The sequence below is a fragment of the Pinus tabuliformis genome, chromosome 6 (assembly GCF_031772625.1).
Source record: "Pinus tabuliformis cultivar Carrire ecotype Pingquan chromosome 6, CPIR1, whole genome shotgun sequence".
NCBI lineage: Eukaryota > Viridiplantae > Streptophyta > Pinopsida > Pinales > Pinaceae > Pinus > Pinus tabuliformis.
This window is the reverse complement of record NC_142292.1, coordinates 145,552,541-145,624,629: the sequence shown is the minus strand read 5'-3', so window position 1 is coordinate 145,624,629 and position 72,089 is coordinate 145,552,541. Positions and strand designations below refer to the sequence as shown.

Sequence of the window (72,089 nt, the reverse complement as noted above, 5' to 3'; positions counted from 1 at the left end):
TGACTTATTAGAGTGGGGGTGATTTCAATATCTCTATAATTCCTACAATTGCACACATGGACCCTATGTGTATTAAATCACACCCTAAGTGTCTCAGTCTTCGACAGTGGTGAGCCCGCCCAGGTATGTTAGAGTGATGCGCAGGTTCTTACCTCTCGTCTTACCTCCCAACAACTGTGGAGTTGAAGACACGCTAAACAAAACATAAAAATGTCCTAAGTGCCCTAGTAATCACAATGGTGAGCCTGCCCAAGTATGTCAGAGCAATGACAGGTTCTTACCTCTCATCTTACCACCTAGCAACTGTGGACTAGGAACACTCTATATCAAACAAACAACTTGGTTGACTGTATCGTCAACTGCCATCCCCGGAAACGATTCCAAAATGTAGTGCTATTTTAATCAATCTTAATTGACTGATACTGCAACATTTAATTGTCAACCCAGGGTAGGTCTTACTGTTTCAATGGAGTTCGCACTGTCTATGCCGATACACTCCAACCAAGAATAAGGAAATGCATAAAATAGTAAAAGATGTCACTGATCTAAATTGCTGAATCAAACCATGCATGTAGACATAAAAACACTCTACAAAATTCAATCACACTTTGCAGCTATCAAAATAAAGGCGTGCCACACAAGAACTAATATCTACTCCAGCTGGTTACTACCATTCTGTTGATTAACTCAGTGTAACAACATAATATAAATGGAAACAACAGTGAATGTAATCCACGATTTGTACAGCAACAACGAGAAACCATAAATTAATTAGCTAAACTAGAATGTACACTACCTCTATCACTACAATCCCTGCCAAAGAGGAGGGCCCTTCCTCCTCAGCAGGGCACAGGAATAACACAAAAGTGATTAACGAATCAGCTGAAGAATAGTAACAACATCACCGTGCTAATTAATATTAAAAATAAACTCAGAATTACAGAAGCAGAGTAACAGTACTTTTCTATATGTCGTGTCCTTGTACATGAAAAATCGAGTTCCTTTATAGTCATTACAACCCGAAATTAGAAACAGATCAGTCATGAGAATCTCATGATTCTCATGCTGATAAAAAATAAAAGTAGTTACAACCTATTGCTAAATACAAATATACATCAGTTATGATTGCAACTGCTTGGGTCTTGTTGCTTCCAAAATAAACAATCCCTATTGCCAACAATTGTTACGTGGAATAGTACCCACATTTCCCAGCTTCGGTGCAACAACATCGAGTGAATGGCGGTTCGGGATGTCACGACATCACTGGCGACAACACTTTTGGTGTGATGACAGACTCTTGTATTAACACGTAGTGTAACAACATCCTGTAACAGCATCCAATGTGTAACAGCAACCTGTAACATCATCCAATGTGTAACAACAACCTATAACAACATCCCAGTTGTAACAATGAACCATTCTACCCTTTTTTGCAGTTAATTCATGTTGCATGTCTGCTTCATAGCTTTTTCTTCGCAAGCCATCATTTGAAAAGAAGAGCTTCCCAAAATACTTCTTCAATACTCTCCCAATTAGCCACAAAAAGGAATAAATCCTCTTATTATTCGGTAAAATATAGCAAAGTAACATGACAGTAGAAAAAGTTAAAAAGGTGAGGAAAGAAGGAATTTGATCATGTAAAGTCATAGGCCTGGAGGACAGAAAGGTCAAAAATGGCGAAAGAATGTGCAAAAAATAGGTAAAAAACCACACCCAACAATCTTCCTTATTAATGCTCCAGATCTTCTTACAAACTCTAACTACCTTATGCACTCAGCTATAGGGATCCATGCACTTAGCTGCGGACTTCTACCCTAGGCCTCTGCGCACACAGCTGCAGAGCCTCTCTTCTACTCTAAGACTCTTCGCTCTTTTCACTAATGACCCATTACATTCATCATCTATTACTAAAACCTCTGCCTTAGACTCTTCTATGAGTCTCATTTTTATACAATCCCATGGTCCATGGACCATGGGTAGGTCTTCTAAAGCCGACACAACTTACATAACATAAGGGTGGAAACCCTTTATGACACTTTATATCTTCGCACTCCGAGACCACAAAATGCAGAGACTTTGCACTTTTCTTACAGAAACTTGGGATTTCTGCCCCAAAACTTGGGCTTCTAACCCCAAAATTGACTCTAGGGGACTCATTCCCAACACTTCCTGAGGCCAAACCACTTCAACCCTCATCAATAGAACCAAGCTTTACTGTAATACCCAATGGATAACTAGGGGCTACACAAGCATGGTTTCTTTCAGATCTCTCCACCTAAACCATGAGGAATTTGTCCCTCTCAACCTCTCGGATTTATCATGTATCTCACCATTACTGGTCAAGGGATTCCTAGGCCTACGAGGTCACCACCTTTTGTGATTTATCATGTATCTCGCCATTACCAGTCAATGGATTCCTAGGCCCAATAAAGGGTATTCACCACTGAGCTTTACCGTGTATCCTGCCATTCACTGATCAAGGTATTCTTAGGCTCAATTGTAGCGTTCACAACCAGGCTTTACCATGTATCCCATCCTAAGATTCCTAGGCCTTTTGAATAATCTTAAGACCAGCCCACTTAGCTTCAAATCCATCTAGAAATCCATCTCAACCAAATACAAGAGAACCCACCACACCATGGCTATTCGAAAATGGAAAGGAAAGGCTGAAGAACACTGTCACACCTGGAAAAACCCATGCCAATGAAAACAAGAGAACTAAGAACACACATGCATGTACCATGAATGCCACATCTAGGAGGGAAATACCACATGCAAAATGATACCTGCAAGTAATCCCGTTGTAGCTGCTTAATCCTTCTCTTCCTTGCTTGATCTTTGCTTCCCTTTACATTCTTTATCCTTCCTTTGCTTTTCTTGATCCAATGCTAGAATGCTCCAAGAATGCTCTAAGTGTCAAAGAGTATGAGGGAGAGAGAATAAAGAGAGAGCTCCCAAACTGAACTTCAAAAAAGGTACCAATTGATCCTCATAATCCTTTTTATTAATGAGACCTCTATTTTCTTAGTTTTCCATTATTTACCTTCATTTCCTCCTCACATGCAACCTATGACCATTCACCTTCATTTTCTCCAAATTTCCATTATTTTCATAAATAAAATGCCAATTAATGCCTGATGTCTTTCCAAATCCTTTTCAATTGCCTTTTCTAATTTCCTCAACCATAATAAACCAAATGAACACCCACACTAGTATGGTTTTCCCAACATTCATCTTGGAATACGTGTCCCATGAAATTGGTTATTATTTTGTTTTTATTAACTTTATTACATGGAATTTTTTACCAAAGTTGTTACAAAACCCTACCCCTTAGGGGGAAACCGTCCTCGATGTTCAATGACACCTACAACCAATAATATTGTTGAAAGTAAAACATACTGCCCATGGAGCCTTATAACTTAGCTCGATGCAATATTTACAATGATCAACTTGCTAAGAAGAAAACCAATATGACACAAAACAACATGACAACCATAACGACATGACACCCATACCACTTATTGGAGCTTTATAACACATCTCATAGCGGTATTTACATCCACATAAATATAAACATATACCAAAAACATTTGCGCACCCAAAAAATAGAGAAGGATACATAGCTTGCATCTAATCTGCCATCTCCCATGTAGGTTCATTGGGCCGAAAGTTCTTCCACTTCACTTTAACTTGCTTAATTTCTTGGTTTTGGAGCATGAGCATATTTTTTTGCAATATACAATGAGGTTCTGACTGGAGTTATCCATTTGGATCCACCTCTAATACAGACCAGTCAATCACATGATCAACATCTTTAACACACTTCTTAAGCAACAACACATGGAAAACATCATGGAATTTCACTATCAGAGGCAGTGCAAGTCAATTTGCTCTCAGCTTTGCACACGATCCAATCATCAAGGAGCTCTTCTTCGGCTTAATGCACAAGTACATTTGTTCCCCAATCTGAAACTTCTTAAACAACCTGTTTCGATTTGCATAAATTTTTTGTTTGTCATGTACTACCTTTTCTTCTTGATCACCTGCATTTCTTGTTCCATCTCTACCAACATATACACTCCAATAAACACCTTGTTAATTGGATCACTCTAATTGAAGGGAGTATTACAACTCCATCCATAGAGTTGTATTGAATGGACTAATTCTCAATGAATCCTGATAACCATTATTATAAGTGAACTCAACCAATAGAAGGTACTCCTCCCATCTCCTCTATTGATGCATCACATACATCCTCAACATGTCCTCCAATATCCTATTGACTCTCTCTCTCTGTCCATCTATCTGCGGATGATAAGTTGTGTTGAAGGCCAACTCTGTTCCCAAACCTGCAAACAACTCCTTCCAAAACTTGGAAGTGAAATTAGCATCTCTATCTGACACAATCTTTCTTGGAACACAATGTAGCCTCACTACATCTATGATGAATACCTGTGCCACATCACTAGTTGAATACGTAAATTTTACTGGAATGAAGTGTGCTACCTTTTTCATCCTGTCTACCACAACCATGATGGAATCATATTTAAGATTTCATAAAATTTTATAGTGTAATTGTTGTAAGGTTTTGTTTAAAAATTTATATATATATATATAAAATATTGTGTCATGAGGATTTTTATAATTTAGTATGGGAGAGATATTGTAGCATTGTAAATAAGTATAAACATTTAAATTTTTGTACGGAATAAATATTACATTATGGAAAAATGAAATATTAAATTAAAAATCAATAATAATAAAACATAATGTTGGCTAAGTTAAGTAATAAAAATAATAAATTTATTCAATTCAATTTGTTATATTGTAATTTTTTATTAATAAAATTACAAACAAATTTAAAAAAATAAATAAATCATAATATACATATCACATTAACATTAACATAAAACTTAATAAATTTAATTAACCAACATAAATCCATTTAAGTACAGATATAACATGAGCCGAGATGGATTCAATTTCTTCACCCGCAAAATTCTTTAGTGTGCAAAATACAATGTGTTATTTTTCATTGTTTAATAAATTGTATTTTTGAATCGTAAATAGAGTGTCTATAGGACCAAATAAAAGTTTTAACCATAAAAACTTTATTTTTTCATTATATATATATAGGACCAAATAAAAGTTTTAACCATAAAAACTTTATTTTTTCATTATATATATATATATATATATATATATATATATATATATATTTCTTAAAATGATATATAATATATACCTAATTTACACTAAAATATTTTACATCACATGTACATCGAAACATTTTATCATGCAAATTAAAATGGCTTTTTATTATTAATATATTTTTAAGTATATGTCAATATTAGTTCTTATTAAAATATTTTATTGATAACCCACATTGAATATTTTTTTATATACAACATTAAAATGTTTTATTTTAACATTTTTTTTCTATATATATAAAGTTGATATCAACATATATGAGTTAACATAGATCTTCAAATATTTTATTTAAATCTTTTGTTGAAATATTTTTGAAAAGTATAAGTTTTATTTCAATTTTTTATTATAGCAGACATTAATTTTCTATTTAGAACATAATTTTTATTTTTATTGTTATTTTAAAGGAGGAGGGACGAATGAAAAAATTTACACATCCCCCTCATATTGTGTTGTAGAATGAGCCTCTTGGCTCAATAAACTTATAAATAAAAATAAAAATATTTTTAATTATAGAAATGTTAAATGTATAAAATATAAATAGTATCTATAAATTTAAATCTAATTATCCCATGGGGCATAGAATAGATGGGGAAAGAGTGTTCTGTTAAGACACTTTGTGGTGTATATGTCACTAGTTGGAAACTCTATGGGCAAAAATCGTGTGGACGAGGCTAGGTGAAATCCCTGGGTGATTATGTGGCTTAGATGCCCCTTAAGTGATTTTGACAACCTAGATTCCCCTCAATAATCTACTCAAGCCATATTAGACATGCAATCATCTCAGAACTCATATTAACTAGCAAAAAAAAAAAATTACATTAGGGGAATTTTGAGGTCTAAAATGGGCCTCCTAAGAAAAATATACAACCAAAATAAACTTTATAGGAACCAATATGATTCAAGATGATGATGTCAACCATGGGGGATGATTCACCATTTTTGGAGTAAAAAAGTAAAACGATTAAAAAATAATAATAAAACTACATTTTCAACTCATATTTTCAACTTAACTCCCTAAGGTTTTACTCAAATTTCGAGCGGGAGTACTCGTTGGATGCAAAATTTAATTCCTCATCCAAGGAGTACCCATGTTGCATACTTTCGATGAACCCTGCTACATGAAAAATGACAAACACATGAAAAATCATGATTGTAATCACATTTTTCATGTATTTCTCATTTTTCGTGTAGCAGAGTCCATCAAAAGTATGCAACATGGGTACTCCTTGGAAGAGGAATAAAATTTTGCATCCAACGAGTGTTTCCGCTAGAAATTTGAGTAAACCCATAGGGGGATAAGTTGAAAATATGAATTGAATTTTTTTTCTTTCTTTTTTCTCTCTAAAATTTGATGATGTAATCTAATCTTATTCTATTATTTCCACTATTATTTTATAATTTCTTTAGGAGACCCATTTTAGACCTCAAAATTCCCCTAATGCTTGATCATATAAATTAAAATAATGATTTATATTCGTAACCATTATATTCCATAACTTCATATTTAAATTTAATTAATATGCCATGTATATATGTAATTACATTTATCATCATGGATTTATCGATTTTAATAAGATTAGAAATAAGAATATTTATATATATATATAGATGTGAATTTTATATAAATATAAATAATATTATTAAGAATCAACATAGATCTACCTTAAGTCTGGATCTGTCAAGAGCCAAGATGAATCAATAGAGGTGCAAAATTTTTCCTCAAGTTCCTCTTAATCCTTGGTAAATCTGGACTTAAGATGAATCCAAATTGATTGTAATTAATTAAGATAATTTGGGGCGATTGAGCAAAATAATTGTTATCCTATTCAAATGCTCACTAATATCATACTAAACTTTGATATCTTACAAAGAAATTGAAATTGGAAACGTAGTGCACATAATATACACAAAAATTATTTGTATATTACATTTGAAAACCAAGATACATCCCACATATATAACGCTTATGAGATCCAACAAATTCTAAGTTAGAGATCTAACAAATTCTAAGTTTGGAGAATATTGTTGCGAAATTCTCTCAAGAGACTCCAACAACCAACAAACCAAATCCAAGTATCTTAATGAATATTGTTATAATGACTTAAAAAAACACTTTTAAATAAATATAAATATGAACGAACCTAATAAAATTCAATTTCCATCTCTGCCAACATATATAGTCCAATCAACACCTTGTTAATTGGATCACTCTAACTTATGGGAGTATTACAACTCCATCCATAGAGTGTATCGAATGGACTCATCCTCAGTGACTCCTGATAACCATTATTATAAGCGAACTCAACCAACAGAAGGTACTCATCTCATCTCCTTTGTTGATGCATCACATACATCCTCAACATGTCCTCCAATATCTTATTGACCTTCTCTTTATGTCCATCTATCTGCAGATGATAAGCTGTGTTGAAGGCCAACTCTGTTACCAAACCTGTAAACAACTCCTTCCAAAACTTGGAAGTGAACTTAGCATCCCTATCTAACACAATCTTTCTTGGAATGCCATGCAACCTCACTACATCTCTGATGAATACCTGTGCCACATCACTAGCTGAATACATACATTTTACTGGAATGAAGTGCGCTACCTTTTTCAACCTGTCTGCCACAACCATGATCGAATCATGTTTTCTAGGTGTCCTCGACAAACCTGTGATGAAGTCCATGGAAACGACCTCCCACTTTCACTATGGAATCATAATCGGCTGTAGTAGTCCACCTGGATGCTTACACTCTGCTTTCACCTGTTGACATTCCAAACATCTAGCCACAAAGTCTATAACGTCCTTCTTCAAATTCAGCCAATGATAAAAACTTCCTCACTATTGTCAATGTCTTTTGGTATCCTAGGTGACCAGAATATGGTTTTGCATGAAACTCTTGTAAGATAGTATTCATGAGATCATTTTTGTCTGGCACATATATATTGTCCCTAAATCTAATCAAACCATCTATTGTAAGACAATAGTCCACATCGTGCTCACCTATACCCTGTTATAACATGTGCATAAGCTACATGTACCTTTCATCCTGTTGTCCTTCCTGCAAAATATGATCTTGTAAGTCTGTTCCATAAGAACTCATAGTTTTTAAATGATTCACCAGTATCCTCCTACTAAGAGCATCTGCAACAATATTATGTTTATCTTTAATGTACCTAATCTGAAAGTCAAACTCACTAATCATGGCTAACCATCTAGATTTCCTAGCATTCAAATTTGTTTGGTCAAATACATACCTCTATCCACTGTGATCACTCATCAATACAAAATGCATGCCAAGCAGATAGTGTCTCCACATATTCATTGCATGGATGACTGCTTCCAACTCAATATCATATGTCAAATAATTCTGCTCATGCTCATTTAGTTTTTGTGAGTCATAGCACACTACATGTCCTTCCTACATGAGGACTCCACCAAGGCCTCTCTTGCAAGCATCTATACATACCACAAATTCTTTTTCTGGATCTGCAATCTTTAACATTGTAGCATTCGTTAACAACTTCTTCAATTGCTCTAAACTTGTTTCACATTCTTTTGTTCATTCAAATGTCGTACCTTGCCTCTGTAGTGACGTAATAGGATATGCAATGTGAGAGAAGTTCCTGATGAACCTCCTGTAGTAACATTTCATCCCCATGAATGATCTCAACTCATCGACATTTCTAGGAGTTTCCCACTCCATTATAGACCTTATCTTTTATGGATCCATTGTTATTCCTTCCATGGAAACAACATGTCCCAAGCTTTACATACAACTAATGCTCTCTCAAAATCTCAATATTGCTACTAAGTGCTCGACATGCTCTTCCTCATTCTTATAATATGTCAATATTTCATCATTGAATACAATAATAAACTTGTTCAGATAAGGGCACAATACACTATTCATCAAGCACATAAAGGTAGTTGGATCATTAGTCAAACCAAATGCAACTATAATAAACTCATAATGCCCATACCTAGTCCATAAAGTTGTCTTGTAAATGTCCTCTTCTTTAATGTGTACCTGATGGTATCCTGATCTCAAGTCAATCTTTGAGAACATTGTTGCTCCCTTCAATTGATCAATCAAGTCATTAATCCTTGGTAACAAATACATGTTCTTGATGGTTACCTTGTTCAACTACCTATAATCAATGCATAGCTTGAGAGTACCATCCTTATTCTTCACAAACAACACTGGTGCACCCCGTGATGATACACTTTGCCTAATTTATCCCTTGTCAAGCATTTCCTTCAACTACAACTTCAACTCTACTAAATCTGGTGTGTTAATCCTGTATGGTTCCTTCGATTCTGATGCTTTGTTAGGTCCCTATAATACTAGTGATTACCCCATTTCTATTGTAGTTGTATCCCTTATTAATATTGTTGTGCCCCTATTGTCCCCATATTGTTATTACTGTGCCCCATAGAATCCCTCTATTGTTATTTTTGTGCCTTTATATTATTATTGTTAGGTCGGCTGGGTTATATTGTGACTCCTTAGACTCCTATATATAAAAAGGAGGTTTTGTCATTTGAATCATCAAAGAATCATTCATTTGTGTAATGTAAAGGAGGTTTCCCCCTCGAAGAGGCTGAATTCTAAGGCATTGATCTATCTTTTCTATCTTTTTGTGAGATGGTTTCATAACATTTGGTATCAGAGGTTTGGATTCTAGGGTTTCGCTGCTCCAAATAGGTCATCGTGGCATTTTCATTATAACTTTTTTTTTTCTGCGACGTTTCAGAAGCGAAAAAAAAAAAACCGATTTGAGACGAATTCGTACTGAACCTCGGGTCTGAATTTCAGAGCTTTTCACGCTATATTTGCGGAGATATGATCTGAGGAAGTTGGTCTTTTTGCAAACTCCTGAATTACATTCCAAACAGGTGACCTGGGGAAAATCATCATAACTTCTCTCTGAGCATCAGATTCAAATTTCGTAAGAAGGAACAGAAAGAGGACAGATTGTAGTTTCTTGTGCATTTTGTTTAGAGCCAAAGGTCGAAACAGGGACACGTGGCACGTCGTACAATTTCGCTCTTCTGAACTAGTCTATAATCAGGTCACTGTGGGAGATTTGGCATAGCTCTTCCTTGGAGAATCCAATTGGGATCAGACTGGTGGCATTCGAAAGAGGACACAGAGGGCTACTACAGGTCGTAATTTTGGAACTGGATGATCTGAAATTACAGAGATACATCAGAGGCAATATCGAGCTCCTACAAAGTGAAAAAAGGTGTGCAGATTTTTTTTTAATTTTTGCTTAAGCTTGGTTTGAAAAAATATTTTGAAGGAATTCAAAGGGCATAGTAGAGAATTATTATCAGTAACTGATGCCCTGAGGAAAGAAAATGAAAACACCTAGTAAGCAACCTAAAAGCTCTAGCATGACTCATGAAGAAGAGGAAGAAATGCTACATGATATATCAAAATTACAAGACCAAGTGCAACAAATTTCACTCTCACAAAAGCTAACAGAAGCTAAGATAAATGGCGTGGAATCTAAGATAAAGGGCATGGAAGCTAAGATTGACGATTTGAAGATAGATTTGACAAATTTTCTACAAGAAATACTTACTAATGGTGAAAGGGTAGTAAAGGAAACTCATGATGCGAACAAAAGAAATGTTAATCATGATTTCATAGACTCTAATGTTGGATCAAAGACCCACCATATTCCAAAAATCGATATGAGGAAGTTTGATGGCAAGGATCCCGCAACATGGATATTACAGATGGAGCAATTTTTCGATCTCAATAATATGCAAAACACACAAAAGGTACGTATTGCAACTTTATATTTGGAACCAAATCAGTTTGTATGGCATCAATGGCTTTTCTCTCGTAAACAAATTATCACTTGGGCAATTTTTACGGAAGAATTGACAGCACATTATGAGGATACAAAAGCAACACTTTTTTTAGCCAATTGATAAGTCTCAAACAAAAGGGTTCAATAATGGAGCACATTGAGGAGTTCCAAAAATTGAACATAAGGGTAAAAAATATTCCAGAGGAGCATAGGATTGATGTGTTCATAGGGACTTTAAAGGATAATATCCAACATGATGTTCGCCTTTGGGAACTGATTCATTAGAGAAGGCATTTAGGTTAGCAAGAAAAATGGAAAGCAAAATTATGGCAACCAGGAAGCATACCATTCACAACTATAAAGATGGAAGTGTTGTTGCCCTAGTCTTCCACAACCTATAAGGTTGACACCACAACAATTGGAAGAAAAAATAGCAAAAGGGCTTTGTTACAGTTGTGATAGAAAATACACTAAAGGTCATAAGTGTGCTGAGAAGAAATTATTCTACATAGATTGTGAAGAAGAAGAAGAAAAGGAGCAAGAAAGGTCAAAAGAAGAGGATATACTCCAGGAACAAAGCCTAGATAAAGAAGAAATAAATCCGACCATATCTTGTAATGCATTGTCTGGAATTACCACTCCTCAAACCATCAAGATAGAAGGACAAATCAAGAAGAAAAAGGTAATAGTTTTGATTGATTCAGGAAGTACCCACAATTTTATTCATTGTAAGGTAGCAAAAGAATTGAATTGCTTCCTATATCCAACACCAGAGTGTCAAGTGATGGTTGCAAATGAAGGAACAATAAATTGCTTTGGAAAGTGCCATAATATCAAGCTATCCATGGGAGAATATGTATTGACTAGCCCAATGCTTTCCATTCCAATGGGAGGTGTTGATGTTGTATTAGGAGTCCAATGGCTACAATCCTTGGGTACAATAGCTTTTAATTTTCAAGAACTTTTCATGAAATTTTATGCGGAAGGAAAGGAAGTTGAATTAAGGGGTATTGCAGGGAAACCAGGAAAGATAATCAGCTCTAACGGTATGACAAAGCTTCTAAAAAAGGAACAAAGAGGTGTAATTGCACAATTATGTTCGCTAGATGTTTCCACATCGAAATCATCTATTTCTCCAGATCTCCAAAAAGTCTTGGACAATCATTCCAAGGTATTTGAGACTCCCAAAGGTCTCCCACCTATTTGTGATCATGATCATGCTATTCATCTGATTCCAGGAAGTGTTCCTCCAAACATCAGGCCGTACAGATATCCCTATGCCCAAAAGAGTGAAATTGAACGTATGGTTGCAGAAATGCTAGAGGCTGGTATAATTCAACCTAGTCAAAGTTCTTTCTCTGCTCCAACAGTATTGGTGCACAAGAAGGATGGATCATGATGCATGTGTTCGGATTATATGGAGATCAACAAGCTCACTATTAAAGATGAGTTTCCCATTTCTATCATTGATGAATTACTGGATGAATTGCATGGATCAATTTACTTCACCAAGTTGGATCTTCGTTCAAGATATCATCAAATCAGAATGAAGATTGAAGACATTCCGAAAACAACATTTAGAACTCATGAGGGTCATTATGAATTTTTGGTCATGCCTTTTGGCCTTACCAATGCACCTTCTACATTTCAAGGTTTGATGAATTCCATTTTCAAACCATTCCTTAGAAAATTTGTGTTAGTTTTTTTTGATGATATACTAATCTACAGCAAGTCTTGGAAGGATCATGTCGAAAATGTTGATAGGGTGCTACAACTATTGGAGGAGAAACAATTATCTGTAAAAAGATCCAAATGTTTCTTTGGAGTAAAAGAGGTGGAATATCTGGGTCATATTGTATCTCATGAAGGAGTTAAGGTAGACCCTAGCAAAATTAAAGCCATTAAGGAATGGAAAATCCCCACATCCATAAAGCATCTGCGAGGATTTCTCGGGTTGACAGGGTATTATCGCAAGTTTGTTAAGAATTATGGGAGAATAGCAACACCTCTAACAACATTATTGAAGAAAGATGCATTTTCATGGACTCGAGAAGCAACAAAGGCCTTCGAACATCTTAAAGAGGCAATGTGCCAAGCACCAGTCTTAGCTACACCAGACTTCACAAAAACCTTTATTTTGGAATGTGATGCTTCAGGAAATGGAATTGGTGCTGTTTTAATGCAAGATGAAAGACCCATTTCTTTTGAAAGTTGTCCAATCAAGGGAAAGTTTTTACACAAAGATATTTATGAGAAGGAAATATTGGCAATACTACATGCACTTAAGAAATGGCGACCCTACCTAATGGGAAGACACTTCAAGGTAAAAACAGATCATGATAGCCTTAAATACTTTTTAGAACAAAGATTATCCTCGGAAGAGCAACAAAAGTGGGTCACAAAGATGTTGGGTTATGACTTTGAAATCATCTACAAAAAAGGGAAGCAAAATGTGGTGGTAGATGCACTCTCAAGAAAGGATGAGGATGTGGAAGCATTGTTGTGTGCCATTTCTATTATCCAACCAGATTGGATAAATGAAGCAAGGGAGGAATGGAAGAATGATGAAGAAGTGTGGGCACTTATTCAAAAGTTACAACAAGATTCCAATACATCTGATACATTTAGCTGGCAATGATTCGTTATGGTACAAATATCGCTTATACCTCTGTAAGAATTCCCAACTCAAACAAAATATTCTTATGGAATTGCACACTTCTCCCTTAGGAGGGCACTCAGGATTTTTAAAAACTTACCATAGGGTTAAGAAGGAATTTTTTTGGGATGGCCTTAAATTGGATATTCAAAAGTTTGTGGCGGAATGTTTGGTTTGCCAACAAAATAAAGTTGAAACAATTAAGACCCAGGTCTATTACAACCTTTATCCATTCCAAGCCAACGTTGGGAGGAGGTTTTAATGGATTTTATCACAGGTTTACCCAAGTCTGAGGGAAAGAATGTCATCATGGTGGTAGTTGACAGACTTACCAAGTATGCACACTTTTGTGCATTATCACATCCATTTAAAGCTAGTACAGTTTCTACTGCATTTATGGAAACAATTCAAAATCTACATGGAAACCTAAAGATTATTGTAAGTGACAGAGATCCCATTTTCACTGGAAATTTTTGGACAGAATAATTTTCTTGTCTCGGTACTCAGTTAGCTCATAGCTCATCTTATCATCCTCAATCTGATGGGAAAACTGAGATAGTAAACAAATGTTTGGAAGGATATCTTTTTCGCTTTGTATTTGATAAACAAACACAATGGGTCAAATGGTTGCCTTTGGATGAATGGTGGTATAACACTTCCTTCCATACAGCAACAAAAATGACCCCTTTTATGACACTTTATGGATATCAGCCACCATCCATCACATCATATTTAAGAGAAAATTCTAAGGTTCAAGTAGTGGAACATCACATCAAGCATCAACAACAAGTCCTCCAACTCTTAAAGGATAACCTTATGTTGGCGCATAATAGAATGAAACAACAAGCAGATCAACATCGTAGCGAAAGAAGTTTTGATGTAGGTGATTGGGTATTCCTATGGCTACAACCATATAAACAAATGTCCCTCAAGCAAGCTAAGAAGGATAATAAATTATCACCAAAGTATTATGGTCTGTACAAGGTGTTGCAAAAGATTGGTACTATGGCATACAAATTGGAGATTCCTGCAGCTTCTCGAGTGCACCCAGTTTTCCATGTTTCACGTTTAAAGAAGGTTATAGGCGATAAGCTCCCAGTTCAAACAATATTGCTAGAACTTGACAAGGAAGGAAAAATTATATTGGAACCGGAAGAAGTCACGGAAACAAGAACTCGACAGCTATGAAATCGACCAATTTCAGAGTATCTCATCAAGTGGAAGAACTTATCCGATGAAGATTCCACATGGGAGGATGAGAATTTTATACAGAAGCATCCAGAACTACTCAAGCGTTGAGGACAACACGTTTTTGAAGGAGAGGGGCATGTTATGTCCCTATAATACTAGTGATTACCCCATTACTATTGTAGTTGTATCCCTTATTAATATTGGTGTGCCCCTATTGTCCCCATATTGTTATTATTGTGCCCCATAGAATCCATCTATTATTATTTTTGTGCCTTTGTATTATTATTGTTAGGTCGGCTAGGTTATATTGTGACTCCTTAGACTCCTATATATAGAAAGGAGGTTTTGTCATTTGAATCATCAAAGAATCATTCATTTGTGTAATGTAAAAGAGGTTTCCCCCTCGAAGAGGTTGAATTCTAAGGCGTTGATCTATCTTTTCTATCTTTTTGTGAGTTGGTTTCATAACATGCTTCCTCGGGTACCAACTCAATATAGAAAGTCCACTTCTATGTGAGGTGACAACTATGTAATATTTTCGGGAAATACATCTTGAAACTACTGCAAGATCGGGTACCTACTCAATACCTCTGCATCCTCAAAATCCTTACCTTTATCACTAGAAATGTGCACTACAAATATCACACACCCTTTTTTACGACTGCATTTTTCCTTCATAGCTGTCACCATTCTAACTGATTTTTCCTTATTCTTAACCTACAAGATCCTTTGTTTCCCAATGTCATCCAAGCACTCAATGGTCTTGTCATAACAATCCACTTTGGTCCTATGAAGATGCAACCAGTCCACACCCAAAATCATATTATATGACCCCAACATAAATAAATTCAAATGTGTTGAGGTAGGCATACCATTTAATTAAAATGCACAAGCTCTTACCCAATGATGCAGTCTCTTCTTTGTACTTGTAGCCAACTGCACTAACCAAGATTATGCATGCGCTTAATTATTCAAACCAAACTTATTCACCAGGTCAGGACTAACATAACTATAATTATATCTAGGGTCAATCAAAATAGAAACAACTTGATCAAAAATATTACCATCCATCTTGATAAGAGTTTCCTAGTGATCCGCCTACCTGTTATACAATGCTACTATAACACCCTCCTCCCACATTTACCCAAGTTAACCAGTCCACCGTGATAAACATGTGACGAAGAGTTACTATGATATGATTCAGCTCCCTAACTGTAGTTAAGGAAATGGAATCGACGAATCAACACTTCACAGACCTCTCTCAAGTTCTACAGGACCCCCAGGAGCTAATACACCACTCCAAGTGTCCAACCTCTGAGTTAACCTAGCCTTTTAATGAATTAAACACCCATTCACTCCCATGACATGGGAATGCATATGACTGGGACCCTCTAGTCACTCCCACAATTCCTGCAAAGGAGAGACTACAGTCTTTTTCAGCTAGTTTTATGCCAAAGACTGTGAGATTTAAGCCACTTTTTTAGGGCTACTCTCCAAACCAATTCTAGGAACTTGATGAGACTTTCCGAGACAATAAATGACAGCAAGACAAGGCCTCTAACACAAAATTTGATCACGGACTTGACCTAACCAATCCTAACCATGACAGTCATTTCGTCAAACATGTTACAAAAGTGAAATCTACAAGTATTAACAATATATCTAAGCATATGGGTCTCATACTTATATGATAAATGATAAGAAGCATTGTTGTCTTATCAAAATTGCTGCATTATCATCTATTAGGTCATAATTTCATTGTACATTCATTTACTAATCAAAATATGATTAGAGCCATACATCATCACTATCATAAAACATGTTCATAACCAACAAAAATAACAAGGATATAACAACCATGAAATCCACATATAAGCTAGTACATTTACACATGAAATAACAAGGAAAGTAATCTCTTATTAATGAATGCATAATCCGACTAGGTATGGTACTTCCACGAACCACTCGACCATATATTGGTTGAACCAAATCTTTCTTTTAGCCAATCACCCCTGTGCCATATTCCAAGCATGAATATGGGACTCATAACCAGAACTCAAGCAGGGCTTCTCTAGGCTACACCACCTCACCATCATCAATAGAACCAAGCTTTACCGTAATCCACACCGGATCACTAGGCCTTAAAAAATCATGGATGCCAACATATTTCTGCACCTACACCGAGAGGAATGTTCCTGTCTCCTAGCCTCTAGGATTTACCACATTCCACATTGAATCACTAGGCCCTAACCAAGACTCCAGTCTCTAGGATTTATCATATATCCCATCCCAGGATTCCTAAGCCCAATCGAGACTCCACCCTCCAGGGTTTACCGTATATCTGACCATTCATCGACCAAGGATTCATAGGCCTGATTGAGGGCAGCCACCTCTAGGTTTTATTGTATGTCCTGCCATTCACTGTTCGAGTATTCTTATGCCCACCGAGGTAACACAAAATCTAGTTTCACTGCAACCCATAGTCTGGTTCAAGGGTGAATAGGCCAAGGATTTACCGCAATCCATGGTGTGATTCAGGGATCACTAGGCCATGTGTTATTTCTTTAAGAGGCCACCTCACCTAGTTTTGAATCCATCCGACAATTCAGCTCAACCAAAACATGAGAACCCCATCACACCATGGTTATCTAAAAATGTCAAGGCAAGGTTGAAGAACATTGTCACACTTGGAAAAACCCATGACAATGACAACAAGAGAACCAAATACACACATGCATGTACCATGCATGCCAAATCTAGCAAATAAATCACACATGCAAATTGATACCTACAAATAATCCCATTGTAGTCGCGTGATCATGCTCTTCCTTGCTTGATATTTGCTTCCTTGTTCCTTCTTTTCTTTTCTTGGTCCAATGCTAGAGTGCTCCAAGAAAACTGTATGTGTCCAAGATTTAGAGAGAGAGAATAGAGAGAGAGCTCCAAAACTGATCCAGGTGGATATTGGTGGCCACCTGCCAAGTCCACTTGGACCCCCACCATTGTTTCTCTCAGTTTTTCAGTTTCCTTAATTGTAGCAAAATTTACTATTTTTAGCAGTTGTTCAAGTCCTAAACTTCCGGAGCTGTTTTGAGGCACTAAATGACATTTGTTGGGAAAAGTGGGAGCAACATGGGTCAATGGACCAATGTTGCTCTTCCCAAAATTGTAGTTCTGAGATGGATCTTTCTAATGAGATATTGTGCACGTCAAACGGAGATCATATGCCAAAGTTACGACCCCGGGAAGTTGATGTACCAATGTACCCAAATGGGGCCCACAGTTTGGCGTTTCATCTTCTAGGGTTAGGTTTTTGGATGTTTAGGGTTTTCCATTGTTTCTCAACAATAAATAAGCCTTCGAGCCTCATTGTAACACAGTTCAGAGGCATGTAGCCGCCACATCTATTCTCAGAGATAAGCTACCATCGCCCTAGCTGGTTTATTTCCATTTCTGTTTGTAAGAATATTTCAGTATTTCAAATTAATGAAATGAAGTATTATTTCCACTACATCTCTGTGTTTATGGTTATCTCTGTAATTTTTTGCATTCCTGTTTAAATTCGAATCAGTGGTATTAGAGAGGTCTTCTTTCTTTCTCTGTTTTTCTTTACATGTCCCCAACGAGGTCGGGATATGAGTTAGGGCTTGAACTGGTCGAAACTTTGCAAGACTAGCCTCGCAAATCCCAATGGCCTCCCATGGCGGATGAAAATAAAGACGAGGGGGCAGGAGATCCTATCAAAATCTTGCTCAAAGAAGCCTTCAAGTGACAATGGAACGCAATGATGGACAACTTTGCCCAAATCCTTCAGCGGCTACCCAGAGGTGATGCTTCGGCTTCCAATAGCTACTCTGGAAATGCCACGCCCTTTAAGGTACAAGTTAATTTGGAAATCCCCATCTTCAAGGGTCAAATAGATGCAGATGCTGTAGATAAAAGGTTAAATCTGCTAGAGGGTTATTTTTATGTTCATGATTTTTCCAGTTGGGAAAAGATTATTTTCACCCTTCTCAAAGTAGCCCCCCATGTCAAGGACTAGTGGGAAACCTTCTGCAAGTTGAAGGATGAAAGTACAAGCTCACTATTTTTAGCCACACCCACTTGGGATTCATTCCGGGATGCCATCAAGGAGCAGTACTACCCTGTCGGAAGCAGTGAGGATCAATACATAAAGTGGACCACGCTACGGCAGGGAAGGGACTAAGACATGCCGGAGTTTACAAATATTTTCCATACCCTTCACACAAAGTTGGGTATCAAAGATTCGGAGTAGCTTTTGGTACTCAAATACCGCAGCTGCCTGCATAAGTACATCCAGGAAGAAATAGAATTCCTGAACATCCCCTCTTTTGGCACGGCATACTGATATGCTGTCAAGGTCGAGCAAAAGTTTAAACAGAAGAAGCAAGACTTTGGATCTACGAATTCGAAGCAAGGGAAAGGTGCCCCCAAGCCGCAAAACAAAGGACAAAGCCAAGGCGGGATGGCCCAAGACAACCTGCCAAAGCTACAAGCAAAGAACAGCTTTGTGAAGCCGAAAAAGGACACAGGAAAGTGGTGTGAGTTCCATAAGAGCTCCACTCACAACACAAGTGAGTGTTGGACCAAGCAGTCACTGGTGGCTGAGCTAAAGGTTTCAGAATCAAATGCATGTTTCAATTCTGAGTCAGAACATGACAAGGGAAATGACAAAGGGAAGTAGATTATCGATGCGGAGCCCAACACCACCATCGCCACCACCAAGATACAGAAGGAGGAACCTGAAGATCCAGAGGAGGAGTGTCTCTTCCACTCCCAGATGTGGGTAAAGGGCTCCCTGCTATAGTTCATTGTCAACAACGGGAGCCAAAAGAACCTCATTTCGGCAGAGGTCATGAAGCAGTTGGGCTCACCGACTACAGCACATCCATAACTGTACACCATCGGGTGGCTTCACCAAGGACGGCATCTTCACGTGAGCCAGCATTTTCGCCTTAAATACAACATCAAGCCCTTCACGGATGAGGTATTGTGTTACATTTCTCCCCTTGAAGTTTGTGATGTATTATTAGGACAACCATACTTGTGGAAGCGACATGTTGTGCATGAATCAAGGCCCCGTGTTGTTATTGTTACAATGGGAAATAAATTGTTCAGGATACCGGAGGTAGCACTGCCTACTGCCATCTCTTTGGTTACTGCAAAACAATGCAGTGAGCTCATTTCCAAAACTAGGAAAATTGTTTTCCTGATGATACTCCCTCAAGGAGAGAAGAAGATGGTGGCCACAACCTCTAGACAGGGCCCCTTTGCACAACAAATACAAATGGACAAGATCGTGGAGGAGTACAAGGACATCTTCACCTCCCCCGCAGGGGTTCCTTTGCATTGTCAGGTCAAGCACTCCATCGATCTGACCCTAGGTGCACCGCTGCCAAATGGACCAATCTATCGATGCTCCATTCTGGAGAAACAATGGTGGTGGTCCAAGTGGACTTGGCAGGTGGCCACCAATATCCACCTGGATCGAACCCTACGATGTGTGGAAGACTGCCTTCAAAGCCAAGGAGGGCCTTGTCGAATGGTTGGTTATGCCTTTTGGATTGACGAATGCTCCTGCAACCTTCATGATGCTAATGGATGACATCTTGTGGCCATTCACCAACTCATTTGTAGTGGTATACTTGGATGACATCCTGATCTTCAGCCAAAGTTAGGAAGAGCAGCTCCACCACATCCGATAGGTTCTCCAAGCACTGCGGCAACACAAGATCTGTGCCAATTTGGAGAAATGCACTTTTGGCATGACCCAGGTTCAGTATCTGGGATACATTATTTATGAACAAGGGGTGCATGTGGATCCAACCAAGATCCAAGTCATTCGGGATTGGCCATCTCCAACCACTCTGATAGAGCTCCGCATCTTTCTAGGTCTTGCTAACTTCTACCGCAGGTTCGTGTTGGGATTTTCTCATATCACTTGGCCCTTGATTCAAGTCACCAAGGGAGGAGCGAAAGAAAAATTCTTTTGGTCTGAATCTCAACAGAAGGCATTCACAGAGTTGAAAGATCACCTTTGCACAGCACTAGTGCTCGCATTACCAGATTTGCAACAACCATTTGAGGTCGAGACAGATGCCTCTGACTATGCTATTGGGGCAATCCTTACTCAACACGGGTATCCAGTGGCATATCACAGTGAGACACTTTCAGACACAATCTGGAAGTATCCCACTTATGAAAAAGAGATGTATTCCACTGTGCAGGCATGTCGACAATGAAAGCATTACATTTTGGGGAAGGAAAGAGTCATCCACATAGACCGCCAACCCCTGCAGTTCATACATACCTAAGGGAAATTGCAGAATGATCGCCATCATAAGTGGTCCACATACCTGCAACAGTTCCATTTGAATATCAAGTATAAGAAGGGTAGCACCAATAATGTTGCAGATTGCCTTAGTCGACCACCAATCATGGTGTTAACCACTGTGCTCAACTCTTGTGGGCACGAGACTTCTAATTGGCCACTTCTCTACAAAAGTGACCCAGAATTTGGCCACACATACCAGACACTCTTGGAGGGTCAACATGTTCCAAATTTTCACCTCCAGGATGCCCTGTTATGCCACCCGGGCCACCTTTGTGTTCCTTCAAGCGAGCGTGCCAAGATGATTTGGGAAGCACACTATAGTTGGGCTGCTGGGCATTTTGGGGTCGAGAAAACGATGGAAGTACTGTAAAAGTATTTCTATTGGCTGAATCTTCGACAAGATGTCGGGAAGTACATCAGATCATGCACTTCCTGCACCATTACCAAACTGACCATCAAGAGGTAAGGCCTCTATACCCCGTTTCCTACCCCTAGTCGACCTTGGGAATCCATCTCCATGGATTACATGTCAGGCCTTCCTTCCACTAAGCATGGAAATGACTGTGTTTTTGTGGTCGTCGACAGGTTCTCGAAGATGGCCATTATGGTGGCCTGCAAGAAGAATATCACAATAGAAGCCACTGCTAAACTCTTCTTTGAATGAGTGTGGGTGCACTTTGGGACCCCACAGTCTATCATCTCAGATTGAGATAGTCGGTTCCTCAATACATTTTGGTCTAGTCTTTGGTCGATGCTGGACACCAAACTCACTAATTCCACAGCCTTCCATCCTCAAATTGATGGCCAGACAGAGGTTGTCAACAGGATGATTGTACACATTCTGCGCATGTACAACTCAAAGCATCCATGCACATGGGATGAGAGCCTCCCCTATGTTCAGCACAACTACAACCGATCTATTCATAGCTTGACTGGCCACAGCCCTTTTCAGGTGGGCTTGGGATTCTAGCCACTATGTCCCATTGATGTGGCCATGCCATTTGCAGCTACTCATGCAAATTTGGCTCATGTCCAGTCCGAAACAGATAAGGCAACCAACTTCATTGAGCACATCCAACATATTCGCCAGTAGGTCCATGACATTCTGGAGAAATCAAATGCCAAGTACAAGCAGCAACATGATCAACATTGGGTGCCACACAAGTTTCAGGTGGGCAACAAAGTCTGGTTGCATTTGCAAAAGGAACGCCTTACCAGAGCCTATCGAAAATTGAGACCACTCTGATATGGCCCTTACACCATTACCAAGGCTGTGGGAGACAATGCATTTGAGCTCAACATTCCCCCATTACTTGGCCTGCACCTAGTGCTCAATGTGGACCACCTTCAGCGATACTTTCCACCATTACTAGACACATCCGATATTGCAGAACAAATCACACCCACAGAATTAAATCCAGATTGCATGGAACAAGCTGCAACTGATCGGATCATGGACACACAAATCAAGCACACTTGCCAACAGAATATCCAACTGTATCGAGTTGTCAAAGCAAGCCAACTCCTTCACCAGGGCAAGTGGCTCACCAGGGACCAAGTTCAGCAGAAGTTTCCTCATCTCATGGAGGAACTCAACACAATGGGGACCATTGCTTCCTAAGGGGGGAGGAATGATCTAGGTGGATATTGGTGGCCACCTGCCAAGTCCACTTGGACCCCCACCATTGTTTCTCTCAGCTTTTTAGTTTCCTTAATTGTAGCACAATTTACTATTTTTAGCAGTTTTTTGGATCCTGAACTTTCGGAGTTGTTTTGAGGCCCTAAACGACGTTTTTTGGGAAAACTCAGAGCAACATTGGTTTGGGTCAATGGACTAATGTTGCTCTTCCCAAAGTTTTATTTCTTGGATAGATCTTTCTAATGAGATATTGTGCATGTCAAATGGAGATCATATGCCAAAGTTACAACCCCAGGAAGTTGATGTACCAATGTACCCAAATGAGGCCCACAGTTTGGAATTTCATCTTCTAGGGTTAGGTTTTTGGATGTTTAGGGTTTTCCATTGTTTCTCAACAATAAATAGGCCTTCGAGCCTCATTGTAACACAGTTCAGAGACATGTATCTGCCACATCTCTTCTCAGAGATAAGTTACCATCGCCCTAGCTGGTTTATTTCCATTTTTGTTTGTAAGCATATTTCAGTATTTCAAATTAATGAAATGAAGTATTATTTCTGCTACATCTCTCTGTTTATGGTTATCTCTATAATTTGTTGCATTCCTGTTTAAATTCGGATAAAAAACTGAACTAAGAATGGTCTATGAAATGATCCTTGGAAGCCTTTTTATCAATGAGGCCTCTTTTTTCTTCAATTTCCTCTATTTTCCTTCATTTTCCTCCTCACATGCATCTTGTGACCTTTCACCTTCCTTTTCTCCTTATTTCCTTTATTTTCATAAATAAATTTCCAAAAATGCCATTTTTCCTTTCCAAAGACTTTTCCATTTTCCTTTAGCCATAATAATCGAAATGAACACCAACTAAGATGTCTTTCCCGCCATTCAACTTGGAATACGTATCCCATGACTTTGGTCTTATATTTTTTTTTACATGAGTTTTTATTAGGGTTGTTACAACTACATAGATACGATGAATACTCTTCCCAACACCCCCGACAATTTTCACCTCTTGTGCACTATAGATCTAAGGCCTACCACACTTATACTATGGACAATCTCTTTTGAGATGCTCCTTGCCACATATCCAACACTGCCATGGTCCCATACCATCACCTCTATTCTGCTACCCTCCAGGTTATGACCAATGTCCCTGCCTAACTATGTTGAACTTCTTATTAGTTGCAACATTTTCTTTCTCACCTGCATACTGAGGCCTTGTTCTTTTCGTCTTCCATTTACCTATAACTTTGTCTTTCCCTTTCCATCCTTGCCGCAATTCTGTCTTACACTTTGAATGCTCATAATAGTGCTTCAATTTCCCAATAACTTCCTCAAGTGACAGAGGCTCATCATAGTCAATCTGATCTCTAAATGCTAATGGAAATCCACTAACAAATCTCTGAACTTTGGCCTTTTCATATTTAAGATACATTACATACCTCAATAACTCTAGAAACTTGGTTGTATACTCCTCATCTGTCATCAATCCCATCTTTAGCTCATAGAATTCCTTGGATTTGCTATCATATTACCTTTCTGACAAGTACTTCTTCCTTAAAAGTCTTTTGAATTCATGCCAACTCAAGTCTTTTGTCATGATGTCCCTGACCTACTTCATATCTTCCCACTAGGTGTATGTCTTCCCTTTGAGGTTGAAGATGGCTATTATGGCCTTCATATTCTCTGTTTACTCATCCAACTCAAAGAATTTCTTCATCCCAAGTAGCCATGCTTTTACATCCTTTGACTTCTTCAAATCTCCATCAAAGGTAGGTGGCTTCACTTTCTTGAACTCATATGGAAAATATCCCCTGTCATTCCTCCTGTAAGGATGATAATGATGGCGATCATAGTGTCTGTAAGAACCATAACTAGAATAGAACATGTGTCTATCACCTCTCCTATTCAAAGTATCCAAAAGCTTGCCATCTCTGATTGTGTTATCCCTATCTGACCTATGCCCACTATGAGATCTACTCCCATATTTCCCATTAGTCCTGCCCTCCTTCCCATGGTTGATCCAAAGTGGTTCCTGTCTCTGCAATTATGACAAACTCTGAAGGATTACTGCATTGAATTCTGCTTGTTTCGCCCGTGCCTGCATGATTATGTCATTATCTTCTTTGCAACTTATTATTTTTTACTTCAAACTTCTTAATGTGTCTTCTAAGTTAGAAGAGTGTCCGACACCACGCTGCTCATTTGATCCATAGGGAGAGTCTCGTGAACTGTAGTCTACTATCTTTCTATTTATCTATGTTATTCTTCTTGCAAGTATACCATCTCATCTTAAACCAAAACATAACATAATCAACATACATCAGTATAGTTCAAGGGAGGATATCTCGTCTGCAAGATCAACCAGATTAGCACAATACATGTATAAGCATAATCATATCCACATACAATCATCATTTAAAACATTATCTAGTTATCAATGCATGACCATATCGACCACATACCATGACCTCATGCACAGAATCTATCACCATGTCAATGTACATATAAAAACATATAATTACTAACATGCATAACCACCACACCACCCATCTAGTCCAAGGGGTGAACCATGCTCTGATACCACTCTGTAACACCCTCCTCCCATATTTACCCAATTTAACTGGTCCATTGGGGTAAACACATGAAGAGAGGCTACTATGATGTGATTCAAATCCCCATGTACAGTATAGGAAGTGGAATCGATAAAACCAAACCAATTTGACCTTTCTTAGGAGTTGCAGACCCTTCAGGAGGCAACCAACCCTTTCAGCTACTTAACCCCTAACACAACTTGGCATTTTACTAATCGGGACCACTAGCCACTCCCATTACAAGCCATGCATGTGACTGAGGCCTTCCAGTCGCTCCCACATCAAGGCATACGAGCGACTGTGGATAATTTCAGCCAGTTCTGAGCCAACGACCCCAGATTCTGAGACACTTTTTCAAGTCTATGTCTCAGGCCACTGCCTAGAACTTCATGAAACCTTAAGAAATGATAAATAACAATGGAATAAGGCTACTAATGCAATAATTGGTACAAGTACTTGATCTGAACCCTACTAGCCATGACAGAAATTTCATCAAACATGTCACAAATATGTAATCTACATGTCATAACAACATATTTGAGCATATGAGTCTCATACTTATCTGAGATTCGTAAAGAAGCATTGTTGCCTTATCACAATAGCTGAATTATCATATATTAGGTCATATATTCATTGTACATTCATTTTCTAATCAAAACATGATGAGAGCCATACATCAAGTTTGTCATAAAACATAATCATAACCATCATATAAGCAACATAAATGACAAGGATACAACAACCATATGTGTTATAGACATTTTTGTGCCTTACAGCATTGAGCATGAATGTCCATAATCTAAGGGATCCAAAGTCCCTAAACATGTTGTTCCTACCCCTAGAGGAACAAGGCTAACAAACCACAGCAATTCACAGAAGTTCTCCACCAGAAACTGCTCAAAAACAAGTCAATTCAAGATCATTTCAGTGGCTACACTAGCTGTTTGCGCTGAATGTCAAAGCCAACACTGGCTACCTACGTTGAATGTCAAAGGGAACACTGGCTACCTGCGCTGAACGAGAGTGGACATGTGGCAAGCTCATTTCTCAAGGTGTCAAAACCCAGGAAGCTTCCAAAATGACACTTGCCTCAGGGAATTCGACTGGTGATGAGTAAGAGGTTCCAAATCTCCAAGTGGAAGCAAGAACCTCCAAGTGAAATCAAGAACTAACAGAGGGAGAGGACACTATTCAGATCTCAAGCTGACTCATCCTCTCTCCAAACATCTATATATGGATCTCTCCTCCATGAGATCTGGAGGCTGGAATTTTGTGATTGCAAAGAATTGCTGTTGGTTTGAGATTGGAATCATTGGGTGCTTAATGCTTTGAAGGGGGTGAAGATAGGAATTCCATTTGCTGGGAAGGAGATGCTGGATTGGAGCCCTCTGGGTTGTATCTCTTCCTGAACCTTGTTATTCATCAATAAATCTATCTTGGTTTCTCCTATATACTGATGTATTTTTGATGTATGATTGCATTAGTATGTTTAGTTTATTTCTAATCCTGAACTAGTTATGGATATGAATCCATGTCTTGTGTAGTGTTCTCTTCTTGTGATCTTGCAGAAACCTCTTGAAGCTGGGCGAGCGAGAAGGCAAGTAGCTGGGAACTCTCCAAGAGAAGAGAAACCGGATCGAGGGACAAACGAAAGACACCGGTTAGTCCATCCATCTCTCTTCATTCTTAATTCATAAAGGAAGAATACTAGAATAGCTGTCTCTGTTTGTTGCTAAGGCACTGTCACACCTTAGGCGGATAGGATCGTCCTGCATAGGCATTTTTCCCAGATAATTGATGAATGCGCCAGATGTGAAATCTTTTCATTCATGGATGGATTTTCCAGGTATAATCAAATAAATATCCGCCCACAGGACCAGTCAAAGACTGCATTCATCTGTCCGTGGGGCACATTCGCTTATCGAAAATTACCCTTTGGTTTAAAGAACGCGGGGGCGACGTTTCAGAGGGCAATGAATTATGCCTTCCATGACATCAAGAACATCGTTCAACCATATCTCGACGACCTTCCGGATCATTCGCAAAAGCGGACTGATCATCCACAGCATTTAAGAGTGATATTTCTACGTTGCCGACACTACAAGATAAGACTCAATCCGCACAAATGTGTGTTTTGCGTCGGTTCTGGTCGTTTACTTAGCTTTGTAGTCTCTAAGGATGGGATTTGTCTCGACCCTTGCAAGGTTCAGGCAATCATCAATTTGCCTCCACCTTCCAATTTGCTTCAGATTCAGAAACTCCAAGGGAAAGTAAACTTTCTGAGGAGGTTCATTCCAAATTACGCAGAACTTGCTAAAGGTTATACTCGTCTTTTGAAAAAGGATGTACCTTTTGTCTGGGATCAGGTGGCGCAAGCTTCCTTTGATGCTCTGAAGGATTCTCTAGTAAAAGCATCATTAATGTATGCCTCGGACTATCAAAGAGATTTTAACCTGTATCTGGCTGCAGCAAATATGACCATTGCGATGGTTTTAGTTCAAGAAGTCAATGGAACAGAACATCCAATATATTATTTAAGTAAAAACTTGAATGATACAGAAAGAAAATATTCTTATGTTGAAAAGCTAGCACTCGCTGCTGTTCAAGTGATACAAAGATTTCGACATTATGTCCTCTTTCGGAAAACTACCATTCTATCATATTACAACCCCATGACTTATATATTGTCGCGACAGTTGCTGGGGGGCAAGTATTCAAAATGGATAGCGATCCTTCAAGAGTTTGATCTAGAATTTGTAAAATCCAAATCAAAGAAAGCTTTAGTTTTCGCAGAATTATTGTGCGATCTCCCATCGTCGTCCAACGATGAAACATCCGAAGAGTCAATCGTGGACGAAAGTTTGTTTCTGATATCTACAAGCAATGAGTGGTATGGAGATATAATCATTTATCTCCAAACCCAAAAATTCAGGCCTGACACCTGTCACTCAGAACAGAAACGTATACGATACCAAGCGAAAGACTACATGATCGTCGGTGATACGCTTTACCGTCGTGGTATTGATACAGTTCTGAGGAGGTGCCTCACCCATGAAGAGGCCGAAAAAGCCCTGAATGAATGTCATTCAGGCGCATGTGGAGGGCATCAATCTGGATATGCTACAGCACAGAAAATCTTACGAGGAGGATACTTCTGGCCAACCATGTTCAAAGATTGCATAACCGCAGTCAGAAGTTGCCATGCTTGTCAAATTTTTGATAGCAAAATCAGAAGACCACCCGCACCTTTACAGCCAATAGTTGTTGTTGGGCCTTTTGCCAAATGGGGCATCGATTTCATGACATGTTACCCCACCTCGACCGGGGGGCATGGGTATATTATAGTCGCCGTTGACTATTTTACCAAATGGGCCGAGGCGATGCCTACATTAGATAACACTGGTGAAATAGCTGCCCTTTTCTTTTTCAATCATGTAGTCGCCAGGTTCGGCGTACCACAGGCTATAGTTACAGATCATGGGTCACATTTTCGCAATCACATGATGGTTGAATTAGCTGCCAAGCTAGGGCTATCTCACAACAGCTCTACCCCATATTATCCGCAAGCCAACGGACAAGTTGAAGCAATCAACAAGGTCCTGAAGCGTATGTTGCAAAGGATGATCGGGGTTCACAAAATAAGGTGGCACCTAATCCTGTACTCAGCCTTGTGGGCTTACCGAACATCGGTAAGGAATGCGACCGAGTTCACACCTTTCCAACTGGTGTATGGCCTGGAAGCAGTCTTGCCAATCCAGTGTGAAATCTCGTCTCTTAAACTCGCAATTGATCTCCTCCCCGGAACTTCAGAAGAAGAGGCCCGTTTCTTGGAATTAATCCAATTGGATGAAACCCGTCGTGATTCCGCTTTGGCTAACAAAGCCCATAAGAAACGAGTCAAGGCGCAGTTCGACAAAAATGTCAAACCCCGTGTTTTCTCAGAAGGTGACTTGGTCTTGCTTTATGACCAAGAATCCGATAAATTGGGAGCAGGTAAATTTAATTCTTTATGGATGGGCCCCTATATTGTTAAACGAGTGTTAGCAAAAGGAGCCTACGAGTTAATGGATTATGACGGAATTCCACTGGCGCAGCCCCGTAATGGGTTGTACCTCAAGCGTTACTATGCTTAAATAGTGACCAATATGCATGCACCTCGATTTGCGTTATTATGCTGGGGGCATGCAAACTTATCATCAAGCAGTTTTAGCACACAGTTCATGCTCGTTAAAAAATAAACGCAAGATCCGAGCAGTTTTAGCACATAGTTCATGCTCGTTAAAAAATAAACATAAGATCGAGAAAATGTTTCCACCCACGTTTAAGCTCGTTAAAAAATGAACTATCCCGGTAAATAACCACTGTGAATGTAATATCATCAGCCATTAAAGCCTTGGTCGTGTTTGCACCGTCACCTCCACTTTTCATTTGGCCGATTGTTCACCTCCATATGATTGTTTACCCATTTTGAGGAACAGCTGCGAAGAGTGATTTCACCTAGCCATCCTTGTGACACTGCCATGATTGGAAAATTCCAACTTGTACCTGGAATCAGTTGCTAACCCTGTTTATCACTCGTTCCTCAAAAGACGAGTCTTCTTTAAGCTCTTTTCAACTGACTCGTAAAATATGAAAAGATTGCCGAGTCCTTGGCCTTCCAGCTCATTAAAGGGACAGGAAGTGTTATCCCTCCTCTAGATTTTAATCTTTTTGGACCTGAGGGATTATTGCACAAAAAGATCGAGCGCTTGTTTTATTCGGCTCGTTAAAACTATCGAAAACTCATCCCTTCTGTATTGTTTTATACTTTTTCAGACTTAAGGGATTAGATGACAAAAAAGGACTTTTGGAGTTAACTTTATGTACCTTTTCAGACTCTCTAAAAATGAAAAGGACTGAGTTATCCTTGTCGTTAGACTCGTTAAAATCACTAAATAGTGACAAACTTGTCTTTAGACGAGAACGAGTTTCACTATCGCTAGGCTCGTTAAAACATAGCGATGGGCTTGCCCGAAGGGCAGGTTATAGAACAAGCATATGTTATCCTCCTCAAGCTTGACAAAAATAAAGAGGTACTGGTCAGCAATGACTGGGGAAAAATTGGGAGAAACTAAAGAAAACTTTGATGGTAGCAAGTCGCTCTTGAACATGACACTTTTCCTCCGTACCACAATCGGTTTGGGTTGTTTCATTCACCGGTCACATCCATGGTCTCTCCATACCATCCATATTTGGGGTAATGCTACCGATCCATCGCATCAGTGTCGCCATATGTTCAAGAGAAGTCATTCAGAAAAGTCAACCGTGTCCCATCCACTGTCGTACATTATCCTTCATCCTTTCATGACCGCCACCCTGAATCATATGTCACAGATCGTTTTCACCTCCATCAAAATCATTAGCTCCGTTCCGTGTCATCGATGTGGGATTCATTAAGGCCCTCCTTTGACAGATCGCTTCTTGTCGACATCAGCTCATTATCCAAGAAGTTGATCTAGGAACAACCCCTTCAGTACTTTGAAGCTTGCATGCCTTAATGGCAAGTTTCTCACTTCCGGCGACAGGTATACATCAATGACCTTCGACCGAAAGATTTTGCGTGGTGTTCGACGCCAAGTCCTTTATTCACACCACATGAATTGTACTGCAGTACCTTGAGGGTCATTATCATTATTGGTGATTCCTCTCGCGCTTGTTAACGGTTTACATCATTGACCGGTAATCAAGCGATGTCTTTCCATGTTCGACTTCAGAACATTTCTCGCATGGATCGACTTGTACTTAGAGTGAAGATCGAACGAGTTTGAAGACCCCGGATCTAGTTTCATCCATCCGGGTTGCGATATATATTCAGGAAAGCTAAAGACATTGACATGTACATCATTGCAGCAGATAATCATCCTACTCAAGGGATGATAATTTCATCAAAATTATCAGTCTACCATCAGACGATTATCTGTTCTATGTACAGAAAAATGAATTTATAAAGCTGAGCATGGGAATGCCCGCCTCAGCTAGATCATGAAAGCAGTATGAAAAATAATGTATTGTATTGTATCTTATTACAAGTCTCCTCTCAGCATTGGATGAACTTCGGATCCCCCTGATAAAGCATTTCACCGGATAAACAGCCTCATACTTTAGGGGGCAACTGTTATAGACATTTTTGTGCCTTACAGCATTGAGCATGAAATGTCCATAATCTAAGGGATCCAAAGTCCCTAAACATGTTGTTCCTACCCCTAGAGGAACAAGGCTAACAAACCACAGCAATTCACAGAAGTTCTCCACCAGAAACTGCTCAAAAACAAGTCAATTCAGGATCATTTCAGTGGCTACACTAGCTATTTGCGCTGAATGTCAAAGCCAACACTGGCTACCTGCGTTGAATGTCAAAGGGAACACTGGCTACCTGCGCTGAACGAGAGTGGACATGTGGCAAGCTCATTTCTCAAGGTGTCAAAACCCAGGAAGCTTCCAAAATGACACTTGCCTCAGGGAATTCGACTGGTGATGAGTAAGAGGTTCCAAATCTCCAAGTGGAAGCAAGAACCTCCAAGTGGAATCAAGAACTAACAGAGGGAGAGGACACTAGTCAGATCTCAAGCTGACTCATCCTCTCTCCAAACATCTATATATGGATCTCTCCTCCATGAGATCTGGAGGATGGAATTTTGTGATTGCAAAGAATTGCTGTTGGTTTGAGATTGGAATCATTGGGTGCTTAATGCTTTGAAGGGGGTGAAGATAGGAATTCCATTTGCTGGGAAGGAGATGCTGGATTGGAGCCCTCTGGGTTGTATCTCTTCCTGAACCTTGTTATTCATCAATAAAGCTATCTTGGTTTCTCCTATATATTGATGTATTTTTGATGTATGATTGCATTAGTATGTTTAGTTTATTTCTAATCCTGAACTAGTTATGAATATGAATCCATGTCTTGTGTAGTGTTCTCTTCTTGTGATCTTGCAGAAACCTCTTGAAGCTGGGCGAGCGAGAAGGCAAGTAGCTGGGAACTCTCCAAGAGAAGAGAAACCGGATCGAGGGACAAACGGAAGACACCGGTTAGTCCATCCATCTCTCTTCATTCTTAATTCATAAAGGAAGAATACTAGAATAGTTGTCTCTGTTTGTTGCTAAGGCACTGTCACACCTTAGGCGGATAGGATCGTCCTGCATAGGCATTTTTCCCCACAACAATAAGGATCACATATGAACTAGTACATTTACACATGAAATACCAAGGAGAATGAGCTCTTATTAATGAATGCATAAGCCAACCAGGTCTGGGACTTCCACGAACCACCTGACCATAGATTGGGATGAACCAAATCTTTCTTTCAGCCAATCACCCCTGTGTCATATTCCAAGGATGAATGTGGGACTCACAACAAAACCAACTAGGGCTTCCTAAGGCCAAACCACCTCAACCCTCATCAATAGAACCAGGCTTTACCACAATCCCCACTGGATCACTAGGCCCTAAACAAGTATGGATGCTTCTGGATCTCTCCACCTAAACCATGAAGAATTTGTTCGTCTTAACCTCCTGACTTTACCGTGTATCCCACCATTATCAGTCAAGGGATTCCTATTCTTACGAGGTCACCACCCTTTGGGTTTTACCATGTATCCTGCCATTACCAATCAAGGGATTCCTATTCTTACGAGGTCACCACCCTCTGGGCGTTACCATCGATCTCGCCATTACCGGTCAAGGGATTCTTAGTCCCAATAAAGGGTGTTCACCACTGAGCTTTACCATGTATCCCTCCATTCACCGGTCAAGGGATTCCTAGGCTCAATTGAGGTGTTCACAACTAGGCTTTACCCTGTATCCCATCCTGGGATTCCTAGGCCTTGTGAATAATCCCAAGACCACCCCACTCAACTAAAAATCCATCCAGCAATCCAGCTCAACCAAATACAAGAGAACCCACCACACCATGGCTATTCAAAAATGGCAAGGCTAGGTTGAAGAACATTGTCACACTCGGAAAAAACCATGCCAATGATAGTAAGAGAACCTAGAACATGCATGCATGTACCATGCATGCCACATCTAGCAAGGAAACCACACATGAAAATCAATACTTGCAAGTAATCCCGTTGCAGCTACTTGATCCCACTCTTCCTTGATTTATCTTTGCTTCCTTTTGCCTTCTTTTCCCTTCCTTTGTTTTTCTTGATCCAATGCTAAAATGCTCCAAGGATACTCTAAATGTCCAAGAGTATGAGAGAGAGAGAATAGAGAGAGATCTCTAAAACTGAACTGACAAAAAGGTATCAATTGATCCTCATAAACTTTTTTTATTAATGAGACCTCTATTTTCTTCGTTTTCCATTATTTTTCTTCATTTTCCTCCTTACATGCAACCTGTGACCTTTCACCTTCCTTTTCTCCCAATTTACATTATTTTCATAAATAAAATGCCAATTAATGCCTCATGCCTTTCCAAAGCCTTTGCCATTGTCATTTCCAATTTCCTTGGCCATAATAAACCAAATGAACACCCACACTAGGATCTTTTGCCCAACATTCAACTTGGAACACATGTCCCATGACCTTGGTTATTATTTTGAATTTATTAACTTTATTACATGGAATTTTGACCAGGGTTGTTACACATTCTTGGATCACATTGTCCTCCATTCCCACTTGTTATGAAAAACCTCATCAGCCATTCACCCTAACTTGGAAAGACATCCTTGACCATCCTAGTCTATGCACTAGTACATCGTCCTAATTACCTCGCAAGTGCCACATGCAAATCAATCGCCAAGGTAACTAATGCACCTAAATTCATTATGCACCCTTAGCCAAGTTTCCTTGGCATGGCATTAGTCGTCCCATTGCCACTGGGAGTTTAAGGAGGGTATGGATTTGAGCTCACATCAAAACCCCTTACACCGATGAAATTGAATTATTGTGAAGAAAAGTTTAGTGTCCCAAAAACAGACCTTTGATTTAATTGTGTGTTCAATGATCTGATGGACACATATAAAAGTCAATCATTAACTTCATTGCATATTTATCAAATACCCTGTACACATAATATAGTTAAATATTAAAAAAAAAATTGCCTTACTTTAAATTGATCTCTAATTAACTTATAATTAAATTATAAATTTATATTATAACACAATAAGGACAAAAACAATAAACACAAGCAATACACCTAACCATAGAAATACCTTTAAAAGCAAGGTCAATAACACGCTAAATAAAAAAACAATAAACACAAACAATACACCTAACCATAAAATGTCTTTAAAAGAAACGCCATATACCTTAAATGGATCTCTAACTAACTTATAATTTTAAAATTAAATCACTATTTGACAAAATAAAGACAAAACAATTAACAACAACAATGCTCTTAACTAAAAAAATACCTTTATAAGCAATGTTCTTGACTATATAAAAATAGCATTACAAGTAATGTTGATGGACCGTAAATACAAAGTTGTGGAAACACATACTTTATTTAGTGGGTAGAGACATATTCTTGATAGTGTATGTTATGTTCCCCTATCATTTGACAACCGTCCGACCCAAACTAATGCCAATTTGAACCTCTTATCTCTTTGATCTTTCACCCCGTGTGATCTATACATTTTGCTCTGCGTCTTTTCTAGTGAGGGATATAATTTGAAAGTTGGATTTATCATTTAATTACAAAATTTCCAAATCTTATGCTAGAGTTCCAATATTCAGAAGATTTAGAATCTATAATTCTTTTTAAATTTGTGAATTAGCAAAAGTCTAAATCCAGATGTAGGATCATTGATATGTTTAGGTATCAGGAAAATTTATCCATATACCAGAAAATAGAAATTAGCTAGAATTGTTTTTTTTGTCAAACAATCAGACCTAACAGAAACACTATTTAAGACCAAAATGCTAAATTCGGGTTTTTTATTCGTTAATATTTGGTGGATCTTCAAGATGGAACAGTGAGGATCTATAAGTCTCTTTTTTATCCAAAAATCCAAAAATTTGGAACTTCTTAATAAGTCAACTGTTTGAAAAGTTTAGATGTTCGATCCCCTTTTAAAACTCTGGATAATAGAATTTTGTTGTGGAATCCCTTGATTTAAAATTAATTGAAATTTAGAATTTCTTACTAAATTAGTTTTTTCGGAAAATATTAATCTGCATTTCCACATCATCTGTGACACATCACAATCCATGTCACATCCACACTCCACATCACCTTCCACATCATGTCCTTGTCATTTGCGATAAATTGAATGTTGACTAGTAACATGGGGACCACATTCCAAATAGAAGAAATTTGGAAAGGGACTTTATGAAAATTCCAAATGCCTATTGCTCAACTTATCCACAACTTATCCACAAAGCTAAATAGCTAATGATTTAGATATGATAGACAATTCTCTTTGTTTTTTCTTGGATGGAGATGATTGAGATATTTATGACCTTGACAACCTTAGTACTTCCAATTCTTACATTTGCCACCTCACATTTGAGTACAAGAATTGCATATAAATATATTGCAATGTAGAATGTAAGTATAAACACATGACTATAGCCTCAAGGGTTAGCTTAATTGGTTGTGTCGTTGTTGTTAAAGCATCCCCGTTATTGAGAGGTCACATATTCAAAACTCTCGACACTCTTGGGGTTAGGCCTGTGGTTGAGCCAACATAAGGTAATCCTTTCCAGTAGATCTACGTGGTACAATTATTCCATGGATATAGCAGTCACCGATCTTTGAGCACCATGAACCACATGGAAAAATATGTCTTGTACAATTACTTGTACAATTATTCCATAGACGTAGCAGTCATTGATCTTTTGGGAACGTGAACCACATGGAAAGAAAAAAGAAGAAAGAAAGAAAGTATAGATAGATGACTATTTCTTGCATAGAAATGGATCTTCTATTGGTTCATCATGGATCATCTATGAAAAACATTTGATGTTTAACATGTGACTACCCTTGATTCATTTTGATATTTCATTTCCCATAATTGTGAGATATAAGTGTTAATAGATTTAGAGAGATACACTTGCAACATCTTCGTATAAAACATCCATCTTAAATCTGAATCTATCCATCTCCAAAAATAAATAAATTTTTTTAAATGATAATTAATTATATGATCATTTAATATAGATTTAAATAACCATAAAAAAATACAATTTTTTATTATATTCATAATATTTATATTTATCTTTTTATACACTTATACATATCAAATTTCTCTTTTATATAAATAATATTATTATTTATTATTACAAACCTTAAAAACCAACGAGATCTACGGATTGTACAATATCCCTATCACATTAGCAAGAAACTACACTAAACTATTCCTAATAGAAAAATAAATATAAACGTATATTGAGATTTGTAATGTAAACAAAGAAACAAGGACTAAAGAAGTAATCAACTAAATGAGAGTAGTTTGTAATGTTCACAATAGATCTCGCCATGACAAATCGAGTTTTGTCAAAAATATGCATCGCAAATAAAACCTTCCGCAACTGCAATGCAATTAACTTTCAATGGCGCGGGAACTAAAACGTGTCATAGCTCTCCTTTCTTGGTTCTGCTGATAACGCCCTCAGTCTAGTTCATTTAACAATAGTTTAAAGTAAAGTGTTCATTTAACAATAGTTTAAAGTAAAGTAGGGAAGGGCTGCGTCAAAAGCATTGCAATATCAGTGGTTGAGACATATAGTTTTTTATAATAATAATAAATGATAATATTTATTTATTCTTAAGTTCCCAGTGAAGCTAGACATTAAATTGGTGTATGAGACTCCTTTGTAAATTGGTGTATGAGATTCTTTTGTAAATTGGTGTATGAGACTCTTTTATGAGACAATGGATCTACCTCGGCGCAGCGATTTGATTGCTAAGTCTACAAAGCCATACATACTCTACCCCTATAATTTTGAACATGTGACTTCTTAGGAAGAAACACATGCTCTTAGACTCCCATTTATCTCAAACCAACATATTTTTTGACAGCACCAGCAAATTTAACCTTCCAATAAAATGCACGGGGGCCACTCATTTTTATTTTAGCTTCCCTATATAATGTACGTTTTTATTCCGTACAGGGCATTTGGTCTAGTGGTATGATTCTCGCTTTGGGTGCGAGAGGTCCCGAGTTCGATTCTCGGAATGCCCCTAATTTTCTTTCCTTTTTAGGCGATTTTAGAGCATCCTACCTGATGCATTTACTAAGCTTTGAGTGCGGGAGGACTATTATCGCGATTCGCAACCTTTGACTACCTGATGTGCCTACCTGATGCATTTACTAACCTTTGAGTGCGGGAGGACTATTATCGCGATTCGCAACCTTTGACGTACCTGATGTGCGTACCAAAAAAGCATTAGCAGTACCAGGAAACCCTACCAATACCAGCATTTACTAAGCTTTGAGTGCGGGAGGACTATTATCGCGATTCGCAACCTTTGACTATCTGATGTGCCTACCTGATGCATTTACTAAGCTTTGAGTGCGGGAGGACTATTATCGCGATTCGCAACCTTTGACGTACCTGATGTGCGTACCAAAAAAGCATTAGCAGTACCAGTAAACCCTACCAATACCAATCTATGTAGGAAGATTACCTTTGAAGGTTTGAGTGAAACTTTCCAAAAAACGGGGCATCCACAGGATTGAACTCGGAAGCTCTCGCACCTCAAGCCAGATTTTTATGTGCCTGGTTTATTTGATAAATACGGGGCATCCACAGGATTAAACTTGGGTTTTTTCCGACCTTAAACCAGCTTTGCCTGGTTTATTTGATAAATACGGGGCATCCACAGGATTGAACTTGGAACCTTTCCGACCTTAAACCAGCTTTTCGTATTAAGTAGACTACGTGAACTTGCAGAGACTTAGAGATAGGGATCCGTGGCGCAATGGTAGCGCGTCTGACTCCAGATCAGAAGGTTGCGTGTTCGATTCACGTCGGGTTCAATCCCCTTTAGTCTGACAATTTTAATTGGCTGCGGCGCGGTTCTGGAAATATAGCCTAAAGAAGCTTTTTGAGGAAATATAGCCTAAAGAAGCTTGCTTTATTTATTTCTGGAGAAGTTCTTTCTTTATTTATTTCTGGAGAAGTTCTTTCTTTATTTCTTTCTTGAGAAGTTTTTGAGGAAATATAACCTAAAGAAGCTTTTCGAATGACGGAGCGCTGTTAGGATTGAACTTGGGACGGCTTGCACCTTTTATGTTTTTATCCTTTCTGGCTGCTTTTTCTTTCTTTCTGGAGATTGCCGATTAGGAAATATAACAGAGTATACGTTTGTGGCTGTTTTTTCTTTCTTTTTGGAGGATTGCCGATAGAAGCTTTCCAGGAAATAAAACCGATTAGGAAATATAACCGAGTATACGTTTGTGGCTGTTTCTTTCTGTTTTTGTTTTTTGGAGATTGCCGATAGAAGTTTTCTAGGAAATATAACAGCGTATAGAAGCTTTTCAGAAGACGAGGCACTAACAGGATTGAACTCGGGACCTCTTGCGCCTTAAGCCCGCTCTATACGTGCCTAGTTAATTTGATAAATATGGGGTATTCACAGCATTGAACTTAGGGACCTCTCGCACCTTAAACCAGCTTTTTAATGTGTGCCTACTTTATTTGACAAATAAGGGGCATTCACAGGATTGAACTTGGGACTTCTCGCACAGCTTTTTATGTGCCTATGGAAATGGTTTGGCAGTACCAGTGATTCGTAAAAATCTAACAGCCTAGGAAACTTTTGGTAAATATTTTCTTTCCCTAACTATTTTTAATATTGGGGACATTCCGAGAATTGAACTCAACGGGACCTCTCGCACCCTAAGCGAGAATCATATTACTAGACCAAATTTAAGAGGTTTTTAAAATACTGCCATGAATCTGATATATACTTTTCATTTAAAATACAAAGCTTTTAAAGTGACATGATTAATTTTTTTAGGAAATCCTCATTTTATTATATTTAATTTTAAATTGGATTTTATTGGTAAAAGAAGCACATGTTAGGTTCATGTTTAATAATTTTAAATTGGTTTTTATGGGTAAAATAAGCCCATGTTAGGTTTATGTTTAAATATTTCATTTGTAAGAAAAATTTTGTAACATACAATTTAAGAGGTTTTTAAAATTTGTTTTTAATTTTGGTTGAAACTTCCACTTCAAGTGCATGTGACATAAGGATAATTATTCTTGGTTTAATTATTGGGAGATAAAGGAGGAGATCATCATGGGAAGCAATAATAGTGTCAAAGACACTATTACCTCCAATTTTAAGGATAGGTTGTGGGATGATAAAAGAGCCAGAGGGTAAAAGGAAGCTAAGATACTAAGGAGTTGATCAACCCCACACTTAATAACCAAAATTATCTCTCTGTGTTGAATAACACTAAGAAAAAAATGAACATCGCTAGGATAAGAACTAATTCTCATGAGCTTTGAAGTGAAACGAGATGGTGGCCTACTCCCAAGACTTCTTGGCATGATAGAATCTGTCAGATTTGTGATACTAAGAAGGTAGAAGATGAAAAACACTTCCTTTTAGACTGCTCGACTCTTAGTCACATCCGTTCTCAATTCCCTAACATTTGCCACACTTCCAATCTTCTTGACTTGTTAAGCCAACCTAACTATAGTGATTTTGAAGCGCTTCTTTCCCTTCTTTTTTATCATCGAAATAAGATTTAAAGAATCACAATTAGATTCTTTTTATTTTCTTGAGGTCCGATAGAGTGCATTAGTCTTAGTAGATAATCATCATCATCATCATCATTATTAAATCCACTTAAGTTATATGGTAATAATAAGTCTAACTTTCTTAAAATTGAAATTAAAATTAATTAAAAGTGATTTTATATAAAATGATCAAAACTATCCTAATTTGATTGTTCATTTATAATAATTTGATTTGTCACCATTATTTAAAAAAAATCATATAAAGGTAATTTTTTTATATATTTTAGACTATCCAATAAACTTTTAATTAATTAAAAAAATTTAAAAATGTTAAATCTAATTAAACAAATATCTTTAAATTATTTTATTATTAAATAATGCATAGTTTGATTTATAATTTATATTCAAAATTATTATTGTTGTTTAAAACTAATTTAATATAAAATATTTATTTATATTATATAATTAACTACTTTAAATATTGATTAATGCTACTTTTTAATTTAAAAATATCATTTTTGAAAATCAAACACCTTACCCCACACACACACATACGTTTCATTTAAAATGCAAAGCTTTTAAAGTGACACTATCAATCTTTTTTAACAAATCCTCATTTTATTATATTTAATTTTAAATTGGTTTATGATACTCTTTTTGTTTATTGGTAAAAGAAGCATAAGCTATGCTTAGATATCTGATGTATAAGAATATTTGCAACATGGAATCCAAGAGACTCCCAAAATTTGCTTTTAACTTTAGTCAAAAACCTCACCTTTGCCTCAAGCGTAGGTGGCATAAGGATGCCTATTCTTGGCTCAACCATTGGGGGATAAAGGAGGAAATCATCATGGGAAGCAAGGATAGTGTCAAAGATACTATTACCTCCAATTTTAAGGATAAGTTGTGGGATAATAAGGAGTTAGAGGGTAAAAGGAAGCTATGATACTATAAGGAGTTGATCAACCCCGCCCTTGATAACCAAAATTATCTCTCTGTGTTGACCAACACTAAGAATATAAGGAGTTGATCAACCCTACCCTTGATAACCAAAATTATCTCTCTGTGTTGATCAACACTAAGAAAAAAATGAACATCCTTAGGATAAGAACTAATTTTCATGAGCTTCGAAGTGAAACCAGATGGTGGTCTACTCCCAAGGCTCCTTGGGACGATAGAATTTGTCAGATTTACGATACTAAGAGGGTGGAAGGTAAAAAACACTTCCTTTTAGACTGCCCGACTCTTATTCACATCTGCTCTCAATTCCCTAACATCTGTCACACTTCCAATCTTCTTGACTTGTTAAGCCAACCCAACTATAATGATTTTAGAGCACTTCTTTCCCTTCTTTTTGATCATAGAAATAAGATTTTGAAGAATCACAATTAGATTCTTTTTCTTTTCTTGAGGTCCAATAAACTGCATTGGTCTTAATAGATGTTAATCATCATCATCATCATTAAATTCACTTAAGTTGTATGGTAATAATAAGTATAATTTTTTTAAAATTGAAATTAAAATGAATTAAAAATGATTTTTATATAAAATGATAAAAACTATCCTAACTTGATTATTCATTTATAATAACTTGATTTTTCAACCTTATTTAAGAAAAATCATATAATTTTAGACTATTAAATAATTTTTTAATTAATTTAAAACACTAAAAAGTTAATTTAATATAATTAAACAAATATCTTTAAATTATTTTATTAACTAAATTATAATTTTGCTATTAAATAATACATTATTTTATTTATAAATTATATTCAAAATTATTCATAACTGATTTGAAATTCAGCTTCGAATTATTATATTGAAATTATTCCACAAAATTATCAAGTGTAGTTCATTTTCAAAATAAATTAATCATATTTGATTTAAGCAATTTATCTTTAAAATAAACTACAAATAACGGTTCAATACAAACCCCCAAAATAATCTCAATATAAAATATTTAGAAATTCACTTTCAAATTATCATATTAAGATTATTCCACAAAAATTATGAAATGTGATTCATTTTCAAAACAAATTAATCATAATAAATTAAGCAATTTATCCTTAAAAAAGAACCACAAATATTGGTTCAAAACGAGCCACAAGAATAATCTCACTATAAAGTATCTAGAAAGTGAATTTCAAATTAGTTCAAATAATCGAGAAAAATTATTTATAATCGAAATAAAGGTTTTGTTCCAATGAAAAATAAATGTATTGAGATTGTTGAGAAGTACTGGCGTGAATAAATTTGCATATTTAATATGATTTGCAACTTTGCAGTGCCCTTACTCTAAGGATTTTATTTAGAAATAAGATTAATTAATAAAACAATTATACATCCTTATTTTTGCTCTATTAAATAAATAATTATATTTAAGATTTTATAAAATTTTATAGTGTAATTGTTGTAAGGTATTGTTTTTTATTAAAATATATATATATATATATATATATATATATGAATTATATAAGTATAATTTTTATTAATTGATTTGTTATATATTTATATATATATATACATGTTTGTGTCAATAAGATTTTTATAATTTAGTGTGTTTTTATAATTTAGTGTGGGAGAGATATTGTAGTGTTGTAAATAAATATAAATATTTAAATTTTCATATAGAATAAATATTACATTATAGAAAAATGAAATATTAAATTAAAAATCAATAATAATAAAATATAATGTTGACTAAATTAAATAATAAAAATAATAAATCTATTCAATTTAATTTGTTATATTGTAATTTTTTATTAATGAAATTATAAACAAATTTTAAAAATAAATAAATCATAATATACATATCATACTGCCCACGGGGCTTTGGATTGACGGTGAATGGGTGCGCTGTTAAGGCACTCCTTGCGATAGGTCACCGGTTCAAATCCCCCGTGGGTACTTAGGTTAGTCTAATAGATAAAAAAATATATATATACATATCATACTAACATTAACATAAAAATTAATAAATTTAGTAACCATGGTATTTTAGAGTATGTTATTAATAACCATATAAAACTTAATAAATTTAATTAATCAATATAGATCCATTTAAGTACGGATCGAACATGAGTTTAGAGGGATTAAATTTCTTCACATGCAAACTTCTTTAGTGTGCAAAATACAATGTGTTATTTTTCATTGTTTAATAAATTGTTTTTTTGAATGGTAAATAGAGTGTCTATAGGACCAAATAAATGTTTTAACCATAAAAACTTATATATATATTTCTTAAAATGATATATAATATATACCTAATTTACATTAAAATATTTCACATCACATGCACATCGAAACATTTTTATCATGCAAATTAAAATGGTTTTTTATTATTAATATATTTTTAAGTATATGTCGATATTAATTCTTATTAAAATATTTTATTGATAAACCACATTGAATATTTTTTTATATACACCATTAAAATGTTGATATATATATGAGTTTTTTATATACAACATTAAAATGTTGATATATATAACTTTATGTTTTCTATATATAGATATATATGAAGTTGATATCAACATATATAACTTAACATAGATCTTCAAATAGTTTATTTAAATCTCTTGTTGAAATATTTTTGAAACGCATAAGTTTTATTTCATTTTTTTATTATAATAGACATTATTTTTCTATTTAGAACATAATTTTTATTTTATTTTTATTTTAAAGGAGGACAGATGGACGAACAAAGTTACACATCCCCCTCATATTGGGTTGTAGAATGAGCCTCTCGGCTCAATAAACTTATAAATAAAAATAAAAATATTTGTAATTATAGAAATGCTAAATGTATAAAATATAAATAGTATCTATAAATTTAAATCTATTTAGCCGAGGGGCATAGAATAAATAGGGAAAGAGTGTTCTGTTAAGACACTCTATGGTCTATAGGTCACTGGTTGGAAACTCTGTGGGCAAAAATCGGGTGGCCCAGACTAGGTGAAATCCTCAGGTGATTATGTGGCTTAGATGCACCTCAAGTGATCTTGACAACTTAGATGCCCATTAGATGCCCCTCGGGTAATGTTGACAACTTAGATGCCCCTCAATAACCTACTCAAGCCATAGGTTAGACATGCAATCATCTTAAGAATCATATAAACTAGAAAAAAAAAATTCTACATTAGGGGATTTTTGAGGTTTAAAATGGGCCTCCTAACAAAAATGTACAACCAAATAAACTTTATAAGAACCAACATGATTCAAGATGATGATGTCAACCATAGGGGATGATTCACCATTTTTAGAGTAAAAAAGTAAAAGATTAAAAAATAATAAAATAATAAAACTATTTTCTCAACTCGTATTTTCAACTTATCTCCCTGAAGTTTTACTCAAATTTCGAATGGAAGTACTCGTTGGATGAAAAATTTAATTCCTTATCCAAGGAGTACCCATGTTGCATACTTTTGATGGACCTTGGTAAATGAAAAATGAGAAACACATGAAAAAACATGATTACAATAATGTTTCTAATGTATTTCTCATTTTTCGTATAGCAGGGTACATCAAAAGTATCCAACATGGGTACTCCTTGGATGAGGAATTATATTTTGCATCCAACGAGTGTTGTCATTATAAATTTGAGTAAACCCATAGGAAGATAAGTTGAAAATATGAGTTGATTTTTTTCTTTTTTCTTTTTTTCTCTCTAAAATTTGATGATGTAATGTAATCTTATTTTATTATTTCCACTGTTATTTTATAATTTCCTTAGGAGGCCCATTTTAGACCTCAAAATTCGCCTAATGCTTAATCATATAAATTAAAATAATGATTTATATTCATAACCATTATATTCCAGAACTTCATATTTAAATTTAATTAATATGCCATGTATATATGTAACTACATTTATCATCATGGTTTTATCGATTTTAATAAAATTAGAAATAAGAATATTTCTATATATAGAAATGTGAATTTTATATAAATATAAATAATATTATTAAGAATCAACATAGATCTATCTTAAGTTTGGATCTGTCAAGAGCCAAGATGAATCAATAGAGGTGAAAATGTTTTCCTCGAGTTCCTCTTAGTCCTTGGTAAATTTGGACTTAAGATGAATCTAGATTGATAATAATTAATTGAGATAATTTGGGGTGATTGAGCAAAATAATTGTTATCCCATTCAAATCCTCACTAATATCATATTAAACTTTGATATCTTACAAAGAAATTAAAATTGGAAACATAGTGCACATAATATACACAAAACCTATTTGTATATTATATTTGAAAACCAAGATATGTCCCGCATATATAACGCTTATGAGATCCAACAAATTCTAAGTTCATAGAATATTGTTGAGAAATTCTCTCAAGAGACTCCAACAACCAACAAACCAATTCCAAATATCTTAATGAATATTGTTATAATGACTTAAAAACCACTTTTAAATAAATATAAATATAAACTAACCTAATAAAATTCAATTTCTTTTCTATTTATGTGTGTACACAATTTCTTTTCTTTTTATATATGTCATGCAAAGAATAAAACACATACCCAACTTCTTTATAGGGTTTAAAGAGTGTTTTGATATTCCTTTTAGAAAATATTTTGGATATAAGACTAGTGGTGCCTTGGTTGTAGGGGGTGGGGGGGAGGGTGTGGAGGGGGGGAATGAGGGCTCAAGTCAAAAATTAGGTGGAAATTTCAGGATTAGGATTTTAGGCCACACACAAAGTTTTGTCAATTTGGGAGATAGAGTAATCATTGGCCGTCAATGCTTTGGTCAAAAAATCTTTTTCTTACTAGACTAGGAATTGAGTAGAAATTTGAATGGTCGAAATATAAGAGTTTTTAGAATAACATATTTTTAGGCTATGTGATAATGAGATTGTGCATGAAGGTATTCGTTAGTGTGATTCTTTTTTATGAAAACTTGGTGGGTTAGGGATCCATCTAGGAGAGGGAAGATGAGAGTATCCAAAAAAGGGATGGGGTTATTTTTTTCCGTTTCCATAGTAAATTGAATATGGGGGGAAATGTTATTCAATGGTTAAGAAAAGAGAACATGGTTGAGTAGCCATAGGACCAACTAATGAAGGCATCACCAATGAAACAATACCGAAAATTTGGTTTAAGATGCAAGGAGTTTAAGGTTAGAGATTTGAAGTGTTCCATAAAAATATTAGCTACCATAGTGGATAACGAGGATCGGTATTGTACCTTAAAGTTTCTCATAATAAGTCTAGGTTTAAAAGAAAATAAAGTAGAATAAAGACAAATTTGAATGAATTTGAGATTTTTGGGGTAAAACAATTTAGATATTCGTTTCAAAGCTTTAAGAATTGGGATTTTAGGGAATAAAGATACCATGTCAAAACTAATCATAATGTCTTGTTCATCCAATTGAGGGTTCCTAGTTTTATGAATGAAGTCATAGGAGTCCTTAATGAAGGAGAGAGTTTTTTCCAAGAAATATTGAAGATTGTCAACAAGAAAGAAACCAATGACATGAGTGGGTACTCATATGTTTATGTGGGCAGGTTCTACATTACTATTTTGACAACACAAACAATATCTTTAATAGGGATGTGTTGAGATAAAATAGCATAGTTAAAGGCTTTTTGTAGAAAATGGAGGTTAGTGTGGTTGAGATGAAAATAAGAGAGATTAATGATGGTAGAAGGATGATTAAAAGGAGTTGGCATGGTGGGTTTACAGGATTGAGAAAAATCATGGATAAGATTGGTGTTGATGAGGCTTAATTGGCTATTTGTAGAAGAGACGTTCATATATGAAGAAAAAATATTAGAAACTTAGTCAATATTGTAAGTATTAATAATCAAAGAAGAATTATCACAATTCTTACTGGGATTACTGGAATTAAATAAGTTCATGTTAGCATTGGAAAGGAGAGTTGAAACTTGACTTATTGAAATTTTGTTTGTTAAGATTGTCAACCCCATTGGAGATGTAATTGAGATAAATATTAGTAAAATTAGAATTCAAATTTCCATGTGAGCCAACCTTGGAAGCCCATTATTCATCACCTTGACCACTAAATCTTTCTTGCTTGATCTATTACCCCTCACTTGCTTTTCCCTTCTTTAATGTTCTATTCTTTGTTCATGGTAGCTTTTTCTATCTAGGTGGATATTGGTGGTCACCCACCTATTCCAATTAGACCCCCACCATTGTAACATTATTTCTTTAAGGATTTTCAATTTCCTTAATCGTAGCATAGTTTACTATTTTTGGCAGTTTTTTGGCTCCTGAACTTCTAGAGCCGTTTTGAGGCCCTAAACAACGTTTTTTTTGGAAAACTAGAAAACATGAGTCTTTAACTTGTGTTTGCAGTTGAAAGTTATATTCCTTGGATAGATATTTCTAACAAGGTATTGTGCGCACCAAATGGAGATTATATGCCAAAGTTATGACCCTAGGAATTTGATGTACCAATTTACCCCAACGAGGCCCATAGTTTTGACGCTTCACCTCCTAGGGTTAGGTATTTGGATGTTTAGGGTTATCCATTATTTCTTGAGTTGAAGGATTTCGAATCAAATGCATGTTTTGAATTTAAGTCAGAACCCAACAAGGGGAATGACAAAGGGAAGCATATTATTGATGCGGAGCCCAGCGTCACTATTGCCACCACCAAGATCCAAAAGTTTGAGCCCGAAGATCCAGAGGAGGGGGGGAATCTCTTCCACTCATATATGTGGGTGAAGGGTTCACTGCTGCAATTCATTGTTGATAGAAGGAGCCAAAAGAAACTCATTTCAACAGAGGTCATGAAGCAGTTGGGCCTACTGACCACACCACACTTGCAACCGTACACCATCGGGTGGCTTCACCAAGGACGAGATCTCCGCGTCAGCCAATAGTTTCACCTTCCCTACAACATCAAGCCCTTCATGGATGAGGTATTGTGTGATTTTGTTCCTCTTGAAGTTTGTGATGTATTATTAGGCCAACCATACTTATGGAAGTGTCATGTTGTATATGAGTCGAGGCCTCACACTGTTATTATTTCTTTGGGTAATAAGTTATACATGATACCGAAGGTAGCCCCGCTTATCGCCATCTCTTTGATCTCTGCTAAGCAATACAGTAAGATCATCTCCCTAACTGGGAATTTTTTTTTTCTTTCTGATTCACTCTCAAAGTAAGGGGAAGATCGTGGCCACATCCATGGCCCTCAGGAAGGGTTCCTCCACGCAACATAAGCAAGTAGATAAGGTCGTGGAAGAATATAGGGACATCTTCTCCTCACCCATAGGGGTACCCTTGCATTGTCAGGTCAAGCATTTGATCAATGTGACTTTTGGAGCACCTCTACCCAATGAGTCAATATATTGTCGCTCCATTTTTGAAAATGAAGAGACCAAGCGGAAAATCCATGATTTGTTACAAAAATGGCACATCCAACCAAGTTCCTTGCCTTGTGGGAACCTAACTGTACGTGTACAGAATAAGGATGGGACTTGGAGACTCTGCATTGATTTTTGGACACTAAACAAAATCACTGTCAGGAACAGGTATTCAATCCCACAGATTGATGACCTTTTGGACCAACTCAAGGGGGCCAAGTATTTTAGCAAGATCGATATGAAGTTTGGCTATCACCAGGTTCCAATAGAGGCTACAGATATATGGAAGACCACCTTCAAATCCAAGGAAGGCATTTTTGAATGGTTTGTTATGCCCTCCAGGTTCACAAATTCCCCTGCTACTTTTAGGAGGCTAATGGATGACATCTTGTGACCCTTCACCAACGCATTCTTGGTTATTTATCTAGAGGAAATCATCATCTTCAACAAGAGCTGGGAAGAACACTTGCAGCACATTCGGTAGGTCCTTCAAACCTTGCGGCAGCACAAATTGTGTGCCAACTTGGAGAAATGTACATTTGGCATGAGCCAGGTGTTGAAAATAGAAACAATAAATGTTAAAAATAACATCAAGAAAAATCCTAATTTATTTTTTCCTTTAATTAAATTGGGAATAAATTGTAACTCCACAACTCATGACAACTTGTAATACTTAACTAAGTTAATTTAGCTTAGTTAGCTCAGTTAATTCGAGTTAAAGGTCTAGCTAGAATCATGTAGAGTGTCTCCTACAATTAGGATCACTAGTTGAGTTTATTTTGGGTTGTGATTATTTCATTCAGTCTAAATGAGTTAAATTCAGTTAAACTAGTTCCAACTAATGGAGGAAATAGGGGGAGGTCTAGTAGTGGGGTGTAACTTGCAGTAGTGGGGTGTAACTTGCATTAGTGGGGTGTAACCTACAATAGTGGGGTGTAACTTGTAGTAGTGGGGTGTAACTTGCATTAGTGGGGTGTAACTTGCAGTAGTGAGGTGTAACCTGCAGTAGTGGGGTGCTGCCTAAAGTGTCGTGTGGTGCTGCCTACAATGATCAACTAGTAAACTAAATATCCACTCATAATTAACTCATGCATGTCAAATCAAAGAAAGACCTAGTTGAGATTGGATTTCAGGCATAATAGTACTACCAATTGTAAAATCATCTAAATTAAATAGATGGTCCATAAAATCAGGAGAAGGCCTAAAATAAATCATAGCAATAGGAAGCACAAGTTTGTGCGTGGAAATTGTGAGGGAAAGGAATTAGGAGCTTGGAGGCTTGTAAAATTGGCTAATTATTAGCCAAATGCAATTAATCAGGTAGAGGATAGAAAATACTTATGCAGGTTGAGCTCAAGGTTGAGTAAAGCATATTGTATTCATCCAGGGCTTGCCTAGGAAATAGAGAGATAGACAGAGATAGTGCAGAGATTGCTCAGGCTTGAGAAAAGAATTTTAATCTTCTCATATTTTTTGATTAATGCAATATACATATATCATGGGTTTTTAGTTGTGGCTTTCCCCAGAATATCATCATGTTATGTGTGATTGAATTCTTTCTCTTATATGCTTCATGATTTCATCGATCGTTTATTGTTTCTGCTGATGAGTAGAGTAGATTCAAGTCTATTGTTTTAGCATATTAAAATCTGTAGTTTAATCTACAAGGAATTTCTACATGGAGTTGAAATCACAATAGAAGAGAAGAACTCAAAGTTGTCATTGTAGATTGATGGAGCTCTTATTCAGGGAAAATCTAGAAGACTCTATGTGTAGACTTCTTAATGGAGCTAGGAGACTACTAGTGGGAAGATCAACAAGCCAATGTTTAGTTACACAAAAGGGAGTTGTGATAATTGATATTGTTAGATTGAAGAGTAGAGAGATTTCCCACACAGAGATTGAAATTCAAAGGGAGTCTAGTTTCAGAGGGAGCAACCTTATGGAAGCTAGTACTTCAAGATCTAGGGAGATTAGACTCATTATTGCAGTGGTTGTAGCAGCAGTGCGGAAGTAGCAGTAGCGGAATAACAACATTATCAGTAGATAATATTTAGCTCATGCATGCAAATCCTTGGGAGAAAGGAAAATGTTAGAGATTTGGTGGTTGAGAGGGAGCATAAATTACCTCTCAACATGCAGCCTCAGAAGCAACCTCAGCAAGTTGTGGAGAAACCACAATTGGAGAAGCAAAGAGGAGATTGAGTGGAGACATCCACTCAAGTAGAGATCTCCAGTAGGGGGTAATTTTGAGCCAAGTGGGCTAAGGGAGCACATGTAACCATACCTCTAGGTGAGAGGTGGGGTGATGTGAACCAATAGTCCCAAGAGTGCATAAATTTGGGCAAGATCAATTGAGGTGTTTTTTGTCTCATGGATAATTACCTTTCTACGGGGGCACACAATATTCAGTAGTAGGAGGTTCAATATCATTCAGATATTGAGGAGTGCATAGCAGGAGGCTTAGTAGTAGAGTCAAAAGAACACAATTTTTCCTAGCAGACAGTTGCAGACATAGTTGATTCAGTTTATTTTGTTTGTATGTTTTTTTTTGGGTTGCAGATGTTGCAGTAGCAACAACTACAGTGACAAGTTTTGCATGCAAAACATTCCAAAGGTACCAGATCATGATAGAGTTGAATTCCTTTCTTGTTGAGAGGGAGTGCTCAAAATAACAACAAGAAATGTTAAAAATAACATTGAGAAAAATCCTCATTTAATTTGTGCTTGAATTAAATTGGGAATAAATTGTAACTCCACATCTCATGACAACTTGTAATAGTTAACTAAGTTAATTTGACATAGCTAGCTCAGTTAATTCGAGTTGAGGATCTAACTAGAGTCATGTAGAGTGTCTTCTACAATTAGGAGAACTAGTTGAGTTTATTTTGAGTTGTAATTATTTAATTCAGTCTAACTAAGTTAAAGTCAGTTAAACTAGTTTCAACTAATGGAGGAATTAGTGGGAGGTTCAGTAGTGGGGTGTAACTTATAGTAGTGGGGTGTAACCTGCATTAGTGAGATTTAACCTTCAATAGTTGGGTGTAACCTATAGTAGTGGGGTGTTTCCTATCGAATAATGGGGTGGTACTTGAAGTGCAGTGTGGTGCTGCCTACAATGATCAACTAGTAAATTGAAGATTGACTCATAATTAACTCATGCATATCAGATCGGAGAAAGACCCAGTTGAGATTGGAATTCAGGGATAATTTACTATCAGTTGTAAGATCATCTAAATTAAACAGATGGTGCATGCAATTAGAAGAAGACATAAAATAAATCATTTCTTAATTAGAAAATTCACTAATTTTAACCATTAAAATTTCCTTTAAAAGGAGGAATGAAGGTACAAGATTATTCATTGTTTTGGTGAGTACGAGTTGGTGATACCAAGAAATAGGAAGCACAAGTTTATTCATGGAGCTTGTGAGGGCAAGGAATTAGGAGCTTGGAGGCTTGGAAAATTGGCTAAGTATTGGCCAAAGGCATTCAAAAAGGAAGAGGATAGTAAATACTTGTGTATGTTGAGCTCAAGGTTTAACAAAGCATATTGTATTCATCCAAGGCTTTCTTAAGAAGAAGTGAGATAGATAGAGATAGTGTATAGTTTGTTCGAGATTGAGCAAAGCATTGTAATATTCTCATATTTTCTGATTAATGCAATATATAGATAGCAGGGGTTTTTAGCTGTTGCTTTCTGCAGAAAATCATTGTGTTATGTGTGATTGATTTCTCTTATATGCCTCGTGATTTCATCGATTGTTTATTGTTTCCATTAATGAGTAGAGTAGATTCAAGTGTATTGTTTTAGCATATTACAATCTACAGTTTGAATCTACAAGGAATTTCTACACCAGGTACAGTATCTAGGTTACATCATAAATGAGAAAGGCAGGCATGTGGATCCAACTAAGATCCGAGTCATAAGAGATTGGCCAGCCTCGACCACTCTAATAGAGCTTCACAAATTTTAGGGCCTTGCAATTTTTATCAGAGGTTTGTGTTGGGATTCTCCCATATCACTTGGCCTTTGAGTCAAATTACTAAGGGTGGAGCAAAAGAAAAGTTTTCCTGGTCTGAGTCCCAACATAAGGCATTCGTTGAGTTGAAGTGTGACTTTTGCTCTGCACTGATACTCGCATATCCAAAATTGCAGCAGCCATTTGAAATTGGGACAAATGCCTCTGACTATGCTATTGGTGTAGTCCTCACCTAGCACGGGTATCCAGTGGCCTATGATAGTGAGACAATTTTCGATACAATTCGTAAGTACCCCACCTATTATAAATAGATGTATTCCACTGTGCAAGCTTGAATACAATGGAAGCATTACATTCTAGGGAAGAAGATGATCATCCACACTGATCACCAACCTATTCAGTTTATACAGACATAAGGGAAGTTGCAGAACGATCACCATCATAGGTGGTCTATATATTTGCAGCAATTCCACTTGAACATTAAATACAAAAAGAGTAGCACCAATCATGTTGTAGACTACCTCAATCAGCTCCCAAGTGCAACAATGAATATTGTTCTCAAATCTTGTGGCCACGATACCTATGGATGGCCGTAACTATACAAAAATGATCGAAAGTTCACCTCCACATAATAGATGCTAGTAGATGGCAAGCATGTTCCTGATTTCCACCTCGAGGACACATTTTTATGCTACATATGCCACCTTTGTGTTCCTTCAAGCGAGCATGCCAAGCTGATTTGGGAGGCGTACTTCAGTCGGGTCGCAAAACACTTTGGTGTGGAGAAAACTATGGTCATACTATAAAATTACTTTTATTGGACAGAACTCTGACAGGATGTTGAGAAATAATTCAGATCCTGCATTTCCTGCATCATTACCAAGCCAACCATTAAGAAGCAAGGCTTGTACACTCCTATGCCTACTCCCAGCCAGCCTTGGGAATCCATCTCCATGGACTATTTGTCTGGCCTACCTTCTACCAAGCATGCTAATGATTGTGTATTTGTGGTTGTGCATATATTTTCTAAGATGGGTATATTACCTGCAAGAAGAGTATCACAATAGAGGACACTACCAAACTCTTCTTTGAATGAGTGTGGGTACATTTTGGGATCCCACAAACCATTATATTAGATCAGGGTAACAGGTTCCTGAGCACGTTTCGGTCAAGCCTTGATCCAGGTGGCTCTAAAGACACACACAAGACAAAGAGGACTTGGGAAAGCTCAAAAATCAAAATGTTTGGATTATGCTCAAACTAGGACCAGAGCGTAGATATCGTTGTCCTGATCCCAACGGTGTGAACGGTTCCTCAATTCAAGTCTGGATGAGGAAGATAGAAGCAGTCAAAGTTGGGTTGACTTTTCGCTGGCTGGGCAGGCTTGAGGCCACAATTTGGATAGAACCCATCCATTGGATTCTGGCCAACTCCGGCCAAATTCCAGGTGAAATCGTGGCCTCATTAAAAAGACTCCTTCAGTCCAAAACCAAATTTTCAAAATCGCATAATTTGTTTTATTTAAACAAAAATTATATTAAAAAAGGGGGGTGGTGGGCCACCAACCTCGCCACCCCAACCCTCATCCGCACATAACAAAGTTAATATATGGTGGAGGGGTAGGCCATGACCCCTAACCCCTCCCACAGAACCGCAACACATAATGGGGTGGGCTCCCATGACCTCGCCACCCCATAACCTTCATCCACGGAAACCATGGCTCAATTAACGAGGGAGTTGGGTGGGTCGGCCCTTGGGGCACGGACCCAACCCACAAAAAACGGAGGTGGGTATGGTGGGCTGGCCTCCCAAGGTGGGCCCGACCCAACCAAACCTTAAGTTAATTTTTTTTTTGGTTTATGAAATTTTAAAAAGGGAATTTGTTATATGTAAAAGGAGGAGGCGGGGTTTGACTGCCTGACCTCATCCATATTAACCGGACCTTCCACCAACTGCACTATAATCATTTCCTTGAAGAATCCGCCACCCAGTTTTTATTTAAAATGTAGTTTTCGGTGCGCTCAAAAGAGGAGGCAGTGCACGCAGTTCGAGGCAGAATTTTGCAGGAAGGGCGAAATTTCACTTTGCCATAATTTGACAAATTTTATATGGTTTCAGCACTTCTCGATGCCAAGAATGCAATGGAATTATTTGTTTCTCCATCAGAGTTCTAAATTTTTCGGCCATTTTTTCAATATGGAGGTGGAACCATGACTGTTATAGAAACAGGGAGCGGAACCATGATCCTTGCAATTTTCCTGAGGTAATTTTTCTCCATGTCAGAATATAGTCAAGTTTACAATCGTCTTTCATGGTTTTCCACAGGGATCGCAATGGTGAGATAAAATCCACCTTTTGAGTTTCAGATTTCCAGTTCACCCATGGAGCAGAATCTTTGAGGAATCTAGGGGGAATCTAAAAGATTCCCTGAGCCCTAGATTCTCAATTTCTCAGAATTCAAAAATTGGGCAGTCAATTGTGCACTATTCGACGCCACAAATCTGATGGTGCGTTCAGATTTCTCTTTTTCTCATTATATTCTTTAGCCACTTTTCTAAGTGGAATGCAGGTGTTAGTATTCATGTGCGAGCATCCATTTTCATGCGATTGATGTCATGAGATCGATGGTCCGAACAGCTTCGACAGTTTGACATCCTCTTCTTCAGATGGCCCCTGGTTGTGAGGTATATGTAGTGTGTTCATGTACTTCTTTTTCTATGCATTGTACTGCACAGATCCTCGTTTGATGTTGATGAGGGATCTTGTTTATTACATGGTTTCATGGTTCCTGCTTGATGTGATGCGAAATCGTCTATGTGATGTACTCGTTGTCATCATTCATAATGTTATGTTTTGAGATCCCTTTGTTGTATGTTGATGGGATACTCATGTTTTCATCATGCATGTTTGCGTTGAGATCCCTTTTATGCCATGTTGGCGGGATGCTCATCATGCATGAGTTTGTGTCATACTGATAGGAGTCTTTTGACTGGGAGTTCCTATAGTGGAACATCTCTTGGAACCACTCCTGCGTGAGGGAATTTTCTCTGTATGATAACAACATCACCTCTATGTACATCATCACTATTGACAACACTTAATGCAGCGACCTACACCATCTTGACACCGGGGCCCGGAGACGTAGTCCCTTCTGGACAAACTCCGTTATCAACGTCTTGAGTTTTATGTTGCTGATGATTGTCATGTTCCTTCTTCTTTATAGGATGCACATGTATTCATTTATCTTCTTTTAAAAATGCAATTTAACACATCACGAAAGTAAAAGGTCTTGGAAGGGTCCTTCATCACACTCGGACCTGGATCAAGCCTTTGGACACTATTGGACACCAAGCTCACCAAGTCAACCGTATTCAATCCCCAGACTGATGGCCAGACAAAGGTCAGCAACAAGATGATAGTGCACATACTCCACATGTACAGCTCTAAGCATCCACGAACTTGGGATGAGAGCCTTCTCCATGTGCAACATAGTTATAATAAATCTCTCCATAGCTCGATTAGTCACAATCCCTTTCAAGTGGGTCTAGGATTTTAACCATTGTGTTTGATTAATGTTGCCATGCCTCATGCGACTACATAGACATAATCCACACATGTACTATCTGAGGCCGATAAATCAACTAGATTTATTGAATGCATCTAGCACATTTTCCAGCAGGTTCACAACATCTTGGATAATTCCAATACCAAGAACAAGTAGCGACATGATCAACATCAGGTGCCACACAAGTTTCAAGTGGGGGACAAAGTTTGGTTGAATTTGCAGAAATAATGCCTTACTGAAGCCCATCAGAAGCTTAGACCACTTCGATATGGGACTTACACCATTACCAAGGTTTTGGGAGACAATTATTTTGAGCTCAACATTCCCCCATTCCTTGGCTTGCACGCAATGTTCAATGTGGACCACCTTCGACCATACTTTCCACCATTACTAGACACATCAAACATTGCAAAATAACTCACACCAACACCTTTAAACCCAAACTGCATGGAACATGCCATAACTGATCAGATCATGGACATGCAGATCAAGAAAACTCACCAGAAGAATATCCAACTGTATCAGGTTTTCAAATTTGGCTAGCTCCTGCACCAAGGCAAGTGGCTTACCAAGGACCAAGTTCAACATAATTTTCCCCATCTCATGGAGGCACTCAACGCAATGGGGTCCATTTCTTCCTAATGGGTGAGGACTGATCTAGGTGGATATTGGTGGCCACCCACCTATTCCACTTGGACCCACACCATTGTAACATTTTTTCTTTCAGTTTCCTTAATTGTAGCACAATTTACTATTTTTGGCAGTTTTTCGGGCCATGAAATTTCAGAGCTATTTTGAGGCCCTAAACGACGCTTTTTTGGGGAAATGAAGAAACATGAGACTTTGAATAAGTTTGTAGTCAAACGTTATAGTCCTTGGATAGATATTTCTAGCGATCTATCGTGCACGTCAAACAAAGATCGTATGCCAAAGTTATGACCCCGAGAAGTTGATGTACCAATTTACCCCAACATGACCCATAGTTTGGCGCTTCATCTCCTAGGGTTAGGTTTTTGAATGTTTAGGGTTTTCCATTGTTTCTTAATAATAATAGGCCTTCGAGCCTCATTGTAACAAAGTTAAGAGGCATGTAGTTGCCACATCTCTTCTCACAGATAAGTTACCATCGCTTGAGCTAGTTTATTCCCATTTTGTATGCAAGCATATTTTAGTTCTTTGATATTAATGAAATGAAGTTTTATTTATGTTGCATCTATGTTTTTATGTTTATATCTGTATTATGTTTCATTCCTGCATAAGTCCGGATCACTTTTTGTTTATATATGTCAGGCCAGGGTAACTCCAGGATGAGCGGGAGAGAAAACTGATATCTTATTCATTAGCTAACTCATATATATATACATAAATACAACGGATCAGTTCATCTTCCTGATGACTGTCCAGTTCACCCATCCGTTTCGGATTAGGTGTCAACATTCCCCCCCTTAATCTGAAGGGATGTTGGTGAGTCCAAGCATCGTTCTGAATCTTTCAATCTTTTCTCTTCCAAGCGCTTTGGTGAAGATGTCTGCAATTTGCTCGTTTGTGGAACAATGATGGAGATGGATTGTTTTGGCCTCAACATGATGTCGGATCAGATGATATTTAGTATTGATGTGCTTAGTACGATCATGGAACTTTGGGTTCTTGGCCAACTTTATTGCAGATGTGTTATCAATCATGAGTGGAGTTGATTGTATTTGTTTTACCTGCAAATCTTCAAGAATTTTCCTGAGCCACACAATTTCTTTCGTTGCTTCAGCTGCTGCCACATATTCTGCTTCTGTTGTGGAATCTGCTGGTACTGATTGTTTGCGTGATCTCCAGGAGACAGCTCCTGATCCAAGACTCATATCATATCCTAAAGTAGATACCCCAGTTTCTTTGTCTCCATCGAAGTCTGAATCAGAGTATCCAATCAAGTTGAAGTCGTCCACCTGTGTATACTTGATTCCAAGGTCTTGAGTTCCCTTCAAGTACCTTAGAACTCTTTTTGCAGCAGACCAATGTCCCTCACAAGGCTTTTGCATAAACCTGGAGAGGATTCCAACAGCAAATGAAATGTCTGGTCTGGTAGTAGTGAGGTAGATGAGACTTCCTACAAGCTGTCTATACTTTGTTGCATCCTCAAATTCCTTTCCTTCAATAGATGTGAGCTTCAAGTTTTGTTCCATTGGAGTACAGAGGGGATTGCACTCTGTCATGCCAAATCTGTTTAACAAATCTCCAATGTAGTTCTTTTGAGAAAGAAATATGGACTTTGGATGTTGGGTTACTTCAATGCCAAGATAGTAATGAACATAGCCCAAATCAGTCATTTCAAAATTTTTTCCTAATTCTTTCTTTATGGATGCAATATAGCTTTCATTGTTCCCTGTCATTAAAAGATCATCTACATATACCACAAGATATACAACTGTTTTTCCAACTTTCTTGATAAATAAAGTTGCATCATCAAGATCAAAATGATTGAAGTTGAGTTTCAGAAGATGCTCAGTTAGTTTTTCATACCAGGCTCGTGGTGCTTGTTTGAGGCCATACAAGGACTTCACAAGTTTGCATACTTTGTGTTCATGTCCTTTCATAGCAAATCCTTCAGGCTGGGACATAAAAACATTCTCTTTTAGATCTCCATTCAAGAATGCAGTTTTTACATCCATTTGATGGACTTTCCAACCGTTCTGAGCAGCTAGTGCAAAGAGTGTCCGGATGGTGGCCCATTTTGCTGTGGGGGCAAAAGTTTCCTCATAATCGACCCCTTCCTTCTGTGCAAAACCTTTTGCCACAAGCCTAGCTTTGTGCTTGTCAAGTGAGCCATCATCTTTGTACTTGTTCTTGTAGACCCACTTGCAGCCAATTGGTTTGGTTCCAAATGGAGGATCAACCAACTTCCAAGTGCCATTCTTTATGAGGGCATCATACTCCTTCTGCATCGCTTCTTTCCATTCATCATGAGAAGCAGCTTCTTTGAAGGAAGTTGGTTCAAAATCTGTAGACAAGTTCAATTCACAATCATAAGTAACATCCATATCAACAGGTGAATTAGAGTTATCTACGTCACCTCCATCTTGTCGGTTTGTATTTCTGGTTCCTGTTTTTCCAATTTCATCAGGATGAACACTTTCAAGTGTCTTTGTCAGCCATTTTGGGGGACCTTTCTGAGATGGTCCAGGCTGCTCTGTTGATTGAGTTGGGTCTGAATCAAGATTGAGTCTCCCAATTCTATCAATTACATCACTTAAAGCATCATCCGTTGTTGGAGTGTCATGCAGGGGAGATTGTTCTTCAGAAGAAGATTCCACATGTTGATCTAGTATAGGAATCCCCCCTTCAAGATGTGGAATCTGATTATCAAACTCTTGAAATGATTTCGGTTTTGTGAATCTATCCAAGCGATCAAGTTGCCGCTCAACAACACTGTCAGATTTGGATGATTTAAGAAAAATGACATCTCTAGATAAAACAAACTTTTTATTTACTTCATCATAGAGGCGATATGCTTTAGATGTGTTTGAATACCCCAGGAAGATACACTTACGACTTCTAGCACCAAGTTTGTTTCTATGTACCTTTGGTATTAAAGCATAACAGGTGGAACCAAAAATCCTGAGATGTTTTACCGAAGGAACATGTCCATACCACAATTCATAAGGAGTCTTGTTTCTTATAGCACTAGATGGACATCTATTCTTTATATATGCAGCACATAGAACAACATCAGCCCAAAACATTGTCTTTACATTTTTGAAGAAAAGCATGGATCGTACCATATTCAAAATTGTTCTGTTCATTCTTTCAGCTACACCATTCTGTTGAGGATTATAAGGCACAGTTGTTTGATGTTTAATCCCATGTTGGCGAAGATAGTGTTCAAATTCATTTGATGTATATTCTTTTCCATTATCAGTGCGAATAGACCCAATATGAGTTTGTGCATCATTTTCAATCCATTTATGAAAATTCTTGAATGTTTGAAAAGCATCAGATTTGTTCTTCAATAAATAAACCCAACACATTCTGGTGTAATCATCAATAAATGTCATGATATATTTATTTCCATTTGCAGAAGAAACAGGCATTGGACCACATAAATCTGAATGAATGAGTTCAAGCTTCCTATGTGCTCTTGAATGTGAATCATGAAAACACTGTTTGCTATGCTTTCCTAGAATGCAAGCATCACATTGCTTATATTTTCTAGGAATTGTAGGCAAACCAGCAACACCATTTTTCTTCAACAAGCGAAGACTATCATATTTTAAATGTCCAAATCTAGCATGCCATAATAAACTTGATGGAAGTGTACCTTCTTCATGATGAGAAATATATGAAAAATGTTGTGCATGAGCAGAGGTTCCTTGCAGTTTAAGAAGTCTTTCTTCTTCTATACCCCTCATGACAAGTGAATGGTCAGATGCCTTTCTTACCTCAAGCTTTCCATCAAACATATGAATGGAGTGACCTTGCTGGCGGATGTGGACCAGAGACAACAAGTTTCTCTTGAGCTGTGGGAGATATAGAACATGATCCAGAAGAAAGTCTGGAAGACCAGGCAGTTTAAGCCTGATTGTGCCAAGCCCTGATGGCTTGATTTTTGACTGATCTGCAAAGTATACTGCTCCATCAACATTGTCAGTGAAATCTTAAAAAAATTCTTTCCTATGAGTCATATGACAGGTTGCTCCTGAATCAAGCAACCAGTCATTTTTCGACGAAGCAAGTGAAGCATTAAAAAAATCTTCATTTACTCCAATGTTACATTGTGCCTCAATATAGTGAGCGGATTCAGGTGCTTTACCTTTGTCTGTGTCATCAGTTTTACCTTTCTGCTGATTTCTTCTCTGCTCAACTTTGTCCCATGGTAGCTTGCATGTAGAAGCATCATGTGATCCATTTCGTTTGCAGCGAATGCAATGTAGATCTGCCTTTTCTGCTTGAGAATGTCTGCCCCCCTGCCTCTGAAGTATCTTCCTCTTCCTCTTTGTCCACCTCTTCCTCTTGTAGAATCTTGAGCAGGATGCTTTTCTTTATGAGCAAGGCAAACAGTCTCTTCAGAAGATTCAGGGACTGTTTTCTTTCCAAAGGCTTTCTCTCTTTCAGCAAACTTTTTCACAAGAGAGTCAAAGGTTATATCTTTAAGGTTTCCATTTGCTTGTAAAGACTCAAGATAATTGGAGTAGGTATGATAGAGTGCTTTGAGAAAGGAAATAAGAGAGATATCCAGCTCAACCTTAGTGGATTTAATATCATGCATTATAGACTTTATTTCAGATGCAAGAGCAAGAGGATCATTATTTTTCAGTTCAAGAGTGAAGAGTTTAATCATGAGCTGAACAACTTCAAGTGCAAAATGTGTATCATAGAGTTCTTTCAGCTTTTGTAGAGCTTCAAAGGCAATGGAATAGGACGAAATATGACGACTTACTTCTTCATTTACAGATGCTGCGATCAATGCATAGGCTTTGCTGTTCTTGTTTTCCCAAATGGCAAGTTCTTTATCTGATGTAGGCTGCACAGGGTCTTTGTCTTCTTCTCCGACACACACTCCTTTCCACAACTCATTGTAGATGAGGGTGTGTTTTACCATCCGAGACCATTCTGAATAGTTCTCCTTGCCAGTGAGAACTATTCCTACCATAGAAATGATTGAATGCATTTTGTAAAAAAAAATATCTCTGCTAAAAAAACTTCTGTTGATAAAAGACTTCTAGGTTAGTGGAGGTAAAACCAAAATGTACAGTTGTTATTTGTCGCTGAAATGATATCGTGATATGAATCACAAACCAGAAATATCATCATTCTGCCTTATAAAATCTCAAGCAATCCTCTTTCTTGTCCCTAAATATCATAATGCTGACTTATGAAAAAAATCGAACTTCATTTCCATTTGCTGTTGTAATAATATCACTTTGACTTACAAAAATCTCAAACCATAATCGTGGCAGTTACGGGTACCCGTCCGCAAACAATCAATAATATTCAAAAAGCAATGAAAAAGCTCTTTCAGATAACCAACGTGCCCAAGAGTAATACAATGGAGGATATGTTTAAGGCATTTACAGTTCATGGAGTTGTTATTCGTTGAATAAATGACACCATTGCGTTAGCAGTTTTTAGGAAACCTGCTTCTGCTTGTGAAGCACTACGAATCATTCATAGTCAATATAATATCTGTGCATTGGATGAGAATGACAGTCTTCTCAGCTTACTTTCTGATAAAGATTTGGAACCTCCCTTTCCAAGACCTCCTACTTCTGCCCGAACCGCACAGAGGATGATTGTTGGAGCTTTAAGAAGCCAAGGGCTCACCAAACTTCCACTGCGCTACTTCCGCTGGCTCACCAAAGGGGTGTTGAAATCGTTTGCTTTCCACGCCACATGCTCTATTATGTAACTGTTACCGCTCGACTGTTATCCACACCGCATGCTCTGCTCTGTAACGAAGCGCTGGACTGTTGATTCAGCTTTAATTCTATTCAAAAACTAGAAAGAGCCCATCAAATTTTGAAACGGGAGCGAAGATGATAGACAAGTATGCATACTTTTTTGCAATGGAGAAAATGATATAAAGTATGGTAAATCATTTCATAGGGCTGCAATCAAACCCGCGGACGTCCCAGCTTTGAATAGAAAAAATGACAGACAACCGGTCTACAGTCAATACCCAATTCTACATCTGCTAAATAACTGAAAGGATCTCGGCGGCAGGCATTTTAATTAAACACATAATATACTTTTGCATTCTCCAGAAAGCTCACTGTTCATTAATTTGGAATTCCGACCAGGAGCAGGGACTGTGTGTTCACCTTCTTGTCATCTCTCGGCTGAGTACATATGCATGTAACCCGACTTCCATGTTGAAGAACATTGGTCGCAGAGCTACAACCTCTAGAATGCTAGGGTTTCGAATGATTCTAGTCAGCGTGAGGGAAGAGGGAAGGGCGTTACCAATGCAGTGACGCTTCAACGGATGTATAGTGCGCAGTCTTCATGACAAAGGCGCTCAGTCTCAGGACAGAGGGGTCATGAGGCAGCAGAAAACGGATGCGCAGAGATTCAATAAGGTGCAGGGAATCATGCAGAGGACAGAGCACTGGCAGAGGCAGGAGTTACAACTATTTTAGGAACTAGGACCTGAGCTCTGATACCATGTCAGGTCAGGGTAACTCCAGGATGAGCGGGAGAGAAAACTGATATCTTATTCATTAGCTAACTCATATATATATACATAAATACAACGGATCAGTTCATCTTCCTGATGACTGTCCAGTTCACCCATCCGTTTCGGATTAGGTGTCAACAATATAAAGTGTTTGAATGTTCCATTTAACCCCTTGACATCCCTTCCTTAATTTCCCCCATAGTTTAACCATTTTCCATTGTTTATCGAAAAACTTTTACTTTTAATTTAATTTTTGTTAACTTTATTTTTTATATGAGATTTTATAAACTTTAATATTATAATCAATAATATTATATTTAGTTAATATTATTTTTTTAATAATTTTTATATCAATAATCTTTGTAATCTATAATCAAACAAAAAACAATCATGCCATTTATTTATTACGACTATCCTATCTTTTTAACTTGATATCTCTTTCCTCTATTAGGACATCTATTTATCTTCTTCAATAATCTTCTCCTTGACCTTACCTTTGTATTATTTTCTCTGCACTCAATTCAAACATTGTAGCGTTTTTGTTCCTCATGGTGGTTGGAATGTCCACTTGAAACTTGGATGTTTGAAAATTTTGGACACACCAATATGACTAATTGGGAAAATGTGCAAACTCAAATATTTTTTTGTTATTAATATTTTCCTAAAATACCACTTATCTAACTCCATGTGGAGCATGAAAATAATTACGTGTCTATGTCATATTAGGGTGTAGAAAACACCTTTCTAATAAGATTTTATTTTTTAATTCCAATACATACATATACATATGAAGTCGATATTGAAATATATTTTACCTAACATGGGCATTCAAATATTTTATTGAGGGTCGAAATTAAAATATTTTTTCGTTGTTAATGTTTTTTTGAATGCCATTGTCAAACTCCATACTAAAAATTTGAAGCTATTACACATCTCCCACTTAATAAAAAGTAGAAAGTGATTATAGAATGAATAAGACATCTTTTACTTTAATTACTTTATCTATCTCTATATATATGAATTTGACATAAAAGTATGTCACTTGAAGTTGATCACTGGTGCATTATATAATCATACACACCAATGCTTAATATAATATGGTGCACCGTGACAGAGTTTTTTATTAAAAAATAAAAGGCGCAACAATGCGCTAAGTACATAATGCACACTGATGCTTAATATAATATGGTGCATCATGACAGAGTTTTTTATTAAAAAAATAAAATATGCAATGATGCGCTAAGTACATAATGCACACCGATGCATAAAATACTCGATAACACTAGAAAGGGCTGAATTTAAAAAAAATTCGGTCGTAATATTCATTTTACTCTCTCTGGTGTTATACTCTCACGATGCCCCAATGCTAAACAAGTACACAAACGGCCCGACGTATAACCAATATAGAGCACTGGTGCTTAATATCAATTGGTGCATCGTTGAAGGGTTATTTTTTGTACAAATAAAAAACAATGGTGCACTACCTATATAAAGTGTACCAATACATGTACTACTCAATAACACCAGAAAAAGATTAAATTTAAAAAATTTGGTTGTAAAATTCATTTTCACCATTTTAGTGCTATACTCAAACGATGCACGGGTGCCCTTAATGTATTTAAATGCACCGATGCGTAAACAACAAGGTCCACTGTGGTAAGGTTTTTAATTTTAAAAAATTAGCGGTGTCCTCAGGAATGTGCACGCATCGGTGCAGTTACCCTAGTGCACCAAAACAAGGGTTAAATAAAAAAAATCTACCAGCCATAAAAATTCATTTTTACCATTTGTAGTGTGGTAGAGCTCTCAAGCACTAGTGTTACTCTTACCTTTTCCAAGCACCCTATCGTAGGTGCTTCCCTTGCTTGTCATCCTTCTATCTTTTTCTCAGTGCATTGCTTTCGATTTTTCTCAAACGGTGCTCAATTTATTTTTTTCATTGACGTGGTAACGATGCCTCCTTGACGAGAAAATGTCTAGGTAATTTCCATGTTTATCTTTAATTTAACTTTTTAGCAGAGTAGAATTAAAAATTAGGTTTAAAAATCCATTGTTTTTCAATTTTTTTTTCCTGAGGGGTGTGTTTGACTGGTTCGGTTAGCATCGTTGATTTACAGGGTGCACCACAAATCAGTCTGTTCTCTTAACGCACCACAATTTTGCAGTCTTTTTTGGTAAATTGATACGCACACGAGAAACTTATAATTTTTTCGTGGTGCGTCTAGTAAAAGTTATTTCTCAGTGTCTTTGTTTTTACCAAATGCACCACATGCATAAATATTAAAAAAATATAGCTCGGTGTGTTCATTAACCTGAACGTTCCGTTTCAATGTGAAAAATGTTATTCATATGCACCGGTGCAAATTGTATGTCGACACACCACGTCGAGAAATAAAAAATCAATGTTTAAGTGACGTGTTTGGTAAATTGATACACACTAGGAAAGGTATAATTTTTACTGCAGTGCATCTGGTAAAAGTTACTTCCTAGTGCATTTGTTTTTAACAAATGCACCGCATGCATAAATATTAAAAAAATATACCTTGGTGTGTTCGTTAACCTGAATGTTCTGTTTTGGTGCAAAAAGGTTATTCATATGTGCTGATGCGTATTTTATGTCAGCACACCACATCGAGAAATAAAAAAAACCAATGTTTAAGCGGTGATTTATTGGGTTTTGTGGCGCACCGTTTTCGGTGCTTTACTGTTTTTTTTGGTGCACCGTGGATGTTTTTTTTTTATATTGAAAGTTATATTTCCATATTTTATATTTTATATGTCAATCATGCATTAGAGACATCAACAGAGGGAGGAGAAACAATAATAGGAGCAAATTGCAGACCAATAAAATGTGGTCCGACCATGGGAGGCACGAGAGAGGGAGCATGATTTATAGCCTCGCCCTATAACCTAGCGACCCAAGTCTTCTTGAGGAATGTAGGCCTCCTTAAGTACTATGAGGACGCTACATCCCAAAAGGGGCACTCTGGGTTATTGGCACAATTGATCTGTCGGTGGGATGCCCACCAACTGGCTTTCCATGTTGGTCTTAACATGTGGTATGGGCCCACCGAGGAGGACATATATTTCATCACTAGCCTATTAAGGAGAGGTGAGGATTTTCCCCAATTCCCTGATGTCCACCCTTGTCTACTCTCAGGTATATGTTGGAGATCATGTAGTGCATTAAATAGTTTTTCAAATGTCTAGTGGACAACTACGCATCACTTATTTTGGTGCAGAGGAGTTTAGGTGCCTCTCACTATTAGTTAGTATCATTGTACACTATACTAGTGATGTGCAGTGCATTAGTTGCCCTATTTTGTTTCATGTTGATTCTTTGGTATAGAGGCCACGATGTATCAGATGGTTTTCCATTTTTTGTAGCAGTTTTGTATGGATTTAGATAGGTATCGTGCTATGATACATAGGAGGGCGAACTCCCCTTTTGCATCGGATATTTTTTGTTTATTTTTTGGGAGGTTTCCGGAGACGAGGCCTACTTTTGACCATCTCCCTCTTAGGCCGATCCATATGGTGTAGATGTGCATGTGGGGTGAGATGATGCCCAAGAGGGGCCTGCAAAAGTATCCGACTAGGATTTCCACTAAGGGCCCGGGGCTACTAGACAATGAGGATGACCACACATTTATCTTGGTGTCATGTCCTTATGCAGGGATGGATTGGCGAAAGTGCGCCAACATCCTCTTCACAACGGATGAGCCTGCAGATAATAGAGGCAATATCAGTGTTTTCTTTAAATTAATATAGTTTCATTTTATTGTCTTAATAATTTAGAATAAAATTTATTCTAGCGTGTTCTTTAACTTTTTGTATTAATTTATTTAATGAAATTGTCTAATTATTGTTGTGTACTATATATTTTGTAGACATCGGTAGTTTCTTTGGGGACATGCCTCCTCCCTCATCAAAGGGAGATGTAGAGATGGTCGAGGCCACGGAGGGTGAAGCACATCCTCAAATGAAAGTGGGCACGGGCATGTGAGTGTGTAGGGATGGTGTCATATTTAAGATGGAGTACTGCGACCGTCTCTCTAGAATTTTGGTCAAGGAGTGAGTATTCCCTATGAAAACTCGAGACATCAGGGAATATCCTAGGATCATGGAGATCTGGAGGGACTGTCTGTGTGATATGATGAGTCTGATGCATCATATCGTCGGAGCTACCAAGATACTAGTAACGAGGAGGGGTCATAGGCATGCAAAAAATGCACATGAATCTTCACCCATTACCACCCCATTAGAACATGTTGATCAGGATGATGATCCTTCTGGTGATTAGGGTGGTGATCCTTTAGATAAACAGTCTTCACCTAGACTTATTACGGCCTCATCAGATCATGATCAGTCTAGTGTCGTTGGTCCTTCTACTAGTACTTCACCTCCTCGTCATTCACCTCATGACCACCCATTACCTCATGTTTCTCTTCATCAGAGAGCAGACTAGCCACCTTCTCCTCCAACTCATAGTTTGACTATTGAGGTAGTTAACCATCCACCGTCTTCTATTATAGACAAAATTACCCCTACCCTTGTTGTAGCATCTTCTGCTACAAACCAGGCTACCACTACTACTGTTATATCTAATATTTCACTTGATGCAGTTATTTGACTCATATATATATATATATATATATATATATATATATATAGTGAATTATTTTTGTTCATGTTGATGTACTTAATTTATATGTTGGTGTTGATGTGTATATTGTTAGGTCATGTTAGATATGTTCACTTAATGTGCTTGCAGATAGATGTGTATGTGATAGCAGTTATTTTACATTGAATGTATATTTGAGGATTTTTATGGTGATGATGTTAGATTACAATGCTTGTGTTTTGTTCGATGTGATCATGATGATGATGCCCTATTACATTATTAGATTTGTGTGCTAGCTAATGATGTTTATATAATTAAATGATGTTACTAATTTGAATGTGTATTTTAGATTATGTTCATGTTTTTTAAATGGTTACCATCATGATGTTTATTTGTATGAAATGATATTTATTATAGATTATGTATTGGTGAAATTATATCAAAATTTTATATATGAAATTACATGTAAAATGACTTGCTTTAAAAAAATGCAATGATATTTTTATAAATTACAAAGTTTAATATGGTTGAAACTATCACTGTAAAATTACCATAAATATTTGTCTATTTCTTATATAGTTCATACATATTCATTCTAGCCTAATTTATAGAATATTTCAATACTCACAAGGAATAAATAATTAAAGGTAAAATAATTTAATAATAAGAAGAAGAAAATGTGTAACTCATTCAATTTTTAATATTAAATAATAATAATAATAATAATAAATTATTCAAAAATACAATTTAAACAACGAAAAATTATACATAGTCTATATAGAGATAGAAAACCATTATATATGCATTTTAATTACAGATTTATGAAGCACTAAAAGAGATTAAATATTTTAATATGTACATCTTTTTGCAAGTTTTGCATTCTAAAAAGAGATTTTCATATAATGAGATTTGATCGCTCTCGGCTCCTGGTAGATCCATTATTAAGAGGGATCTATACTAGTTTATAAAATTCAATATATTGTTAAATTTAAAAACTTAAGTCATAATTTTTTATAACTAATTTAGATCTAATATAACTTAAAAATATATATTTTAATAAAATTTATGTATCACTAAAGTTATGCGAGTTTCAAACAATTTAAATTTAATATTTATAGCATCTCTTACAACTTTAAATTAGAAATTTCTCTCTCGAAAGAGGAGGAAGAAATGTAAAATAAGGCTTGTGAAGTTACTTGTAGTTGGGGATTTTATCTATTGGAAGTTCTCCCTTAAAGAGGCAAGTGGAATTTTTTCTAGTAATAAAGATATAACATTTTGGTGTTAATTTGGTTCTTTATTTGTTATTGTGCTTTAAATTTATCATTTTTTAATAATAAATATGAGTTAAATAATACAAAAATCATGCTATATTAGATATAACTTTTTGAAAAATAATATATTTGATTAGTTCTTAATGAAGAACTCAAGAAATATTATTTTTTCCACATATTATGAGATAGTCACTGAAGTTTATGTTCTCACATGTTTCCTAGATAATACATCTAATAAATCATGTTTACATTGATAAAGACATGTCTACTTTAAATACTTTACTTATAAATATATACAAATAGATATTTATTTTACATAATCTAAATAGGAAAGAAAAATGCATCACCAAATCTATCAGAAAGTCAAGCAAATGCCTCTTAATCACCATCACACTATGTATCATTTAATTCTTAGCCATAAAATATTTATTAATTCAAATTTTATTTATAACTACCATTGAAAAGAAAAATCAAAACTCTTCCATTATCCATGAAGAAAAAAATAAATCCTCTCATGCATCCATGTAAGCCCATTTGTTTCTCTTATGGTCCATAAAAATATGTAACCAACCTTTAACACATTCACATAAGAACTCTTTTTAGTTTACATAATGTTGCAAGAACTTAAATTTAAATATAGTAACATGATTTTACCTCTCATGTCAAGAATTTAATCTTACATATTAATACACAATTTTTCACTGTTAAAGTTCCCATAGATTTATCACTACACAATTTATATAGATTTTGATATAAACCTGAAGAAAAAACATGTGAAATGATTAATAAACCAATAAGTATGTAACATCTAATTATATGTTCTTTCTCTTTAATTCCTTTATCTCAACCATTTTATGTCAAGTAGGGAAGAATCAACTTATTTTATCGAAATCATGGAGTGATCTTGTGAACATTTCTAGAAAAAAACTTCAATGTTATGTTTCCAAATTCCCTATTTTCACATTTTAAGAATATTCTTCTCATTTTCCTATTTGAGAAGGATTGTCACCTTGAACCCTTATTATCATAGATATTCTACACCATGTTTTAAACATTTTTTTATTTATGGAGATATGTTTCCTCGTGAAAATAAGGGAGGTTATTTTACTAAATTGAAAAACTTTGACGATGATTATAGTAGGTCTTTTAGTACAAATATATAAAACATATATGATTTTCCTTCTCCATTTTTTATCACTTTGTGAGTTATTTTAGATTGATACTCACAATATCATTTGAGAAAGCAGATACTGAGTATATTTAGATTGATATCTTAAAAAATATTGTTATAAATAAGCATTCTTAATGGAGTGCTCACCTTTAATATTAAAAATGGACTTTTACATTATCTAGAGTAGAAATGTTTTATATTAGAAATATATCTTCCGGGTCACAAAAGTACAACAAAAGAGTACAAAATTGATAACTCATGCTTATAATTTCGGTCTTTTGATCCATCCTAATGTTTATCCAAAGGCTATAGAAGAAGTATACTATAGGTTAGAATTTAAAAAGTTAAACAATTATGTTAAAATTTTAATTTTTAAATTATAAATTACACAATTGGAAATGCTTAGTTTTAAGTGTAAAAAAGTTTGCACTAGAAAAAACATGTAAAAATGTTTGTGAATCTTACCAATTATATAAATGCCAAAAAGACGAATAAAAAACAATATAATTAGTGAAATAAAGAAAACTAATACATAAAACATTATTATAAATGATGAAATATCACAAGTCCATATCACTCTTCATTGTCATCACCTACGATTATCTTCCTCGCTTTGCATGATAACATTGTTTTCCTCAAAAATATGTTTTGATCTAGGGTCGTGTATTAATATGAACCACCAATCCCTATCCAACACATCTAGGTAAAAAAGCACCTGGTTGCAATGTTTGGGGAAAACATAAGGCTCCCTAGCTTCATGCCACATCTTTCTAGAGTTGATAGATATCATCCCACTATCACAATCTTCCTTTACATTATTCTGATCAAAGGTGTCCCACCACTTGCACCTAGATATAACACATTGGAACAAACATAATTCCACTTCAATGATCTCTTATATCTTTCCGACGTAACCTAACATGCCTTGTAATAGGTTTTGATCACGATGGCTAGCATGACTAGATTGGTCAAAATTGACTTCCACTCCACAGGCTTGTGTTATGCATCCAACTTCGACATCCTCCATGTGATAATGATGTCTATATGCCCACATATATGGGAACAAATGCACCTATAAAAAAATGAAAAAAATCACAGTGTCATGTGTCTAATAACCCGAACATAATTAAAATATAAATGTTACAATTCAAAAGTGCATTAAGAAGTTAAAAATGTACAGAAAGAGATTATTACTGAGTTTTTGCAACCAATCACTATGTTTAGTGCATCCTCCTTAGCATGCGGGTAACGACCAGATGCATCGTATTTCTCTTTGACTTGATCAACAACCCAACTATTATGGAATGTCATTGGCATATTTTTTTTTAAATAATCAAGATAAGGCACACTTCTACCATTCAACTATTTGAATTATTTCTTATCATTGTCCCATTTCCTCTTCTTTTGCTCATATAATTTGACCCATGGTTGTGTCACTTCCAAATTGTAAAGAATGAATTTGTTGAAGGCTTCAATTTCAGAATTCGCCGATGAAATCAAACCAACATATATCGTACGTATGAGATCGAAATATGCATTAATTATGAAGTTCAGTGTGAATAGTTACTATGTAGAAATTTGACAAAAGAGAAGTCACTTACTCTTTATCATGCACCTTTTTCCACTCATTTGGAGAAGCTCCCCTTCTCTTTTGTCTTCATCCATTTCCTCATCCCAAAGCACTGCACCTCGTGTGTTCTTGATCTACTTGATATACTCACATGAATAATAGAAAGACTCATATGATATGTACCCCTCTGCCATAGACCCCACGGGATTTTCCCCTTGTCGAACAAAAATTTTCAATTTCTTCATGTAACT

General features: G+C 36.7%; 2 non-coding genes across 2 annotated transcripts; both read left to right on the top strand.

Moving 5' to 3' along the window:
* Positions 1-37,564: 37,564 nt before the first annotated feature.
* Positions 37,565-37,636, top strand: TRNAP-UGG (transfer RNA proline (anticodon UGG)). The gene has a single exon. It is a non-coding gene; the product is annotated as a tRNA-Pro (tRNA).
* Positions 37,637-38,362: 726 nt separating this feature from the next.
* TRNAW-CCA (transfer RNA tryptophan (anticodon CCA)) lies at positions 38,363-38,434 on the top strand. The gene has a single exon. It is a non-coding gene; the product is annotated as a tRNA-Trp (tRNA).
* Positions 38,435-72,089: the final 33,655 nt, after the last annotated feature.